The 72089-nt window shown below is 42.4% G+C and overlaps 2 pseudogenes; both read right to left on the bottom strand.

The window, feature by feature from the left end:
- Positions 1-4570: 4570 nt before the first annotated feature.
- LOC148026229 (meiotic nuclear division protein 1 homolog pseudogene) lies at positions 4571-5181 on the bottom strand (annotated as a pseudogene).
- Positions 5182-13275: 8094 nt separating this feature from the next.
- LOC148026230 (meiotic nuclear division protein 1 homolog pseudogene) lies at positions 13276-13886 on the bottom strand (annotated as a pseudogene).
- Between the last annotated feature and the right edge of the window lie 58203 nt (positions 13887-72089).

The raw sequence follows: 72089 nt of genomic DNA on the forward strand, positions 1-72089 counted from the left end.
ATATTTCATAAAGGAAAAAAGTAATGTAATTGACCAATGTAAAAATTTTAAGAGTGGTGGAACATTAAATACAATAGGTTACATAGACTAATAAAAAGAAATGAAAAAAAAAGAGAAATTAGAAGGAAATGAAGTTTTTACAACTAAACAGTGAGCTAAACACGATATGTACACTAATGATATTTTGTCGGATGATGGGACCTAAAATGGATCGGCACTGGCTATGGCACTAGCCGAACCTCATGCGTACAACAGACAACCCCACCCCATGGCATCGCGAGTCAGGAGCGTCTAAAACTCACTTTGTACTAAATGCTTATGACGATTTTGCGTTTGTATCCAATATGTAGTCCAACGTTCACCTTCCTTGGGAGATCCCATAATATATAGGCATAATGCCTCGTAATACACACATAGGGAAGCACCTCTCAGCTAATTGCCGCGGCTCCACTACGACTCTCCTACACCTCGGGGATTGGCCCCAAGATGCGTCGCTCCAACATATAAAACATAACACACAAACTCCACTTTTTCATAATTTAGCGTTCCAAGAGATTTTGATTTGCCCCACAAAAATTTCCCCAACGGAAGCGCCTGTCTAGACCTACAGCTTGGTTTTCCTATCCTCTCAGTGTTGGTCAAAGTTTATCAATCAATTGCAATGCATTCCAGGAGATACCACGTGGCATGCTTGATGCAAGGTGTATGACAATTGTGCACAACCATTTTATGATTAGAAAAACCAACCATGTGAGGTGCGAAAAACAACCTTTTCATGAATTTTAACTAAGTGTTACGTGCTGCACTGCTTTAGGGACTAGCACCGAAATTTGCGCGATGCTAGTCGCCTATATAAATTATAGAACGATCCCTAAATGCTATGCATAAAGAGGGAAATAAGAATTTGTATCTTTTCAGCAATTAGATCGTCGCACAAACTTCATCCCTTCCCCCTCACCGTTTAGGTGTTGCTGCGGTGCATAGGTGCAAATGGTTGTTTTGTATCATTTTTGTATGTAAAAAGCAATAAACACAAACTATAACAAAAATAAAAAGATCAAACTAAGGCTTAACCTCATGTTTTAACCTTGCCAAACATTCACGCACATGAATCTTATTTTTCCATATTTTTTTAGCACGAAAACCGTAATGTTTTCTATTTTTTGCTATTTTTCTCTATTTATTTTCTGATTTATTTATATTGGATTATTATTTTGACTAGAATTAACATTTTCTCTTATTTCATTCCATTTCCATCCCTTTTCTCCAACTCAAAATTGAAAAAAACCACTAATTTCCATTAAAAATGACATTTTACGAGTTTTAAAGAATTGATAACGACTCTAAATCATTACAGGTTCTATATTCTATAATTGCAACCTTCAATCATGATGCAAACAAGGTTCAAACAAAAATTCATCTCATATGAATAACATTTGGACCATGAAACAATAAAAACAAGCAAATTTCTTCATAAAATCGAAGCATACCTCGTGTCTTGCGTGTTGCGGGTTTTTTAATAATTATTCTAAGCAGCCCCTCTTCTTCTTGATTTCTTACACATGACTTGCCTCTATGCAAGAGAGAGATGGAAGAGAGAGAAAGAGTGGTTTTTGTTCTCCATAACCAGACAGCCAATTGAAAAGCGGAGACCGACGATGGAGAGTGAGTGTTGAATGTAGATCAAGCATGAGAACAATTAGGGGCCCTGTTTGTAAGTGCCATAGCCCCCCCTCCATCAAATCGTGGCTTCATGGTGCCTTCTCTGCATCTCATGAAAAAACGCAACCCCCTCCCCCCCCTGATTTTGAATTTTGGGCTCCCAAAGGGTCACACCCTTTGGGCTCTCCTAAAGTCCATTTCCACACTTGCCATTTTGGGCTTGGCCTTCCGGGCACTCCCTTTTCCACGTTCGGTGTCCGATTCTTGCTCTGAAAAATCTTGGGTGTCCGTCTTGAAGTCTTCCAGTGCCGGGCATCTCCTAGGGTCTTGTCTCTCACGCAAAAAATTATGAAAATTCTCTAATCGCCGTCTAGTGGCTCATTTAAGCATTTCTAGGGCATTGCCACTTAAAATTGTACTGATTGCCACTGCCGCCTTCGACGAAGTCTATTTTTCCCCGGGTATTCGTAATTTATGACTATTTTTAAGCAGTTCTCGGTATAAAAAATCATATGTCATTGGCGACCACGGGATAGGGCAACTTAGCCCGTCGAATCCCATGAATAGATCTGCACATAAATAACAAAAAGGAGCATCAAACTGATACAAAAAATACACATTATAGCTCATACCCTACCCCTATTAAAACCAAGGCATGAAATCCACGAGGAGTAGGCCCAGCATAATCTGATAGAAGGTCTAAAGCTAGTCACTAACCAACTGTTGCAACACAGCCAAGCTAAAAAGAACTATCAAAGAGGTCATCCTAAGTGGTGGTCTGAACTACCTACCTAACTAAGGACAACTCAACTAGGAGCTCCTCCTAGGCGAGGACTCCTATAGACTGATCAAAAGGTATTATCTTTTAGCACATTTCTTCTTTTAGGTATTTATTTTTTCATTTTTGGGCATGTAAAAAGGAGGGAGCTGAGCGTAGTGACCCAAGAAGAATAGGGCATCGGCCTCAGGTCCTGTCTCGGTACCCAAAAACCTACCAAGCCCTCACAAGGCGACAATCCTTTTTTAACACTCACTTTTATTTTCGCTCCAACCTTCTTTTATTTTCTTTGCTTTTTAGCTAGTTGCCACCCCTAGGAAGTCAAGGCATCGGCCCCAGATCTTGTCTCATTCCCAGGAACCTACTAGGTCTACGCAAGGCAATAAATAACATCTCAAGGATTTTTCTTTCTTTCCTTTTCTATTTTTATAGGGGTCAAACCCCTTTTACGCACCTCTGTATATTCATATATTATCTTTCAGATCTTTGGGGTTTTGTCTCTTTCCATCATTATTTTAGTAGGCCTCTCTAACTACCTCACAAGTAGCAGGAACTCCTAGAATGGCTGCTTAACAGGTCAACAGAACAGGGCCACTAGAATTCCCATCTAAAACAGGTTTTTCAATGCTTGACAATGCCTTGCAGGAGGCAATGACTACTCAGACCTCCCCCAGACATACCTAGCCTAAACCTGGGACTTTATGCCTTGATTGCCAATCCCCAACAAACAAAAGAAAGTAACCCTTACCCACACATAAATCATTAATTGCTTAAGGAAAAAACCAGTAAAGGGGACGAAACCATATGGAATGGCCATAAGAAGCTCCTTCGCAGCAAAGGGTCCCTCTAGCGACTTCGTCAACCTATATGGCACAATCACTAAAACAACAAAGCATTAAACGTACCTGCACCAAATAGAGATAGGGCCCTCTTGGCCTAAAGAAATAGCACATTTCACTGCAAACTAACTAGCCCTCTTGGCCTAAAGAGATAGATTATTAAAACCTGAAAACAATTGGCCCTCTTGGCCTGAAGAAATCAAACATTAACTACTTAAAGCAACTGGACCTCTTGGCTTAACGGAATCAAACAAAACAACTCATAGAGATCCCTTGGAAGAGGGCAGATATACACAAATACACTCCCTTCCAAGGGGAAAAATAGGGCTCTCAGCCCTAAACTAAATGCATCAAATTATGACCCATACCTCCTGCATATATAGCAAGAGGCATATGCATAACATATCGTCGGATCAACCTATGGGTCTAAGATAATAGTGGTAGATGGGTCTCGGCTACTCTTTGCATTACCCATATCAACCATCCCCTACCATATAACATGTGGTTTGATAACATTTCCCACAAGCAAAGAGACTCTGTCTCATTATCAATAACGACGTTTGGACTAGTATCAAGAATCGCGTGGTGGGGGAACTTGCTCGAGATGCTGCACCGAACACACACAGAATGCACAAGGAGAAGCTTACTCAAGAGACAAGAAGAGAGATGGAGGCCAAAACGTTTTCTTGCTGGTTTCTTCTTCTTCTTCCACACTCTTTATGATGTACACAAAGTATAGATAAGATACAACATAAATGAAAGTGGCCTACTAAGTCAAACAATGCATAACCGACTACACTAGTCAACTGGCATTATAACTATGCCAGCTGTAAATAGGTGTAACAACTTGAATATAATAAGTAATGAGTTAGTGGCCATGTGAGAGTCATAATGACCACCAACGTGCTAAATGTAGACGTTGTCGAAGGGTTTATGAAAGCAATGTCGCAACCACAGAAGTCCTTGTTAAATTTCAGGATTGGCGATCAATCATACAAATAGACAAGATGAATAGATTGGTGAGCAATAATAGATCTGCCAAGCTTCCAACGAGACTAACACAATGGCTGCCACTCAAGACGATATCAAAAAGTGCCAGTTGCAGCTCAAGTAAATATAACTATTCTCTACCAAGAAGTCACAATACCTTAACTTTAAAGATGCACCACAGACAGAAATAGCTACACTTGAGTCACATCATGTGCCAACCAAGATGCCTGCATGTAAGTAGCTATTTATATTGGGGTTCACTGCAGAGTATCTGTTCCCAGCACAGTAGCTTCAATCCCTTTCATTTGGAGAAGACCGTCCAAGCCATCTCTTTGTACATAAGTTCCAATTTATCTTTTGCATCTGGGAAGTTCGTAGAACACCAATGTTGTAAAGCAAATATATTATCTATCCAGCAGTTCACTACAGTATGGGCAGGTTTGCAACCATTTCTCATAGCTTCAAAAGCAACAGGATCAGTGTCCGCATAGACTTCCAAATCCATCTTCAAAGACTTATGCCTCTCCTTTGTACCTTTTAGTTCTAATTAGGCTGCCTCACGTTCAACTGTATCCTCTCTGCCTTTCTTGGAGCACTCTATCTCTCTAGTAAGCTGTGCTTGCTGTTACTTTAAGTTTCCTATATCAGCTTCGAGCTTTGCTCGAACTCGTCTCAGCTGATCAGCAGAGCTTGGAAAACTCCAGAAATATTCATACGTGCCAATCTTGTCTTTGAACAGGAGATCGTCATCAACTAAGGTCTGCAGCACATCCTTCACAGTTTGACTGACCACCCCTTTCCTGGGCCTTGCTTCTCCAGTTCGCGCAGAAGATAGACGTCCTGGCTTTCATGGAAGATCTATAAAGGTTGACTTCTCTTTTCGTCGAGAGAGAGACTTCTTTTCTTCGACATGAACGCTCCCACATTTGCGACGATACGTTCTGCTTGCAACCGAGAGAGATGCTCAACTTCGAATCCGGATGGGTCTACCACCGTGGACGTCGCCTGTGCACTGCGCTGCGACTGTCAGTCCACAGGCTTTCTCCTCAACTTGGCGGCCATGCCGACATCTCCATGACTAATCAATTGACTCCTTTTTGCAATTATGTTTGTTGATGCCGATGTCTTCATCTTGAACTTCACTTATTCCTGCAGCTTCTCACCAGATGTCGCACCTTTGACTCGACTGACTGCTATGATTGAAGATTCTGTTGTTGATTTTATCTCCAAAACTTGCCATAATCATTGTGTCACCTTGTCATCTTCTGCAACGTTCTCAGTCTCCTCAGCACATTCTTTTCGTCTGTCCACTCACCGTCTCCGTTCTTCTGCTGTCTCATGCATGCTACCTTATTCGCCATCCTTCAATGTATGCGGTGATCTCCTCCTGCCATAGATGTCTTCGTTTTCCTCTTTTCTATTTCCAGTGTGATTCTCCTTTTTCAGCTGCAGAGTCCCCCCCTCGTTCCTCTTCTTCCCATATCGGCGTTCCCTGCACATTCGTCTCCGTTCCAACGTTCAAAAAACTCCCCCCCTTTCCGGATTTCCCTCCAATCATTTTTGGTACCTTTTTCCATAATCAATCCTAAAAAAGACCGCCTTTGTTTTTAGCATACTCTATATAGAGAGTATTCACCGCAGCATACTCTATACAAAGAGTTTTAACCAAGTTCAGTTTTACTACAATACTCTGCATGTGGCACACAAATGAAAAGGAGTAGGCTTAATGTTGTTCCCACTTGCCAAGCCAAAATCCTAGTAAGTCCTCCATAGTGTCATAAACCCTCGTCATGGACGCAAATAGCTGAATTCCCTTGTCAACATAGCCAAGGATAAGGAAACTCCAAAAAAATACTCATTACGTTGTGGTATGCAGTCAAACATGTGCTGAACATCAAGCAAGCTCCCACATTTGGCATATTTATCCTCCAATGTACTTTGATTTGCATCTCTTGGAAATAGTTTAGTACTTCCTCACAAAGCCCATAATCGACATATCTTAAAATATCAAAAAAAAATCCCTGTTCTTCTCTGTCTTCAGCATAGAATGAAAGAGCAAACATAACAACTAAGTATGTACAAAGTATCAAATCACACGCACAACTTTTGGGTGGTTTTCACACCTCGAATGCGCAACAATACGACATCCACCCCCTCTAATCCTGCGCATCCTCCGGATGGGCCAACTACCCATGATCATTATCATCAAGATCCACAAACAAATCAATCTCTTCGTTATGCATTTCCGGTAGATTAACAAGATTTTCAGCCATATCATCTGTCTCTTCCATTGGAGTTTCTTGTCGTTGCTCTTCTCTTGAAAATTCTTCCAATGCATAATTCTCATCATCTCTTTTCTTGAAAATCTTGATTCTTTTTCCAGCAATAGGCACTCTAAGCACTGTTCCATCCAATTCTGTCAGCTCATATGTTGCATTATCAAAGACATGTCTGACTATGTATGGCCCAAACCATCTTTTCACCATCTTCCGAAGTGCAGTATACTGATTTTCAAGGCTGCTATCAAAGACCAATACCCAATCTCCCTCTTCTATTGCTCTAGGCCGCAAGCAATGCCTGCTATCAAACCTGTCCTTGTTCCTTAGTCTAGCAACCTTCAACCTGTCAATAGCTAGCTGAATATCCTCAGGTCTCCTCTCCAACTGTCGAATCCGAAGAGCTAAGAGCTCCTCTCTTGTCAAATCCTCCTGCCAAGGTAAAACTGACCAAGTCAAAGCACAAGTTTCAATCGGCATAACAGGTTTCTGACCATACATCAACTCTGCAGGCATATATCCTGTGGTAACACTATGAGTCGTATGATCAGCCCATAAAGCAAATGGTAGAAGTCTTGGCCATTCTCCAATCCGTCCTCTGCATGCTTTGGCTAATGCTTTCACTATCGGCGGATGCCCTCTTTCACTCTTTCCATTTCCCTCTAGATTATATGCTGTAGTTAGAGCCAACTTGATTCCTAGCTGAGAGAAAAACTCCCTAGCTTCATCTGCATCCAATTCACCACGATCCGCAGTGATCTTACCCACACAACCATACCTGCAGAAAATTTCCTCCAATAAGAACTTACACACTGCACTAGTGGTCTTAGTTCTCAAAGATCTGCCCTCAACATGATTAGTAAGATCCTCTCTAGCCAAAACAATGTATCTCATCTGCCATAAACCCATAGGCATGGTAACCAAATCAACTACCCACTTATAATGAATGCATAGTGGATAGGTCGGATGAAGCTCATCTCTATGGCGCACTACTGAATACATCTGGCAGTCTCTGCAAGTCTCAACAAAGTGAGAAACATCTCTATACATGCCTTTCCACCAATATTTCTCCTTGATTTTCTCATAAGTAGCCCACACTCCTCTATGACCAGCCCAAGGACTCTCATGAAACTCCCTCATCACCTGTAACTGTGTCTCTCTATCGCAGACAACCCGCAAAGGTAATCCGCCTCTTTTCTTCGGATGCTTCCAAAGAAATCCGTCCTTGAGAAAATAACCATAGGCTTTCCTTCTGATCTTCTTGAACTCTTCATCTGTCCATTCATCTCTTTTGCTTAGTGTACTAAGGTACCTGCCAATCTGCAACCAATCTCCAACATAAAGTTCTTCTATGAAAGCCACAATATCATAGACATGACAAACATGATCAACCATAGTGGCTGAAATTTCTGCATCATCCTCTTCTGCAAGTAGTGTCTCCTCATCATCATATCTGGCTCTAGACAACATATCTGCCACTGGATTATCCTTCCCTGCTATGTGTTTAAATTCCGGATTTAATGACTTGATGTATGCAATCCATCTCAACATAGCTATATCCGGAGTAGAGCAACTCGTGATCATACCAATCAATGGCAAGCAATCTGTCTCTACCACAACTGAAGCTCCAATAAAGTACTCCTTGTCACATTTGAGAGCCGTGACAATCCCCAATAACTCCCTCTTGATTTGCAGATATCTCCTCTGTCTCTCGTTTAGGACTTTCGCCCCAAACCGAATAGCATACCTATTTCCATCTGCATCATCTTGACCCACAGCCCAACCTATGCCAATTGGACTAGTGTCAACTGTCAATACAATAGGCCTATCACAATTATAATCCACTTTCCTAAGAGTAGGAGCATTCTACAATAACTTCTTCAATTTCCGCATGGCTCTAGTGTGACTCTCATCCCAATAAAATTTCTGCCCCTTTCGAAGCAACTAATACAAACAATCTGCAATGTGTGCAAAATGAGGTATCCAAATCATATAAAACACACAAGCACCAATGAATCTCCGTACCTCTGAAGTAGTAGAACAATACTCTGCAATCTTGCCTATAGCATTCACCTTATCAGGTGAGGGTTTCCTGCCATAATATCCACACATATGCCCAACAATGACAACCTCATTCATTCCAAAAACAGATTTTTGCCCTGAAAGTGTCAAGTTCACTTCTTCTAACCTGGCCAAAATCTTCTCACATGCTGAAATATGATCAGCCACAAAGTATCTGCATCCCTGCTCATTTAGGCTCTCATTCTTCTCTTCTTCTGCACACCCCTTAATGGGCACATCATCCAAGAAAGGCATAGTAAGCTGAGGTATGTAATCACGAAGGACCTTATGCATGGCATTCATCATATGCGCAACAGAATTAGTGGCACCTTGAGGCAAGGTACACATCCTGACAAGCCCAATAGGAGTTCTCATGGTGGTTATGTCCCTGCTTTCCAAAGCCAGCTGAAACTGATCATAACCTGAATACAAATCACCCAAAGAATAGATGGCACGTCCAGCAAATGCCTCTGCAAACTCATCCACAACTGGACCTATACCAACATTCCTGATAGTAACTCTGTTCACTGGCTACATGTCCTGAATAAATCGGAGAGTACCATTCTTCTTTGGAACAGTAAACCACCTGTTTGAGTATGGTGCAGATGAAGGCTCAAGGATTCCTATCCTGATTTTCTCATTCAATAAATCAATTAGCTTTGGCAAGTGTGCTTTAGGCACTGGAATAGGTCAGAGATTCCATGGAATATGAGGAATAGTAAAGATGACCATAGGAGCAACAATATCAGGATTCACACATCCAATCTCATGTGGGACAAAAGCAAATCCCCTTCCATGACGCTCAAGCATATCCTGAAAGCATTGCTTCTCTATGGGTAATAAGAAATCACCATTTCCAATTTTCAATTCAGCAAGTGTCTCTGCTGAAAATTTATGACCAATATGCTCCGGATTCCTTAAAATTTGCTGTTTAGCAACCCTCTCTATTTGCTGATCACTGTCAGGTGGAAGCGGTACAGCAACCGGCTTCACCTTCTTATCCATAGTTTTGTATTTCGTGTCAACCCTGGCTTCTTTATGCTCTTCTGCATTACATAAACCTTGCTGTAAATCAGCAATTCTGCACTCCAATGGCTGAATATTCTCAGCCCTCTGCTCTATGGACTGCATAGGAACAACCCCAAACTCTGAATGCTGAAATATTTCAACAGTAAACTCTGTTGGCTGAAAATTTTCAGCCCTCTGTCTCTCTGAAAGCTGATCATAACCAGCTGGAAACTCTGTTTGCTGAATTTCTTCAGCACTCAACACTCTTTGCTGAGTTACCTCAGCCTCTAACTCAATCTGTGACATAAAATCTGCAATTTCATGAAACATGTCCAGGGACTGCACTAATACATTACCATGACAATTCAGCATATCAGTTTTCAGCATATCTCCCATCTCTGTCATTGTATCTGCACAAATCACACTGTCATACATCCCATCTATGTGCTCATCATCCTCCAAAATTCTTGCATTTTTCAAAATTTTCTCCTTCCTGCATATATACTGCCTGGCAGCTCTAGGCAACCTAGAAGTCTTCTGATAACTCATTGAACTGTTTGCTGAAATCCCAACATAACTGGAGGAGAAAACACTGCTGCTGCCAGGAGGTGAGAACTCCAATCTCCTCTCCTCTGTACCACCGTCGTCTCGCGAAATGGTGGTACCTAATGAAAACCCGAATCCCTCACAGTGGGCAAGGGTGCATCTCTGAGAGTATCCCTATTTCTAACATGATTCACACATACAGTCATAAACTGAATTGCTCTCATACCATCTTTACTGCGAATACGTGCATAAGCAGATCCATCATCCATGACCTTTGTTTCCATGCGCATCTTTGTAATGAATGGCTGACCAAGAATTATGGGATAAGAGCATGAATCCTGCACAAAGAAATGAAAATCCTCCTCTACATCACCAATAGAAACCCTGACACTAGGGCAAGCAGCATATAAATCACTTGCATTGTTATTGGCGGCTCTCATACGCCACCCATGCTCTACATCCATAGGCCATCTGTTACTCTCATAAACTCCACGAACAATGAGATTAATCTCTGAACCATGATCAACCAATGCAACATAAGGCACCTGTTTCTCTCCAATCTTTACCATCGTCTCTGTAGTTGCCCTAGCCCAATGGCTCCGCGAAAAGTGACTACGCGGTATCAAAACAGGCTCTTCAATTTCAACATAATGCATAGGCTGAACCCTCTTCTCTACCTGCGGCAAAACAGAAGCATTATCAACCATAACCTCATCATCATCCTCATCCAACTCTCCAATCAAAACTCCATGTGTATCAGTGGTAGCCAATGCATGTCTCTTCCTCTTCAGGACCTCCTGAAACTGATCCTGAAACTCTCTTTTTGAGATGCCCAAAATCTCAGAAATAGTGAAAGTCACCTCATTGTCAAGTATCTTATCATTAAATATTTTCTTCATGTCTGTAGATGTCTCAATATCGGACATCAATCTGAATCCTGGCTGCTTTCTCTCTCTAGGCTCTTGCCTCTTTTCTCTCTTTTGAGCATCCTCCATTTGTCGATCTGGCCCTGGTCTTGAAGATGGTCCTGCAGTAGGTGGAGTAACAAACTCACCCCCTCTAGTCTTCTTAGCTGCACTTGGATTTTCTTCATCCCTCTTACGCTTCTCCTCAACAAATACATCTGCACCATGAGATTTAGCCAAATAAGCATAAATAGAATACCTGTCAATAGGCGAGTCCCAACCTGTCTCTGATCTGATGCTAGAGCCTGCACTAGTCAAAACAGTTTGCTGAATTTTCCCCTTGTTTGCAGTCTCCATAGCATAAGTCCATAGTGCGGACTGAGTCTCCAATCCCTTGTTAATCTGTACTCCATATGCAGAAGCATCACCTCTAGCCGTCACATAAGAAGTACGCGCAGCCATGTCCTCCACTAACTTCTTCATTCCACCTTTACCAAAGTTGGTAGCAAGTGGAGCTCCTGTCTCAGTCAACCAAATCTTACCATCTTGCCCCCAATATACCAAATTCTGCCTCCTTGCATCCTAGAAAGAGTCACAATCCCTGCAATGCTGATGCTCCGTACTATCACACCAAATACATCTCCGATCTCTCCTAGGAGCACTAGGAGCACTCCTAGGTGCAGTAGGAGCACTAGAAGAAGTAGTAGACACAGTTGAAGCAAACTGCTCCTTCAACTTTCCCACTAACTCTACTTTGACTAACTCAAGTGTCAAATCTGTGATGCCTTTGATTATGTCATCAATAGAGGTAGGCACCGATGGAGCGGATGGTTTTGGAGCAGAAGGTGTAGGCATCGGTCGTGGAACAGGAGGAATAGGTGGAGTGGAAATAGTAGGCACTGGCATAGGCCAAGAAACTGGCAGAGGAGGAGAAGAAATAACAGGGATAGAAGTAGGCATAGGAGCAGATGATGGTGTAGGTGTCATGGAACCATTCTGTAGGCGAGTCTTCCATATCCTCCTCTTGGTCAAAGTCGAGACTGCATCCTGTGCATCCTGCCAATCAGTTTTAAGACCCATAGGCTTCGTGCGAACTTCAAGAAGCTCACCCAATTCTTCTTGAAGAGCAGGATCTGCAGCTTGCAAGAAAAGTTCAACTTTTTCAACATCCAATGCTCTTTGTTCAATAGCATCAAGCTGACTATACCTCTCTTCGAATTCTCGAATCAACTCCAAAGCAGCAAGACCTTTGTTTGGCATGTAGACCCACTCTCGGAATGACTGCCGAGTAGCCATACCAAAGTCCTCAAGGAAGTATTCTTCTTTTAGAGCCTTCTTAAAATCTTGCCAATGTGTATTTTGAATAAAAAGATCAGTCACTTTTGTCCTCAAAGCAAGTGTGACAAGACGAAGGAAGTACTTACTCATAAGTCCAGCAGGAACTCCAAAAAACCCCATCTTGATCTCATATGTCTTCAAATATGCTGAAACATTACGCCCATCAAATAGCTTCTTCTCACTCTCAACTGCTTCAATAGCCTTAGTCGCGCTGTTTGCATTCTCCTGCTCCGAATAGAGTTGCCTTTGTTGAGACAACTGCTGTTGATGCAATTGTTGTTGCTGCTGCATATACATTTGTGTTTGCTGATTTTGGAGCTGCATATACATGGATATATTCTGCAAAATCTGTTTTAGATCCTCCGTTGAAGTACTTGACACAGCAGTCATAGATGGAGCTGAAGTAGAGGTAGCTGGAATTGTAGAAGAAGCTGAAATAGAGGCTGAAGTATCTCCCATCCTGAAATTTCTGCGACGCTTTCACGTCCGGTTCACCAAAGATGTCAAAGGGTTTATGAAAGCAATGTCGCAACCACAGAAGTCCTTGTTAAATTTCAGGATTGGCGATCAATCATACAAATAGACAAGATGAATAGATTGGTGAGCAATAATAGATCTGCCAAGCTTCCAACGAGACTGACACAATGGCTGCCACTCAAGACGATATCAAAAAGTGCCAGTTGCAGCTCAAGTAAATATAACTATTCTCTACCAAGAAGTCACAATACCTTAACTTTAAAGATGCACCACAGACAGAAATAGCTACACTTGAGTCACATCATGTGCCAACCAAGATGCCTGCATGTAAGTAGCTATTTATATTGGGGTTCACTGCAGAGTATCTAATCCCAGCACAGTAGCTTCAATCCCTTTCATTTGGAGAAGACCGTCCAAGCCATCTCTTTGTACATAAGTTCCAATTTGTCTTTTGCATCTGGGAAGTTCGTAGAACACCAATGTTGTAAAGCAAATATATTATCTATCTAGCGGTTCACTACAGTATGGGCAGGTTTGCAACCATTTCTCATAGCTTCAAAAGCAACAGGATCAGTGTCCGCATAGACTTCCAAATCCGTCTTCAAAGACTTATGCCTCTCCTCTGTACCTTTTAGTTCTAATTAGGCTGCCTCACGTTCAACTGTATCCTCTTTGCCTTTCTTGGAGCACTCTATCTCTCTAGTAAGCTGTGCTTGCTGTTACTTTAAGTTTCCTATATCAGCTTCGAGCTTTGCTCGAACTCGTCTCAGCTGATCAGCAGAGCTTGGAAAACTCCAGAAATATTCATACATGCCAATCTTGTCTTTGAACAGGAGATCGTCATCAACTAAGGTCTGCAGCACATCCTTCACAGTTTGACTAACCACCCCTTTCCTGGGCCTTGCTTCTCCAATTCGCGCAGAAGATAGACGTCCTGGCTTTCATGGAAGATCTATAAAGGTTGACTTCTCTTTTCGTCCAGAGAGAGACTTCTTTTCTTCGACATGAACACTCCCACATTTGCGACGATACGTTCTGCTTGCAACCGAGAGAGATGCTCAACTTCGAATCCGGATGGGTCTACCACCGTGGACGCCGCCTGTGCACTGTGCTGCGACTGTCAGTCCACAGGCTTTCTCCTCAACTTGGCGGCCATGCCGACATCTCCATGACTAATCAATTGACTCCTTTTTGCAATTATGTTTGTTGATGTCGATGTCTTCATCTTGAACTTCACTTATTCCTGCAGCTTCTCACCAGATGTCGCACCTTTGACTCGGCTGACTACTATGATTGAAGATTCCGTTGTTGATTTTATCTCCAAAACTTGCCATAATCATTGTGTCACCTTGTCATCTTCTGCAACGTTCTCAGTCTCCTCAGCACATTCTTTTCGTCTGTCCACTCACCGTCTCTGTTCTTCTGCTGTCTCATGCATGCTACCTTATTCGTCATCCTTCAATGTATGCGGTGATCTCCTCTTGCCATAGATGTCTTCGTTTTCCTCTTTTCTATTTCCAGTGTGATTCTCCTTTTTCAGCTGCAGAGTCCCCCCCCGTTCCTCTTCTTCCCATATCGGCGTTCCCTGCACATTCGTCTTCGTTCCAACGTTCAAAAAACTCCCCCCCTTTCCGGATTTCCCTCCAATCATTTTTGGTACCTTTTTCCATAATCAATCCTAAAAAAGACCGCCTTTGTTTTTAGCATACTCTATATAGAGAGTATTCACCGCAGCATACTCTATACAAAGAGTTTTAACCAAGTTCAGTTTTACTACAATACTCTGCATGTGGCACACAAATGAAAAGGAGTAGGCTTAATGTTGTTCCCACTTGCCAAGCCAAAATCCTAGTAAGTCCACCATAGTGTCATAAACCCTCGTCATGGACGCAAATAGCTGAATTCCCTTGTCAACATAGCCAAGGATAAGGAAACTCCAAAAAAATACTCATTACGTTGTGGTATGCAGTCAAACATGTGCTGAACATCAAGCAAGCTCCCACATTTGGCATATTTATCCTCCAATGTACTTCGATTTGCATCTCTTGGAAATAGTTTAGTACTTCCTCACAAAACCCATAATCGACATATCTTAAAATATCAAAAAAAAATCCCTGTTCTTCTCTGTCTTCAGCATAGAATGAAAGAGCAAACATAACAACTAAGTATGTACAAAGTATCAAATCACACGCACAACTTTTGGGTGGTTTTCACACCTTGAATGCGCAGCAATACGACAACGTGTGACCCATCTAACTAGGGGGTCCATCATCAATGTCCACATGTGTTGAGCTTGTCATCTCAACACTCCCCCTCAAGCTCAACTGCATCTCTGCAACTCCAAGTAAGCTTTGAAACTTTTGAAGCTTCTCTGTACCCAATGCCTTCGTGAAGATGTCAGCTATCTGATCTTGTGTGCTAACATACACCAAGTCAATCTCACCTGCTAGTATCTTCTCTCTCACAAAGTAGTAGTGTACCTCAATATGTTTTGTCCTGGCATGGAACACAAGGTTCCTAGCCAACTGTATACTGCTCATGTTGTCACAATAAATGACAACTGGACCTTCCACACACCTGCACATTTAAATTAGCCATTAACTTTTGTAGCCATACTATCTCACATGCTGCAACAGCAGCACCTCTATACTCAGTCTCTGTACTCGACAAAGCAACTGTAGATTGCTTTTGGCTGCTCCAAGCAACTATTGCACTACCAAGAGAGAACATGCATCCGCTGGTAGATCTTCTATCGGACATACTACTAGCCCAATCTGCATTTGTGTATCCAAACACATGTACATATGTACCTGCCTCATAGAAAAGTCCATAATGTAATGTGGACTTCACATATCTCAATATGCATTTGACTGCATCCAAATGTGGCTTTCTAGGTACTTGCATAAACTGACTCACAAGACCAATAGCGTAGCTTAAGTCTGGCCTTGTAATGGTCATGTAGATCAAACTTCCCACTATCCTCCTGAACATAGTAGGGTCTTCTATCTCATCCCCAACATCAGCACTCAACTTTACATTCTGCTCCAACGGGACTAAAAGTGGTTTGCATGCTGTCATACCATACTTGGACAACTTATCCAAGCCATACTGTCTTTGGCACAACCATATACGATCATCACATCTAATCACCTCAATGCCAAGAAAGTACCTTAGCTCACCTAAATCCTTCATCTCAAACTTCTTCTTAAAAAAATCCTTGACTTCAGCAATCCAACTATCACTATCACATGTAATAATCAAGTCATCCACATAGATGACTACGATGACCAAACGTGCATCTCCCTCTCTCACATAAAGTGAGTGATCAGCATCAGAAACATAAAAGCCAATATTGACAAGATACTCTCAGATCTTGTCAGACCATGCTCTAGGTGCTTGCTTGAGCCCATAGAGTACCTTCTTCAACCTGCACACATACATGGGATGCTCTAAATCTTCATAACCTGCTAATTGATCCATATACACTTCTTCCTGCAAATCACCATGCAAGAAGGCATTCTTCACATCCATTTGCTACAACCTCCAACCTTTGGCTGCTGCCAAAGCAATCACACATCTGACAGTTGCCATCCTAGCAACTAGACTGAAGGTTTCTTCATAATCTATGCCATATGTCTGGGCATATCCTTTTGCGACAAGCCTAGCTTTGTACCTACTAACAGAACCATCTGCATTGTGCTTAATCTTATAAACCCACTTACATCCAATAGCTTTCTTGCTCTTCAGCAATGATACTAGATCCCGAGTCTTATTGGCCTCTATTGTAGCCATCTCCTTGTTGAGATATCGAGCTCCACTCGTGATACGCCAGGGTGACCGTTGTGTATTTATGTCACCGACTTGTCAGTTGCAGACGCGGTTGGTACACCACCCATGAATAATAGCTACATGATAGCTATCCTTATCTACTCTAGTTCGTGGCTCAGTTAGTATGCCACCTTAGTTAGTTGAGTTTGGTTTGAGACCCATATATAGGGTTCTTCTATTTCTTTGTACTAGAGTTCTTTTTGGCTTACACAACTAAGAAGAGGAAAACTGTTTTCAGCCTCCACCCTTGTGTGTCTTTCCCCATTGTGCAAGCAAGAAAGCTTTAAGCGAGACTCCTTCCTTCTCTCCCACAATCTTGACATGGTATCAGAGCCTTGTTCGTGGTAAGGAGCTCAAGAAAGCAAGCCAAGCTCGCGGTGTTCTGGTAAGAGGAGCAATGTTGCTTTCATTTTTTGTTTTGGGAGCAGATCTCTGCAGGTAGCACAGCCGGAAAGTGCAGGAGTGCATTGTCTCAGGTTGAGATGCCCTTCGCGGTGAAGCAAGAGAGCAATATATGCTGCGGGATAGGGCTTTAGCCCTAGGCGACCTTGTTTTTTTTATTTGAGGCCATTTCGGGGCCTGTTTTGGAGGCGGAAGTTTTCTGCACGCACTCAGGAAAAGGCTCAGTCTTATGCTGTGCAGCCACTGTTCTACAGGTCGGTAAATAGTTACTGTAAAAATTGCATTGTATGCTTGTGCGCAGAGACATTGGGAGTTACAGAATCATCCCTGTTGCCTGTTGATGCAAAATCATCACTAGGAAGTGACTGTGTGGTTAAATACTACTTTTGCCAGTTTTGCAGATTTTCCCTTGTGAGGGTGAAGCTGTGGTTTTTGCAGTGACAGAATTTCTTGCAGTCTTCTGTAATGGCATCTGATTCTCTTTCACAGATTGTCATTGAAAAGCTTGACAAGAACAACTTCCAAGCATGGAAGTTTAGAATGACGAATTTCCTTATGGGAAAAAGATATTGGGAATTTGTTGCAGGAAATGAAGAAGAACCAGTTCTTCTTGATGTTCCCAATCAACAGCAAATGCAAGCATTTAAAGCATGGCATGAGAGAGCCAGGAAAGTTATGTATTGGCTGTCTATCAGCATTTCAGACTCTATGATTGTGCATATTCAGGATGCAAGTACACCAAAGGAGGCATGGGATACTTTGTCAAAAATGTATAGCACAAATACACAAGCCAGGAAAATGCAGCTCAAGCAAGAGTTGCACAATGTGCAAAGAGAAAATATGAGCATCAACGACTACCACATGAAGGTGAAGAAGATTGCAGATGCACTTGCTTCCATTGGGTCACCAGTGGAAGATGATTATTTAGTTTCTGTGACCTTGAATGGTCTAGGAAAGGATTATGCACAGTTTCGGACATCCATTTCAGTTCGTGAAAGATTTCCTGATTTTGAGGAGCTGATTGCTCTTCTAATTTTTGAGGAGCAAAGAAATGGTGGTGCATCTTCTTCAGGAGGAACTTCAAAAGAAGCTGTCTTCTACTCAAATGCTGGAAGAGGTAGAGGCAGAGGTAGAGGAGGCCGATATGGAGGTCGTGGTAGAAATCAAAATATGCAGCAAACTCAAGAAAACCAGTCCTATGGAGGAGGACGTGGTAACTCTAGAGGCAGGGGGAGCCAAAGAGGTCGTGGTGGATGGCAAAGAGGCCAAAATGCAAACAGTAATGTTGAATGCTACTATTGTGGTAAAATGGGTCATATGGCTAAAGACTGCTATAAAAAGCAGAATGACATCATGAATGGAAAACTGCAACAAGGAAATTATGCATCCTCTAGTAGACAGGGTGATGACAGAAATGAGCATCTGTTTATGGTGCAGCACATGAATAATTCTGTGACAAGTGCAGAAGAAAGCAACGATGTATGGTATGTTGACTCAGGTGCATCAAACCATATGACAGGTCATGCAGAATGGATGGAGGATGCAAGGAAAATGGAAAAACCAGGATTTGTGGAGACTGGTGATGATACTGCACATCCTATTGTGCAGATTGGAAAATTTCCTTTGTCTATGCAGGATGGGAAAAAGAAATACCTGTCCGATGTATTTCATGTCCCGAATATCACCAAGAATCTGGTTTCTGTTGGTCAAATGGTTGAGCAGGGCTTGCAGGTCACATTTAATCCTCATGGATGCTTTGTTGAGGATATGAAAAATAAAGGTCGCGTGATAGCAAAAGGAAAGAAGAAGGGCGGAATGTTTACATTGGATGCAAACATGTCTGAATTGAGTTCAGCAATGTTTGCACATGGGACGGTGTAGTTGCAGATATTGATATCCGGCATAAACGCATTGGTCATGTTAATGTACAGCGACTTAAATCAATGTAGGCCCAAAATATTGTTGCAGGTTTGCCGAAATTCAAGGTTGCAGAAATGCATATGGTATATGAAGCCTGTCAGTTTGGAAAACAGGCAAGGAAACCATTTCCTAGACATGTTCAAGAGAGTGAGAAGCCATTGGAATTAATCCACTCTGATGTGTGGACAACTAAAGCTGCATCTCTTGGAGGCTGTCATTATTTTGTCAGTTTTATTGATGACTATAGCAGAAAAGTTTGGGTGTATTTTATGAAAAAGAAAAGTGAAGTTTTTGGGCATTTCAAAACTCTTAAAGCGATGGTTGAAAAAGAAACAGGCCTGCAGATAAAATGCCTAAGGTCAGATGGAGGGGGTTAGTACCTCTCAAATGAGTTTGCAAGGTTCCTGCAGGAGCATGGCATAAAGCAGCAATATTCATGCAGTCATACCCCACAACAAAATGGAATTGCAGAAAGAAAAAACAGACATATTGGAGAGGTATCTCGTGCCATGCTCAATGAAAAAGACTTGCCAGATTTTTATTGGGCTGAAGCAATTGCTACAGCAGTCTACATAATGAACAGGACTCCCACTGCAGCAATACATGGAATGACTCCAGAGGAGAGGTATACTGGTAGGAAACCAGATATTTCTCATTTGAAAATTTTTGGTTGCATTGCCTATGTACATGTGCCAGATGAGTTGAGATCCAAGTTGGATCCAAAAGCTGAGAAGTGCATCTTTATTGGTTACTCTCTGCAGCAAAAAGGGTATAGATGCTATAACCCTTCTACTCATAAGTTTACAGTGAGCAGAGATGTTGTTTTTGATGAGATGAGTAGCTGGTATAAACCAGTAAATGTGATTGATGATGTAGATGCACAAAATGGTAATGCTGCACAAAATTCACAGCAGCAGTTACAAAATATTAGTGGACCTGGAGCGTCCTCTAGTAGTGGTTCACATTCTACGCCATGGACAGGCAGATTGAGATCAGGAGAATCTTCTCAAAGTAATGCAGATAGTGGTATGCAGGTATCACGAAAAGGAAAAGAGAAGGTTGATCAGCCCATGTTTGATGTGAATGCAGGTCACTCTTATGTGGATGGTGAATCCAGTGGCTCAGAACAGAGCATTGATGATGAGTTGGGTATTCCTTCTATTGTTACACCTGGAGTAAGGAAGACCAGGGATGTTTTGAGAGCATCTGGGAGTGAACCTACTTTGCGCAGGTCTACGAGAGCTAGGTATCCTGTGGATAGGCTGAAATATGATGGATTTACAACCATTCACTATGCATATATGGTTAAAGTGATACAAGAACCAGAACCCACTTCTTTTGAGGAAGCCATAGGAAAAGAAAAATGGGAGAAAGCCATGGATGAAGAAATGGATGCCTTGGAAGCAAATGCTACATGGGAATTGGTACCTTTGTCTAAAGGTAAAAATGCAATTGGCTGTAAGTGGGTTTATAAGGTGAAGCACAATGCAGATGGTTCTGTGAATAGATACAAGGCAAGATTAGTAGTCAAGGGGTATGCACAAACATATGGCATTGACTATGAAGAAACATTCAGTCCGGTTGCAAGGATGGCAACCGTAAGAGCAATCATTGCTATGGCTGCATCAAAGGGATGGTCTTTACATCAGATGGATGTAAAGAATGCCTTCTTGCATGGTGATTTGCAAGAAGAGGTCTATATGGAGCAGCCACCAGGTTATGTGCATGCTATTCATCCTGAGTTTATTTGCAGGTTGAAGAAAGCCTTGTATGGCTTAAAGCAAGCACCTAGAGCATGGTCTGACAAGATAGGACAGTATCTTGTCACTATTGGCTTTCAGATTTCCAAGGCAGATTTTTCACTTTATGTGAGAAAAACAGAGAAAGGTATTATGCTACTTGTCATTTATGTTGATGATTTGATTATGACAGGTGACAGTGATGAAGATATCCTTCATGTGAAAATGCTATTGAAGCAGAAGTTTGAGATGAAGGATTTGGGAGAGCTGCGTTATTTCTTGGGCATTGAGGTGATTAGATCACCAAGTGGGATACAGCTCTTGCAGAGGCAGTATGGATTGGACATGCTGTCCAAATATGGGATGACAGGCTGTAAGCCTATTTCAGTTCCTTTGGAGCAGAATGTGAAGCTGAGCACAGATGCAGGTGAGCTTCTAGAAGACCCTACTATGTACAGACGCATAGTAGGAAGTTTGATTTATATGACTATTACCAGGCCAGATTTGAGCTATGCTGTTGGATTGGTAAGTCAGTTTATGCAGGCTCCAAGGAAACCACATTTGGATGCGGCTAGACGCATACTCAAGTATGTGAAGTCCACATTGCAGTATGGACTATTTTATGAGACTGGGGTTCAGATACAGTTGCATGGATACACTGATGCTGATTGGGCTGGTAGTATTTCTGATAGACGATCTACCAGTGGATATGTGTTCTCTTTTGGGAGTGCTGCAGTCACTTGGAGCAGCAAGAAACAACCTACAGTTGCCTTGTCGAGCACAAAGGCTGAGTACAGGGGTGCAGCAATGGCTGCATGTGAGGTAGCTTGGTTGCATAAGCTAATTTATGATATGCATCAGTCTACAGATGGACCAGTTGTCATTTATTATGACAACATGAGTAGTATACACTTGGCAAATAACCCAGTCTATCATGCTAGAACAAAGCACATTGAGGTGCATTATCACTATGTGCGAGAGAGGGTTTTACTAGGTCTTATTGATCTAGTTTATGTCAGCACAGAGGATCAGGTAGCTGACATATTCACGAAGGCATTGGGCGCAAAGAAGCTGCGCAAGTTCAGAGACCTGCTTGGTGTGCAGGAATTGGGATTGAGCTCGAGGGGGAGTGTTGAGATATCGAGCTCCACTCGTGATACGCCAGGGTGACCGTTGTGTATTTATGTCACTGACTTGTCAGTTGCAGACGCGGTTGGTACACCGCCCATGAATAATAGCTACATGATAGCTATCCTTATCTACTCTAGTTTGTGGCTCAGTTAGTATGCCACCTTAGTTAGTTGAGTTTGGTTTGAGACCCATATATAGGGTTCTTCTATTTCTTTGTACTAGAGTTCTTTTTGGCTTACACAACTAAGAAGAGGAAAACTGTTTTCAGCCTCCACCCTTGTGTGTCTTCCCCCATTGTGCAAGCAAGAAAGCTTCAAGCGAGACTCCTTCCTTCTCTCCCACAATCTTGACACTCCTCATCCATTGCTGCATCCCAATGAGCATCACCAACAGCCTCCTCAAAACATGTGGGCTCAACATCCTTAACTAGTTTCACCATATAAGCATAATGGTGAGCTGCATAACCTTCAAAACCAAATCTTTTAATAGGGTATCTGATCCTGTTAGATCTGCGTACCACCGGATCACTCAATGGAGCCTTTACATTACTATGAGCTCTCTGTACACCTGGTGTCCTCACAGAAGGAATACCAAGCTCATCATCTTATCTCTCTGAGCCACTGGAGTCTCCATCAAGAATTGCATCAATGCCATCTGACACTTTATTCTTTCCTTTGTCTTTACCTGTAGTGCTAATAGGTGCACCTAAAGATGTAGAGGTACTCCTTAGTCTCCCAAACCAAGGACTACTAGATGATGTCTATGGTCCACTAAGAGTTCGTGATTCTTGCTTTTCAGCCTGCATATGAGTGTCATGATCATCATCATCATCCAATGCATCACCACTAGATGCATACCAACTGCTCATTTCATCAAATATGACATCCCTGCTCACTCTGAACTTACATGTGACAGGGTTATAAAACGATACCCTTTTTGCTCTAAAGAGTATCCAATAAAAACACATTTTTCTGCCTTTGGATCAAGCTTCTTTTGTAGCTCATCTGGCACATAAACGTATGCCACACAGCCAAATACCTTCAAGTGCGATACATCAGGCTTCTTGCCAGTAAAGCATTCTTCAGGAGTCATCCCATGAACTACAGCTGTGGGAGTTCTGTTCATAATATAAATAGCAGTATGAACAACCTCAGACAAAAAATTCTTAGGCATATTCTTTTTAGCCATCAAGGCGTGTGCAACTTCTGCAATATGCCTGTTTTCCCTTTTTGCAACCCCATTTTGCTATGGGGTATATCTACATGTGAATTGTCTCTTTATTCCATGAGACCTTAGAATATCACTGAACTCATTTGAGAGCTACTCTCCCCCTCCATCTGACCTCAAGCACATTACTTTCAAGCGTGTTTCTCTTTCAATTGGAAGCCTTGAAAGTTCTAAAGTGCTCAAACGCTTCACTCTTTTCCTTCATAAAATATACCCACAGCTTTCTAGAACAATCATCAATGAATGTGACAAAGTATGAACTGCCTCCAAGAGATACATTTTGTGTAGGCCCCCAAATGTGTGTATGCACAACATCAAGGATATTTATACTTACATCTCTGTCATGTGAAAAGGGTTGTCTTGCTTGCTTACCAAACTGACATGCTTTGCATACCTTATGAAATTCTGCAACTCTAAATGTAGGCAAACCTATAATCAACCCTTTGGAATGCATTAATTTTAGCCTTTGTACATTTGCATGTCCAATGCGTTTGTGCCAAATTTCAATATCTGCAACAACACCTTTTCCTTTAGCATACATAGCAGCATTCATAGTAGGAATTCCATCATCTAGAGTAAACATACGTCCAACTCTACTTTCCTTTGCTACCAACCTGCACTTGTCATTGAAGTCTTCTACAAAGTAGCCCTTTGCATTAAATCTGACTTGCAGCCCTTGCTCTACCATCGGACTGACACCAAGTTCTTTGTAATAGATGGCACATATAATACATCTAAAAGACTCTTTGTCTTACCATCATGCAAGGACAAGGGAACTTTTCCAATGTGTGAAATTGGGTGGCATGAATCATCACCCGTCTGCACATAACATGCATTTTGCAAATCTTGCATCCCTCCAAACAATTCTGCATGGCTGGTCATATGATTGGATGCACATGAATCAACATAGCAAACATCATCATGTGTTCCCTTTCCTATAACAGCATTCAGCATATGCCATATAACAAACAAACATTCATTTTTGTCTTCATTTTGTCGTGAAGACGATGCATAGTTTCCTTGCTGCAACTTACCACTGCGAATATCATCTTTCTTAGCATAACATTGGGCTGCAATATGACTTGTTTTGCCATAGTAGTGACACACAATACCAGAGTTGTTAGAACCTTTGTTCTGCCATCCACCTCTTCCTCTAAAGCTCCCCCTACCTCTAAAGTTACCACGACCTCTTGAAACTTGCATATCACCAAATTACTGATTCAATCTATTTTATTGGTTGTCACTACCATGTCTTGTACCACGGCCTCTTGAAGAGAACCTGCCACGTACCAAGCTTGGACCTGTTCACCACTTCTTTCAGATGTCTCACTCTACATGTTGATCTCTTCAATGATCATAAGGGAGACCAACCCATCGAAATCTGGAAATGGCTTTCTGACATATACGGAAGTTACAAAAGACTTCCAAGCCTTTTCATTGTTAAGTCCACCGAAGGTAGACGACACCAAATCATCATCATCAGGCATTGCATCAATCGTTGCCAATGCATATGCAATGCTCCTTACCTTCAGTGCATACTCATTGATAGACATCTTCCCTTTCTTCAATGTATTCAACTCTTGCTTGAGTTGAATCTTTCATGCCTTTGTATTTACGGAAAACATACTTTCAAGTATGGTCCAAGCTGCATATGAATTCTCTGCATTTCTAATATGTCACAGCATATTATTGTCAATTACTACAGACAGCCAATACATGACCTTCTTATCTTTTGCATTCCATTCCTTCCGTGCCCTTGTCTCTTTTGCAGTTGGAGGATCACTCACCTCCAACTCCTTTTCTTCACCTGAAACAAACTCGTAGAGGCCTTTTCCAATAAGGAAGTTCGTGACACGGAACTTCCATGAAGGGTAGTTGTTCTTGTCGAGCTTCTCAATGATGGGATTTCCACTGTTCTCTACCATTATCACAAAACTAATACCAAACAGCAAGCAAATCTTCTACAACCCTCGATCTGTAGTGCATAGCAATACACCAGACAGCCTTTTTCACTGTCCTGTCAACAATACATGCAATCTGCAACCAGTTTGCGGATAAACCTTATGTTTGCTTCTTGCAAATACCTCAAGAATTATAGATTCGCAATCCGTAACCTGCACACCCACTTTCGGTCAAAACAGTCAAAATCACAGTGTACCCTGAAACTGCTATCTGCAACCTTGCGGCTCTAAAACGGGGCTGGGAACGGCCTCAGATGCCCAAAATAACTGCGGGAATGCCCTAAAGGGCTAATCTACGGAATACACAGCGCTCTTCACACACACCAAATCTCATTGCAATCTGAGATTTTTGCTCTGCCCTGCTTCTAGTGCCTCCACAGGCATTGTCCAAGAGAAAGAGTGGAAGAATGGGAGAGCTTCTTACCCGTGGCTTGCTTTCTTGAACTTTCCTTCTTCTCCTTCACTTCAGCCTTTGAAATTAGCCTCTCTCAGAGGCGCGGCTCTGATACCATGTCAAGAATCACGTGGTGGGGGGACTTGCTCAAGATGATGCACCGAACACACACAGAATGCACAAGGAGAAGCTCACTCAAGAGACAAGAAGAGAGATGGAGGCCAAAACGTTTTCTTGCTGGTTTCTTCTTCTTCTTCCACACTCTTTACGATATAAACAAAGTATAGATAAGATACAACATAAAGGAAAGTGGCCTACTAAGTCAAACAATGCATAATCGACTACACTAGTTGACTGGCGTTATAACTATGCCAGCTGTAAATAGGTGTAACAACCTGAATATAATAAGTAACGAGTCAGTGACCATGTGAGAGTCATAATGACCACGGACGTGCTAAGTGTAGATGTGTGGACCCATCTAACCAGGTGGTCCATTATCAATGTCCACATGTCTTGAGCTTGTTATCTCAACAACTAGGACCAGAGTTGAAAAAGAGGTCATCTTCATAAGCAAAATTAGCTAAGGAATCTGCAAACTAATTCCAATAACGTGGAATCAGCTGAAGAGATATGCTCTCAAATTCATCAAGTAGGGTTATAGCAGTTCGATGATACATATGAAGGAGAGGATTCCGGATTGTATATGTCCAATTAAATTGATTTAAGATCAGTTGGGAATCCCCTTTTATTAACAACCGCTTAATGCCACCTTTCTTAGCAATATTCAATCCCATAATCAAAGCTTTATACTCGGCCATGTTGTTAGTAAATCGTATCCCAAGATAAGCAGCTAATTTCATTGTAACTCTACATCGAGGATTATGGATAATTACTCCAACACTTCCTTTTCTATTAGGGCGCCTGGACACTCCATCAAAGTATAATGTATATGTCCATAATGGGTTTACACAGCTAGCCATCAAGAACTCCCCTATTCATAATTATGATAATCAAAGTTCAACATATTTAGAGGATGAACTGACGGCTCCACCGCACCTTCTTCATTAAACTCAACAGGGATACTTGTCAAGATTTGTAAGCAGTAATGGCAGAAAACTTTAATTTCCCACACAAAGGTACCCTCTTCTTGCTCAATCACTTTATATCCCTTGCTCCACCAGATAATCCTCCCCTGATGATATCTTTGCTCGAGATATGGGTGCTCCAAATAAGGAATTAACTGCCCCATCAACCAATTTAAGCTCTCCTGCAAGTCTCCAATCAGCCCCAGCATGGACCTGCAATGCATTTAGCGCATTAGCATATTTAGAAATAATAAAGTTTAATATTATTAAGATTAACCTTATTCTTAAATTCTGCTCCTTGTAGATAAGCTAATAGAACTACGGACTTATTTTTACCTATCTGAACTATCTTGTAAGGGCCATCCCATCGAGGTTCCATCTTTTCGGGAAATAGCTCCCTACGTGCATCGTAATACAAAACTAACTACCCCTTTTTAAAAGTATATTTCTTTGCTTTCAGATCATGTAACTGCTTCATCCGACGTTTAGCCATCTCCTGGTGCAACAAACTCTATAATTTAAGCTTGTCCAAGTGGGCTATAGTCGTAAACCGCTCAAATAGGGCATCTTCATCACCCAGAGAATGGTTGATTGTGAATCTAATGGTCAGCAACTCAATTTCTAAGGGAAAGACACACTCCTCCCCATAAACTAATTTGAATGGGGTGTGGCCAATGGCTCGTTTAAACGTCGTATTATACGCCCAAACCGCCACATATAATTTTGTATCCGAGTCTCGCTTCTTTTTAGAGACTATCTTGGATAGGATACCCACAAGTTGCTTATTGGTACTTTCGACTTGTCCACTTGCTTGTGGATTATAGGGGGTATTCTTGTTATGTGTAATGTTCTAAGCTTCAGTCATACTTTAAATCACTTTATTTAAAAAATGGGTTCCACGGTCTGATACTATTTCCTTTGGCAGATCAAATTGGCAGATGATTTGCTCAAGTAGAAAACTCACAGTCTCTTTTGCATTATCCTGCCTCGTCGCCCGTGCTTTTGATCACTTTGTAAAGTAATCAGTTGCTACTATAATGTATCTCTTCTGAGTAGTAGACTACGGGGTGATAGGACCCATAAAGTCAATGCCCCACTTCTCAAATGGAAGGGTAGCCATAATAGCCGTAAGTGGATGTTTCCTATTCTCTCTATTGTCATGCCTTTGACAGGTTTCACATCTCTTAATGTACTCAAAGGAATCTTGGAAGATGGACAGCCACCAAAATCGAGCTCTTAAAGCTTTTTGTGCCATTAACCACCCAGCAAAGTGCCCTCCACAAGTGGAGTCATGGCACTCTTCCAAGATGGGCACCTCGACGTAGAATCACTTGACCAGCAGGTATATCGACTTGACAGTTTGTCCGTAGAATCCATGGCCTGCCTAGCAAAACTCGATAGCTAGGATGTCCTACAAACCTTATCACCCTAAAGTCTAGATAGCATTCCACTCTCGCAACTATAACGTGGACCTTAGTAATGCAACCTTCTCATTGTCTTAGACTATCATCCACCATTCTAAGAAGTGTGAAGCCATCTTTTTGGATCTCTAGACCTAACCTCTCCATCAAGTCTGAACTTATGATATTGACGGAGGATCCAGTGTCCACAATAGCGTGCTCCACTAATATTCCATCCACATATGCTTGAACCCTAGGACAATGCTTTTCAGCATGATTGAACCAATCTTCCCCCACTCTAGCTATGCCCAAAGGTTCTAGTATATACCCTATACACAGGATTTTCTTGAATTCCCTGCGTACTCCAAGAGAAAGTTTAATCAATTGCAGGAGATTCACATCTAGTTTGACTTCACAAAGAGAACTTGTTAGATCAAAGTCGTAGTAATTATCCAAAGTTCTCTTCTTGTGTCAAACCATTCTCTCCTTTGGTCTTTCCATCAGCTTTGGTGCCTCTTTTTTAGCCTTTACCTTCTTTCTTGGCAATTCTTTATCCTCTCCTCGGGATCGACTTTACTACCAACAGGTCTTAACGATCCACCTTCCTTATCAGGATTCAGGACTCACTTTTCCCTAGCATCTTGCTTAGGGCTTCCCTTGACAGGCTTTACAATAACTTTGTCAGCCTCTTTAATCTTTTGACCTCTTGTTACGGCTCATAGATTAGAAGTTTCAGCATCATTGACATGTACAGCCTCAATAAGACTGACTCCACTGCCATGAGGTAACTCCTCTACAACAACCTTTCCTCTTTGCAGTATTTGCCTTGGTCCATCGTCTTGCTAGAGATTATTCCCTTGTGCGCGATGGTTAACTGGACCTGGTTATTTACTCCCTTGTTTGAGAGAACTCATCTTACTCCAACAAGTAGCAGCTAAGTGGCCAGACTTCCCGCAAATATCACATTTGACATTCCAGCAATTCCTAGGAAAATGTTGGCCCCCACACCACTTACAGCTAAATCTTGAGGGGCCACCCTCTTCAAGGCATCGACTCCCTATCGAATTCTGTTGCTTCATAAGGAAATTGACATCCAAAGCTATTTGTCGATACCGTTCAGAGATCATATCAGTGTAATGCTTCATCATGTCCTTAACTTCACCAAGGACATTAGAAGCACTCGACTCATAGCTACGATCGTCAGTTTGTCGCCCCATGGGCCTAACCACTTGATTAGGAATTAGCCGCTGACCAATTGGGACAACATTAGGATTCATTGTTTGGTTTCCACCACTATCTAGTGAAGCCGCCTGACTAGCCATAGGCATAATCATGCTAGGAGAAGCTGGTAACATAGGTAGATTTGACATAATATTCCCTCTGCCACTTGTATTTAACATGGGGTCCCCTTGACTCCCATTGGTCAAGGCCAAATTATTACCATTCCAATTTATCCTTGCTACATAAGCCGCTTGCAAGCGCGACTCTACTCCTTCTGCTTGGGTAATGGCAAGGTCAATATCGGCCAAAGCAACACTACTCAAATGCACCTGGATATTAAAATCCAATCCATGTAGAAAATATTGCAATTGTGCAGGCATCGGAATAGGAATATAAGCATTAAGTTTGCGAAGAACTTGCTTTAGTTTCTTGGCATATGCCTAGACATTCTCATTTGGCTATTGGCATGTTACATTCATAACACACAACCAATATTGCCCACTCTTCTCAGGGGAAAACTCCCTATAGAAAGCCATAAAGAATTGGGCACTGCTAGTTATGGTTCCAGCTTCTAGACCGTGATACCACATTGTCGCTCTTCCTTTTAACGTCATGTTGAATAACATCATTAGGTGTCCTTCATCTTGGATTCGATAGTTGAATATGAGCGTTTAAAACTCCTTAATGTCGAGTTCTTCATCTTCTTCTGCTAACCCATGGAAAATGGGCAACGGTGCTCCTAATGCCGATAAATCTAGTGTACCTTCTGGAATTGCAATAGGTTGTGCCATGGCTACAACTGGATTGACAACAGGAGTTTGTGTAGGCAACACTCTCAAGAATCGCATGGTGGGGGGACTTGCTCAAGATGCTGCGCTGAACACACACAGAATGCACAAGGAGAAGCTCACTCAAGAGACAAGAAGAGAGACAGAGGCCAAAACGTTTTCTTGCTGATTTCTTCTTCTTCTTCCACACTCTTTACAATGTACAGAAAGTATAGATAAGATACAACATAAAGGAAAGTGGCCTACTAAGTCAAACAAATGCATAACCGACTACACTAGTCGACTGGCGCTATAACTATGCCAGTTGTAAATAGGTGTGGGTTGATTAACTAGAAATAGGAAAGTACCAAGACTTCCACTTGCACTCATAGAGCTACTCGTAACACCTAAGTTATTAGAACCACTACCACTTATGCGTAACGGGCCACTCCTTTGAAGAGAATAGCATCTTACAATCTCCAACCGCCATCTAGCCCTCTCATCACGTTCTGCTTTTTTAATTTCGGCTTGACAGTCCTTGTTAGAGGACATAAACCAACTATTTGGTCCCTAAAAACCCTAGATTCGAGAACCACAACTTGTTGTTGGCTCTCGGCAAATGCACCACTGATGGGACCTAAAATGGGCTCGCAATGGCTATGGCACTAGCCAGACCTCATGCATACAACAGACAACCCCACCCCATAGCCTCGTGGGTCAGGAGTGTCTAAAACTCACTTTGCACTAAATGTTTATGACGATTTTACGTTTATAGCGAATATGTAGTCCAACGTTCACCTTCCCTTCTCCTCGGAGAGGGAGATCCCATAACATATAGGTATAATGCCTCGTAATACACACATAGCGAAGCACCTCTTGGCTAATTGCCGTGGCTCCACTGTGACTCTCCTACACCTTGGGGATTGGCCCCAAGATGCGCCACTCCAACATATAAAACATAATGCACAAACTCCACTTTTTCATAATTCAGCATTCCAGGAGATTTTGATTTGCCTCACAAAACTTTCCCCAACGGAAGCGCCCGTTTAGACCTAAGCTTGGGTTTGGTGTCCTCTCAGCGTTGGTCAAAGTTTATCAATCAATTGCAATGCATTCTTGGAGATACCACATGGCATGCTTGATGCAAGGTGTATGAAAATTGTGCACAACCATTTTATGATTAAAAAAACCAATCATGTGAGGTGCAAAAAATAGCCTTTTCATGAATTTTAACTAAGTGTTACGTGATGCGCTGCATTAGGGACTAGCATCAGAACTTTCGTGCTGCTAGTCATCTATATTTAATTATAGAGCGATCCCTAAATGCTATGAAAAAATAGGAAAATTATAATTTATATCTTTTCAGCAATTAGATCGTCGCACAAACTTTATCCCCCCCTCAGCGTTTAGGTGTTGCTGCGGTGATAGATGCAAATGGTTGTTTTGTATCATTTTTGTATGTAAAAAGCAATAAAAACGGACTATAACACAAAGAAAAAGGCCAAACTAAGGCTTAACCTCATGCTTTAACCTTGCCAAACATTCACATACATAAATATTATTTTTCCATAGTTTTTGAGCATGAAAATCCCAATTTTCTCTATATTTTGCTATTTTTCTCTATTTATTATTCATTAAAAAATAGTTATTTTCTTATTTATTTGTATTGGCTTATTATTTTGACTGAAACTTAACATTTTCTCTGATTTCATTCCATTTCCATCCCTTTTCTCCAACTCAAAATCGAAAAAAACCACTAACTTCCATTAAAAATGACATTTTACGGATTTGAAAAAATCAATAACGACTCTAAATCATTATGGGTTCTATATTTCTGTAATTACAGCCCTCAATCATGATGCAAGCAAGGTTCAAAAAAATTTCATCGCATATGAACAACATTTGGACCATAAAACAACAAAAACAAGCAAAATTCTTCATAAAATTAAAGCATATCGCGTGTCTTGCATGTTGTGGGCTTTTTAATAATTATTCTGAGCAGCCCACAGACCAACCAACAACCATTCTTGAGTGCTGAACCTCTTTCCTTAGCCTCCACTTCATCTTGAAGCAATCCGATCACAACAGGACAAGCATTCTTCAACCCCTCTTCTTCTTGATGTCTTGCACATGACTTGCCTCTATGCAAAAGAGAGAGGGAGGAGAGAGAAAGATTGGTTTTTGTTCTCCACAACCAGGCAACCAATTGAGGAGTGGAGATCGGTGATGAAGAGCGAAGGTTGAATGTAGATCAAGCATGAGATCAGTTTGGGGCTATGTTTGTAAGTGCCATAGCCCCCCTCCATCAAATCGTGGCTTCATGGCGCCTTCTCTGCATCTCGCGAAGAAAACACAAACCCCCCCCCCCCCCCCCGATTTTGAATTTTGGGCTCTAAAAGGGTCACACCCTTTGGGCTCTCCTAAAGTCCATTTCCACACTTGCCATTTTGGGCTTGGCCTTCCGAGCACTTCCTTTTCCATGTCCGGTGTCCGATTCTTGGTCTGAAAAATCCTAGGCATCCGTCTTGAAGTTTTCCACTGCTAGGCATCTCCTAGGGTCTTGTGTCACATGCTAAAAAATTATGAAAATCATCCGACCACCGTCCAATGGCTCTTTTAAGCATTTCTGGGGCATTGCCGCTTAAAATCGTACTGATTGCCACCGTCGCCTTCGATGATATCTATTTTTCCCCAGGTATTCGTAATTTTTGGCAATTTTTAAGCACTTCTCGGCATCAAAAATCATCTGTCATCGGACCTTTTTGTAGAAGCCAATCATAGAAATTTGGATTGTATTCTATGTCAACATAGTGGTTCATGTCACTTGGTCTAATGCTCACATGTAGGATATAAGTGAGCATGTTTGTGAGAAAATTACTCTTGTTCAAGTGGCTAGCAATGTGTAGTTCCTCCTCACATTGGATTCTATCTAAGTATGGATGTTGCAATGCATGATCTTCCAAAGGAGTGTTGCAAATGATGGCTAGCACATGGAAAGAAGCGGGTGTAGTGTAAGTGGGATCATATTGAGTGGACTTGATGGCTTGCCATTGCTTTTCATTTGTCATTATCTGATAGCCTTGTTGTTTCCACTATGTATGTAAGGTGAACCACTTTTGAAGAAATTCATGTTCTAACGTGGCTAGTGTCTCTAGGTCCGCTATTTTGTCTTGGAGGCTTTTATGTGGCTACATTTAAAAGATGTGATCAATCAGTCATGTATGGCCTATTTCTTACTAGCTTTACTGGCAATGAACTCTTCAGCAATAGAGGCATGCTTGGTGAAGATGAATTCATATTCTTCCCAAGAGCAAGGAAAGCCCCTTGCTACCATTGTAGTGTCTTTCTCTAATAAGCCTAGGTCCAAGCAGTCATAGAGCTAGGAGTGAATAGGGTAAAGGTATCATCAAGTCAATGGATGCTGTCAATAATACTCTCACCAGTATCATCATCCATATCTACAACAAGCTCTATAATGGAAGGTCTGAGGTAAGAGGGTAATAACTCAACATGCAGTTTGGGTTTTACATTACTCATCAATAATGTACCTTTACTTGACCTTAATGGAGGATTTTCTTGTTTGTTGTCCAGTGTTGGTACATTTAGAGGTATTGTGGTTGTTGCAGGTGAATTGGGAATGGTGGTGTTTGGGGCAATTTCTAGGGATGAAGGCGTAGTTATCTCCAGAGCATGCCTATTAGAGTCCAACGGTGTAACTTGTGTGGATATGTATGAGAGGGTTGCAGTGTCTGAACACTTAGGCCTCCAGTTGTGGGGAGATGGTGATGGGGGGTGGCATGGGGAGTTTTTGGTTCTACTTATTGTGTCATCAAGTCATTCCATTCTAGCTTCAGTTGTGGGGTCATACTACCTTGTTGTTTGCTATAGGGAAGCACAGAGTTTAGTTTAACAAGAATAGGGTCACTAGTAGTTTTTTTGGTAGATGGAGGAGCAAAAGTTATGGTCTTGCTCATGATGGGTGGTTTTGTAGCCATGACCACTAGTTACCCATATAGTATCCTTGGGCACGCAATAGGGTCTTGGGAATCCAACAAAACCTCACATGTGTGCTTCAACCATAGCACCACCCTCTACGTTGTTTTTCCCAAGAGTGTGTGAGGCATAGTTGTCTAGAGATCAAAGTCTCATAGCCTATATTAGTGTTAAATTTTGCGTGGATGTGGTGACTAGTGGTTAGCTCACTTATAGGCCTCCATTTGGCTGTCTAAGCTTGTTTTAATTAATGTAGTATATGTTTACCCTGTCAGTAGAATTGAGAATAGGATGAAAATCTCAGTGGTGGTACGGGTCTTGGTTGAGGCCTGGGTGCCCTTGGTAAAAGTTGTTATTATCCTAACATTGGTGAGAGCGAGATGAATATGTTGGGTCTCACAATCAAAATTCCATTGAGTTTGTTTTTTGAAGGTCCATCCCAATAATGTTTCTTGTCCTACTCCCATAGTGTTTGGAAGCACATAAAAGATAACAAGAAGACTTTTAATCTTGATAGTAATCATGATCCTACACTTTCCTTGCAAGGAGTATAGCTTTCCCTCATACAGGTTGATTCTCACATTGGCCAAGATTAACTATGGCTGGTTGATATCCTCATATGTGAGTATATGGTTGTCAACTCCCTCATCAATTTGTGCATCAAGAATGTGGTCTCATGTAGTAGTAACACATAGCCGTAGACTAAGGCCCCAGACAAGCTAGTACAATAGGTTCCTTATCATCCAAGTCAGTTTCAATGATTAACATAACTCTTATGTTGGTAGGTGGCAACACCATAGGGAGCTCGTGTAGTGGGTGCATAGGTGAGTAGTATTTCTAGTTGTGACTTCTTCTATTGAAAAAGTCAATCCCCTCCCCATCTAGTGTTTCAAGCTCCATATTGCTAGTTTTATTGATCTGATGGACCTTGAATGGCCCTAATCCACAAAACTAATTTTTTGCTTATGGCCCTTGGTCTAATATAGCAAAACTAAGTCACCTTTTTCAAAATCGCATTGTTTGACATATTTGTCAAACCAGGCCTTCCTTCATGCCTTTTCACAAATGAGTGCATGTGTGGTAATAAGCCGAGTGTTGGATAGTCTTTTCAATTTATTTAAACATTTATTTTAGGTCTCATGGCCTTACCAGCTCTCTTGAAAAACTAACTACAAGCTTGGACCAAAGAACTCGATTAGCAAGATCACTTGCGTTCCATAGGTTGGCTTAAATGGCATTTTTCTAGTAGTAGTTTTATAGGCCATGCAATATGACCACAAGGCTTCTATTAGCTTATTGTCCCAATCACTTTGCAAAACAGAGATAGATTTCGTCAGCACATTGACCAAGATTTCATTTGTGGCTTCTACTTGACCGTTGGCTTGGGGATAGTATGGTATTCCAAAGAATATTAGTCCATTATCCCAATCTTCTATTATACGAGCATTTCTAATCCAAGGTCTTCCTAGCAAAACAATATATCATAGTCTATGCTTGTTATCACAATAAAATTAATGGAAAATTGCACTTTGGCTATCTTGATTAGACAATCATTAAGCACTCCAAATGGGCAAACTTTTGTACCATTAGCCAGGGTCACATTGAATCTAGCAATTTCCATTGATGAACTTCCCCAACGTTGTAGTACAGTGTGGCTAAGGATGCTCACTCCTGATCCTTTGTCTATGATGCCTTTTTGTGTTGTATCTCCTAATGCCATCATAGGTAGGACAACATGCATCTCAGTCTCTTTCCAAAAGGAATTTATTTATTGTGATCCTACTACTAGAGATGGTGTCACACTAGGTATGTGGGTGTCTCTATCGGCTCCATCTAGTGCCATAGTTTTCTTTTGTCTCTCAATCCACTCCTTAAAGGTATTTCATAACCCTTGATAGTAATGATTCCTGCCGGTTGTAAGGTTTTATTGTTTCTTTCCTTTAGCAAATCGTTCACTTTGATGGCCTCATCAAACATGTTAGCCAAGACATTTGGTTGCAAACTTGTATTTCTTACCAAGGCTTTATATAGTTCTTTGTTTTTTATCTCATTAATAAACACTGTTGACACTGCCCTGGCTGCACGTCTCTCAGGTTTAGGGATTCTTTTGTAGAGACTCCTCACATGGGTGATGTAGCCTCAAATATCCTCCTTGTCTTTTTGGCTCACATTCATAAGCTTAACAATCAAGTTATCAAAGTACCCTACCTTTGAGAAGCGCTTGATGAATAAGTTATTGAGCATATCAAAGTTGTTTTTCTTAGTGGCATCAAGACTTACGACCCAAATCTATTCTTTTTCCCCAAGACACAATCCAAAAGCTTGTGCTCGCTTATCACCATCCATGATGTTCTTTGCATTATAGACTTGTTCAAAAAATTTGTAAGGGTCAATCTCTTTCCCTGTACTTGTCCACTTATTTTGTGACTATCAATATTTTTGTCTAGTTTATATTCTCAAGTGTGGACCCAAGTGGATCAACAATGTTGTAGCTAGTGCAGCACTACCCTTTTCTATTAACCTGTGGTCTAGTAATCTCTTGAGTAAGAGCTCAAATGGGCTAAGGTCTGCATTAGGTGTTCCTACTTCTCTTTCCTCTTCTCCTTTGGTAGTTCCTTTGGCCAGATCCAAGATACAAAGGATTTATCCTAGTTCAACCTCCTTTCTTTGCTTGTCTACCTGTTGGTTGCATGTAAATCTCGCAACTTGCCTAGTGCGGTCCCTTTCTACTTTCCTTTCCAACTCTATGTCTACTATGATTTCTTCTACCTCTCTTCCTCTATGTTTGACATGAGTATGTTGGTCATAGAGTGACACTAACTATTGAATATTGACTAGAAACTCCATTGCATTGAACTCCAAGGAGTCATTGTTTGAGCTTCTTCTTGCCATGGTTTTCGGGTATTCTTGTGTAATAAGTGTTTCAATGAGGCCAATAAGGCTAAATAAGGTGCTACTCGTCCCTATGGAATTTCTTTGCAAGCTTAGAATACTCTGCTTCTAGTCAATGATGAAAGGTGAGAATGATCGAAGCTTGCACGCAAGAGCTATGGCAAGAAAGCAAGAGCAAGAAAGAGAGAGACAAGAAATGGGAACTCCAATTACCACAATGTATGGACGGGCCTTCCTTTATTCAAATAGTCACTAAAAGAATAAATAATAAGTGACTGTGACGGGCACTCGCCACCTACAGTGTGCAGTGGTGGGTACTATCAGTGTAGTAATACACGGGTAGCTAGATGGAGGTGCCTTTACCCCCAACAAACTCCCACTTAAAGGCGAATCTACCTGAGTGAGAGAAAAAAGAAAATATAGTACAACATGTACACATGTACAACAAGATGAGGAAAAAGATGTCATCTCATCCAATGCCCACCAATCTCCTAAGGAAGTGAAAGCGCTCAGTAGTGAGGCTTTTCATGAGAAAGTCTACAGGATTCTACTCAGTCAGAATCTTGATAAGGTCAATAGACCTGCCCTCAATGACCTCGCAAATGAAGTGATACCTCACCTCAATATGTTTCATCTTCGCATGGAAGACTGGATTCTTGGCCAACTGAGTGGCACTCATAGAATCCGAATGCAGTTAAACGGCCTAACCAGATAGCCTCCTTGCAAGCCTCTGTGGTTGCAATGTACTCGGCCTTTGTAGTAGAAAGGGCCGTACGCTTCTCCGCCCTAGACATCCAAGAGATAGCCCCTTCAACATAAGTGAACACATAGCCAGAAGTGGACTTCCTACTATTTGCATGTCTTGCATAATCAGAGTCAGTGTACCCCACGACTCCTGTATCCTCACTGCCATAACAAAGACACATATCTGCTGTGCCTTTCAGGTACCTCATGATACCCTTCACGACATCCCAATGTTTCTTGCTAGGTGTAGCCATATAACGTGCCACAACTCCAACTACAAAAGCAATATCTGGATGGGTAGCTATCATGGCATACATAAGACTGCCCACGACTGATGCATAGGGAATCTTGGCCGTCTCAGCCCTCTGATCATCTGTCTGCGGACGATCGGCTTGTGAAACCTTCACATGATCAGAAGGTAATGGACAGCCAATAGGCTTAATATCCTGCATGCACAAGCGGTCAAGGACTTTATGAATGTACTCCCTCTAATAGAGTAGTCCCTGAGATCGATCGTGCGTGATGTGCATACCAAGTATATGAGAGACATGTCCCAGAACTTTCATCTCAAAGATTTCCTTGAGCTGAGCCTTAAGAGCATCTAGCTTGTCATGAGATGTCCCTGCTAAAAGCATGTCATCCACATAGAGTACCAAAATCAGTAAAGAACTGTCACGAGCTTTCTTCCTGTACAAGCATAGATCCATAGCACTGTGGCTGTAGCCCTATGACTGCATGATGCATCAAACTTATGGTACCATTCCCTATGTGCTTACTTCAAGCCATATAGACTCTTCTTTAGCTTGCACACTAGGTGTTCCCTGGCAAGGTCTGCAAAGCCCTTAGGCTACTCCATGTAAATTTCATCATGCAAGTCCCCATATAGAAAAGTTGTCTTGACATTCATCTGGTACAAGTCTAGGTCAAGCTGTGCAACCAAGGCCAAGACTAAGCGTAGGGTGGTCATCTTGATCACAGAAGAAAAGACTTCATCAAAGTCAACACCATGCTCTTACTTAAAACCTTTAGCAACCAATTGAGCCTTGTATGCTAGCTTGGGGTGTCCAAGGGTACTTTTTAACTTGTATACCCACTTGCATGGCAAAGTCTTTTTACCCTAAGGCAAGGATACCAAATCCCAAGTCTTATTCTTATGCAATGAGTCAAGCTCAGACTGCATAGCCCTCTCCCAAGAGTGACAATCACCGCGGCGCATAGCCTCATCATAAGTGAGAGGATCTCGTGCATCTGTAACCAGTATATAATCCATAGAGGGTGCAAAATGGTCAAGAGGTCATCTATCTCTAGTAGAATGCCTCAATCTAGGCTGTGCTACCTAATCAACATTTTGACTAACATCAACATGTCTAACATCTAGATCATGAGTATCAGGTGATGCTACACGCTATCTAGCTGGCTGTGGAGCGGCGGGCTGAACGGGAGCAAGGGGCTCCTCCTGAAAGATAACTCTACGTACCTCAACCACTTTTTCAGGCTATATATGCATTTTGTCCTCATGAAAGATGACATAATGGTTGCGGATCACTTTCCACGCGTGCAGATCCCATAGACGGTAACCCATCTCTCTTGCATCTCCATAGCCAATGAAAATGCATTTGACACTCTTAGGATCCAGCTTTTTGCGTCTATCCTTGGGCACATGACAGAATGCCTCACAGCCAAAGACACACAAATGATCATCAAAGGGGCTTGCCTGCCCACACCTCCTCTACAATCTGAAAGTCAATGCCACTGCTAGGTGACCTATTAATGAGATGCACTACAGTAGTAACTGCCTCAACCTAAAAGTGCTGCAGTAAGCTAGCCTGGCTAAACATGCTACAGACCCTTTCTTGAATGGTCCTATTCATGCGTTTAGCCTACCATTTTGGGGTGGGGTGTAAGGGGTGGTCAACTAGCACTTAATACCTCGCTCATCATAAAATTTCTTAAAAGCACGTGATACATACTCACACCCATTATCTAATCTTATGCATTTTAGCCTTTTCCCAGACTAGTTTTATACCAATGCAAGCCAACATTGAAATGTGTCTAAGACATCAGATTTTCTCTTTATGGGATAAGTCCAAACCTTATGTAAGTAATCATCTATGAAAGTAACAAAGTACTTTGCCCCACCAAGTGACTAATAGGGGATGGGTCTACATACATATGAGTGCACAAGAGCCAAGGGCTCACCCATGCATTTCTTACCAAACTTTTTATGCATATTTCTAGTTTGCCTGCCATACAAACAATGATCACAAGAATCAAAATGCGAAGAGTCAAAAGTCGGAAGATACTACAAAGCATGGAGCATTTTCATTCCTTTAAGAGACATGTGCCCCAAACAAGCATGCCAAAGGGATACATGGGGAATAGAACTCACAAACAAAACATGATCCAATGTAGCTCCTGATATAAGTAAGGGATAGAGGCTGTCAAACTTGGCACCTCTTGCAAGTATAAGCCTGCCATGAGTAATCTTCCATGCAGAGTCTCCAAAAGACACAAAATACCCTACATCATCAAGATGTCCAAACTACATAAGGCTGCATATCAACACAGGTGCATGGGATACATCATGTTAAAAAAAAGAGCTGCCAGAAGGAAACTGCAGCCTAACATCTCCAATACCCACAATGTCAAGAGACCTGTCATCACCAATGCGCACAGAGCCAAACATAGTACGATAGGTATGAAACCAATATCTACATGGTGTCACATGAAATGATGCACCAGAATCCAAGAGCTAGCACTGTGAATATATAGAGTGTATCTCAGAAGTGTGTAAGGCATCGCATGAAGAAGCTGCAAGTATGTAATTATCATCTAAATCAGTGGCCTGCATGACATTAACCTCTTCTATTTTCACATTGGACTTTTCAGGTACAATAACGCGCTCAGAAGAATTTTCTTGCACTTTTTCTTTTCCCTTTTCCTCATGCTTATCATCATGCATTTTATGGCACTATGGCCTAATATGTCCTGCTTTCCTACAATAATGACTAGTAAGAGAAAACTTCCATCCACGGGACTTATTGCAACCACGTGACTTGGACCTGGACTTCTGAGAGTCCCTACCCCTATGATCATTATCATGCCTGCCATGTCTGCCACCTGTAACGGTCAATGCATGTGAAGAGCAGAAAGCATCATTGTTTCTCCTGTTGATTTCCTCAGTCAATAAATCACTCTCAACATCTTTGATTTTCAGCCCATCAAGCTTGTTCATGCATATGGCAATATAGAATACATCCCATGATTCACGAAGGGTGCCAAGAAAAAATAACGAGTGCAAGTTATCGTTGAACTCAATACACTGTGACAACAGATTCTTCATAATAGTATGAAACTGACTGAAATGAGATGATAGGGATGACCTCTCCTTCATGCGAAGGTCCATTAACTGCTTCAGCCAATACAACTATGATGCACGACTCTGCTGTGCATAGAGCTCCTGAATCTTCACCCATAAATACCATGCACTTTGATTCTCATCTTCAACAACATTATGATAGACCTCTTTTGAGAGTGACAAAATAAGAGTAGACTTGCATAGCTCATCAACTTCCATCCAAACATCATCATCTATATCCTTAGGTTTGGCACCTTTGAAACACAAGGGCTTAATCTACAACTTCTGCACCAAAAATTACCATATTTAGGACTTCCAATACCCATATTTGGAACCATCGAACTTGGCAATGTCAAAAAGAGATGTGTCTTTCAGATGACCAGCCATACTGTCCCAAATCAATGCAAAAAAGGCAAAATTGTAGGTTGCTGTAATTAGTAGAAAATGCACTAAAACCACTGCTAAATCTGGCTAAAAGAGTGGATTTTACCAAGAGAAGCACATGTCCGCCAAATATGACCAAGATAACATCAAATAGTAAGCATTACCCTCAGAGAAGTGCTCAAAATCTGCAGATTTCAGCTTGCTGTAATAAATGACAAATTTCAGTAAATGAGAGCTAACTGTGCTAGAAACGAATCCCAAGTCAATCATATAATGCTAAGACCATAACCAACATCATGGGGGCATAACATAGACATATGACAGTCGATAAGCATGAATCCAACACCTGAACATGTTATGAAATATCTATTAGTGAGTAGGCACACCTCCCAGTCAACGAAGCAAAGTGTGCCTACCACTACCAAGACTTGACACAAGTAGGTGTCAACTCACAAGGAAAGGGACCCAAGTCAAAGAGTCAGCTCATAAGCATCCAAAGGAACCAAGACATACGAACAATGCATCATCCCAAAGGGTAAGAAATCCCAAATAGTCTCAAAGGCTCAAATAGCATAGACCGCTTGCTCAATGTTTGTCAAGCATCCAAAGACACTCCCACTAGCACAAAGGCCATAAATATCAAGCAACAAAGCTCGAACAAAGCATGTACAAGCACCAGTGACAAGTGTCCAAGATCAAGCATCAATGAGACATCCCAGACATGGAGGTGGTGTGACATCCATATGTAGCATCCATAGACATGAAGTATATCCCAAAATAAACTCTGGCAAGCCAATAAATCTCCAAAATTATGCTCCAGAAAATCAAATATCAAGCCCAAGTAAAGCTCCAATAGCATCCAAGCTCAAACAATGTGACTGACATACGTAGGTGACATGAGCATAACTGAATGTCCAAAGCAGTCAAGTATAGACCGATAAGTGCCAAGATACATCCAAGATAAATATCCAAATGCTATGGAAAGCGGAGCTCAAGCTCAACCAATGATTAAGAAGCAATGTTGAACTCTTTTCCAATCCCTGATGTGGTCAATACATCAATGTTTATCTCCAAGACATGACCCGAATAGCATAGGCATAAGCATACATGAGTAGAATAGCTTTAGCCCAACTATTTATAGGAGACATTCACTACTCTAGACTGAGTATTTTTTGCCTCAAATCAGTACAAAATGATGGCAATCCATTAACATAGCATCTCCATACATGTAGACATCATCCAGGCATCAATATGCATCAAGTGATCCCGGTAAGCATAGACTTCAAGAGATAAGTGCTTCCCTATTTTGGCCAGATCTAGGACCATTCAAAATAGTCAATGGCTGAGCCAAATCAGCTCCAAATGCGTCTTACAAAAGAGGCACAACATCCACAAGTGATCCGGTATCAATAGACATCAAAAAAAGTATCACATAAGCCATAGGCATACAAATACATGCTGTCTCAGACCTGAAATCTATTGTTGAATATTCTGTCATCAGAATTTGGAAAATTCAATATCACCATCATGTCTGGAGCATGCCAAAACCCCAACTTACACTCTTACATTGCCTGAATCGGATTTCGAATGCCTGAGATATGACAGAAAGAGTGATTTTTGAGCCATTTTTGCAAACAAGTGCAAATAAAACGTGAGCATGCTGTTGTACTTAAGGGGCCAAATCAGGGTGCGTAGGGGAGAAGCAAGAGCCCAATGAAGGCCTACAATAGGCCTATGCAAGCCTAGGACAAGTCCAAGCAAGAGGTGAAGAGAACAAGCTTCAATGATGGAAGCTATGGCTGCCTCTTCATGAAACCTTGTTGTTCATGTCAAAGAATGGCTGAGAACTAAGTGAGAAGCAAGTTCTCATACCTCGTGTAGATGTTGGGAAGCACTCGCGAAGGACCTGCTTTGATACCAGTTGAAAGGTGAGAAGGATCGAAGCTTGCACGCAAGAGCTATGGCGGGAGAGCAAGAGCAAGAAAGAGAGAGACAAGAAATGGAAACTCCAACAACCACAATCTGTGGCCAGGCCTTCCTTTATTCAAACTATCACTAAAAAAATAAAGAATAAGTGACTATGACGGCGCCCGCCACCTGCAGTGTGCAGTGGTGGATACTGTCAGTGTAGTAATACACGGGCAGCTAGGCGGAGGCGCCTTTACCCCCAACAAATGAGGTGTAGTGTTAGCACCTGCAAGGGCTTTCACCTTATTGCCTTGTAGCCCTCGATGGCTAAGATGGCACCTTGAGTTTTTTTTTTTTTTTGGGCATGTTAGTTCTCTTCAAGGTTTCGATGTGTACACTAACCTTCTCTCATTCAACAATCCCATCACTCAAGTTCCTTGTTTTAGTTTTACTTTGTTATCCGCATCGATTATAGGGTCAAGTCAAGAACATGCACCCTCTCAATGACTTTATAGTCTTTTAATCCCTAGGAAGTGCTTGGTGCCTCTTATGGTGTTTTTCCCTATGAATGTATACTTTCCTATCTCCTTGTTTCTCAAGTTTCAAATTCTTTAATCTCTTTCCCTAAGAAATATTCTCTTCTTGTGTGTGACTATACTTCCTTTCTTTCCAACGGCACAAGATTTTATTGATCATGTTTCTTACTCCAATGTGTGTGTGGTATCACTGATTCAATGTTGTTTAATGTTTTGTTTAGCTTGCAACTTCCTTACTATTCACTTGAGTTGGTCTCACACTCAACCCTCTCCCTATGGTGTCCTTGGCAGTATTCATGTGGTTGCAACCAATGGAGATCTTTTAATCAAAGTTACCCGGAGATGGTTATGATAGTGATACTGATATCCTTCTTGCAACATCGATATTGGGCTCTAGTGTAGTGTGCTCAATCTCTCCCTTCCAAGAAACAGATGTATCCTCAAGCTACTATTATGTTGCCCGAGCGCAATGAGTGAGGCTCTACGCTTATGGTCTTTTCTCTTGCGAAGCTACTTCTAATACCCTTGAGGGTTTGAACTAGTCTCTAGGGTGTTGTGTTAGTTATTTTCAATCGTCACCGAGCCCCTCTAAACATAATAGTCCTTCGTTGGGAAAGTTGCCTACCACTTGACCTTGAATTGATCCTAGATCCCACTTATTGTGAACTAAGTCCTTGGTGGTATGTGAAGCCCTATCAAACTTCCATCACATTTGAGTTAATTTCTAGCTTGGCACTTAAGTAGTTTTAATGTTCCAGTAGTGTGGTTTGCAACTCCCAAGGTGTTGGCAATGTCGATTGAATTATTTAAGTTGCCACCATGCATACTGATATAAAGGTGTTCAAGGTAAGCAATCAAGGTCTAAATTACAATTTGGGTCACTTCTCACACCTAAGAGACTCACAATGAGATGTTTTAATGCTCGCATGGTTAACTTGTTTCACAAAAAAGAAAACCTCTCACTAATTAAGTAGAGATGGAGATAACTTGAAAATATAAGTGTGATTACTTTAGCTGCGAGTTGTGACTCTTGATTTTCCCCACCGGTTTTGCATTTGTGATTGTTTCTTCTGGGCAATTTTCTTCCCAACACTGTGGTTTTGAGTCAAGCCCTCTGTCTTACAAGGTGTTGTTCACAAAATTTTCTCTTGCATTCCAATACCTTTGGGGTAAATGCTAAGGCTACCTTAGTGTGATTTTACAAAGCAAAAGCCTTTACTTTTGGCTCTAAAAGCACGTGAACTTGCTTTTGGTCACAACCTTCTAGAAACTTCATTAGAAAGAAGTGCTTTTGTGTGACACTACTTGAGCCAATGGGTTAATGTCTAGGCTTACTCTTGGGCTGCTGAGTCAATGTGCTATGTTCGGATCATTGGACAATTACTCAAGACATTAGACATTATGAATTGGACCATTGAGCACTATCTAGAGCATTGGTTGCTCAACATGGTTGGGTCATCCTACTATTACTCGGAGCATTGGCTTATCATACCACTTGCTCATGTCATTTGAATCATTGCGCTATCAAATTAGCTCACTCAGATCATTTGAATCATTGCGCTATCAAATTAGCTTGCTTGGATCATGACTGAAAGTGATGGATGATTGCATGTTTACTCAAAGCAATGATTACTCACTTGGAGTGATAGATGATGAATCTTTTGGCTCAATCCTTAACAATTGAAGGTCACCAAGTTGACATGTTGAGGCAATATCATTTGAGGGTTCTTGGAGTGATGCAAATTACTAATCAATTAAGCTTAATGATCATGCCAAGATCATAACAATTGTGTATACAGAGAGATGCTATTCTTGGTCTTCAGGGTAATTAGTTGATGTTGACTTAGACTAGTGAGTTGATCTCCAAGCTTAGATCGTTGAGTCAATGTGTTCACCCCGTGCTGAGAGCAATATAATTTTGCTGTGTGAGATATTGATGCTTAAACCAATGAATTGATCTTGCAGACTCAAAACAATAGTGGTATTACACTCAGATCGCAAGTTGATGCACTTAGATTAGCCTGTTGATGTGCTATGTGACACTTGGCTCAATGTTAATGATTGTTTCCTCATGCTCTTAAATCATTAATGATTGTGTTGTTAGTGCTCTTGAATCATTTTTTTCCTACACTTGGGCAATAAATCAATGTCTTTACCCGCGCTTGGATCCATGAGCTATCCTTCGGGTCAATTTTAATGATGGTACTCTTGGTTCATAATGCCAAGATGGCCATGATGTTCATGGACTCAAAGAGTTACTTTTTTTTTCTATGCTTAAAACAATGACTAGGATTCTTTTTGGGTCATCATGACATTGTAACTTGGGACAATGTTTGACTTGTGGCTAGGGTTAATCCCAAGGCTAGAGCTGGTATATGAGGTGCCTCTACTAGGGGTAGTCATTCATCTCCATTGGAGGCTATGATATGTGCTTCAAGAGTTTTAGTTGTCCTTGGCTTACAATGGGCTTCTCAATGTAGGTATGAGATTGCAAGAATCTCAAGGTGGGATGGGCTTATTCCACAAACATTGATGGTTGAAGTTGGCTCGATGGGATTTCAATTCTCTTTGAGAGGATGACACACATCAATCTTCTTGGAAGAAGCGTTGAGGTGATGTACCATCCACTGCACTTGAGTCAACTATTGTTCATGCTTGGATTAGTTCTTGGTGCTCCAATTTGGATTATTAGGGTCATTAGGAATATGCGGCGGCTTGGTAGCTTGGGTTAGTGTAATGATGATTTCTTGGGTCACTAGAAGTATTTTCCACGCACTCTACCCTCACTTAGACCTTGATGGATCCTAAGGATCCCACCAAGATGCTTGTGTCATATGGACTCCCTGTCTTGGTTGAGCATACAACTATGAAGCTCTTGAGTTAATCAAATCTCAAATATGATTTCACAATGATGATGGTATTGGTAGTAGTTTCGCTATAATTCCATGATGTGGAATGATAGAAGAGTACACAATTAAAATTTGGTTGAAACTATGTCTTTGTTGAGAGTCCCAAACTAGCTTTTCAGGCTCCTCAAATAGCCTGCTAAGCTCTAGCAACAACCTTTTCTACTACAACCAACTCAATGTGCCTCTTAGACTCGTAATAATAGTAATTTTTCTACACTAAATATGGATGTGAAGTCCTTTCTTGACTCAGTTTGTATCTCTCCAAACTATGTGCCCTCCTCAGGCCTGATAAGAGGAGGTAGTCGACATTGTAGAGGACTAATTCTTTGCAATAGGTGGTATCTATGATAACCATGGTCAATGCTCAATGATTATTAAAGAAATTTTAGGTTTGTGGCCTGCTTTGTCTGAATAGCACAAGATTTTTTATGGCTCTTATAGTTTGCCTTAAACTTTCACTAGTCCGACTAGCCAATGATGGCAGGATTCTCAAAGGATGGAAAAAAGGAGTATATCAGAATAATGACTCGAAATTGAACGGAGATTTTTTTGCAGGTTCAGGGGAGAAAAACAGCAATTTCCTACATATGAGGTAAGGAATCCCCCAATTTCATCGTAGCTAGTTTGATTCCTTGTTGGTTCAAGTGGTTTGCCTAGCCTATGCCTCAAGTTCCAATAAAATTTCAATGATGTTTATGCTACTCTCAAATCATAAATTATAACAATGTCCTATTTGATCATTCAATCAACAACATGACTAACAACATGTTCTTTGCAGCTCGTAAACTAGCTAGTCAAACCCTATCTAGCTCTTGTGCTTATACCTCATAGAAAAAATGAACATTCAAATTTTTGTACCTTTTGGGAGTTTAAATAGTAATTTTTAGTAATCAAATCATCTATTTTATTGGGCAAAATACTTTGAATCACAAGCTTGATAATCACACTATTCCATAACAATCAGGCACACTAACAAGTGTTCAGTAAAACAACAACTAGCTAGTCATAAGTTTTTGATTGTTCATGATGATCCAATATTTAAATATTGGAATTTTTACTAAATTAACTAAGTCAACACTCAGTCTCATCGTTCTCTTGTTCTACATGCATGTCCTAGTGTCCTCATGCTACCCATAGCACTTGTAACAACCAAATTGTTTTTTGTGGTGTTGTACTACGCATTGTGAATTCTTTTTCCCACCCTTAACCCACTTGAATTTTAGTGATAAATAATATAAAAAATTAGTAAAATTTTAGCATTAATCATGTGCTTCAATCTTTTCCATTTGTGTCCAAATTTCATTCACAACAAGTGATGTATCTAATTATACAAACATGACCGCTTCTATTAGTTCCTCTTGCTAAGCTCTCAACTTAGCTAATTCAACTTAGCTACAGTGAACCATCCATATTTTCATGCTCTTGGGATACGCCTTTTAGCCTCATTGTCACTAGCATTAACACTCGTAGTCAAGGGATTTTTTTGGCTAGTTGAGTGTTCATCATAACTAGGTAGGTATCATCAAACTCGAGCTTGTGGCATATAATGTATCTCATAATGAAAAATCAGTAAAATTAATAAAATCTCAACCCATTATGAATTTTTTATCTCACCCTCAACGGAGATAAATTTTAGTGATGAATAAGCAAAAAAATTAGTAAATATTCAGCATTAATCATGTGCTTCAATCTTTCCCATACATGTCAAAATTTCATTCACAACAAGTGATAGATCTAACTATAACAAGCATGACCGCTTCTATGAGTTCCTCCTATCAAGCTCTCAATTCAGCTAATTCGACTTAGCTATAGAAAACCATCTATATTTTCATGCTCTTGGGATGCATCTTTCAATCTCGTTCATCACTAGCATCGACATCATAGTCAAGGGATTCTTTGGGTAGTTAGGTGTTCATCGCAACTTGCTAGTTGCCATCAAACTCCCAACCTGTGTGACATGTAATGCATCTCATAATAAAAAATGACTAAAATCTTTTTTAAAAATGTATTTTTTCATGACTTATTTGCCCATCAAGCACAATCAAATGATAGAGTGGTCACCATTGCCTATGATGTAAATTGTGTTAGTTATCGACAAGCAAGAGTAGTTTGTTTTTTAAATAAAATTATTTCAAAAATAAAGATTATTTTTATCTTAATCTAAAAATTCTCAAATATCCATGTCTGTTCTACAAAAAAAAACAAATGCAAGTGCACACCACGGATTGGTTTCGTCCAACCCGTTCTTCATAACTATGACATGCGAGGTTTTTGCATCGAACTCATCATGGTGAGAAAGCCCATCTAGCTCATATGATGTGACATATTTTGATCATCATTTATGGTTGGAAAACCATCAAGAGAGATGTTGTTGTATCCCAACAATGGAACCAAGATGTAGGACTGCTTCGCTTGTGTGCCAAATCTAGAAGGAATGATGCATATCAATCATGCGCTCACTCAAGTCAAGTTCACTCATGGTCTCTCTCACAAGATTTACTAGCATCTCCTCTCACTCTCTTGACTTGCCATGAATACAAATTCGTAGCCTGTCAAGCAAGAGACAACTTGAGAATATTAGTCGGTGCAAGAGAATTCACCTCACGTAGTCTAGAAATCCATGTATGCTCCCAAGCTCTAATGACTCCATCGAGGTACACTGTGACAAGCTCAGCACATTTCACCCTTCGTCCTTTGTGCATAAGAATACGACCTCTGTCGCTTGTTCCTCCAAGCTCCCACAAGTTTGTCTCCTCTCTCTCTCTCTCTCTCTCTCTCTCTCTCTCTCTCCCCCCAAACCCCCTCTAGCTCTCTATCTCTGCAAGAGAGTCTCTATCTTTCCACTCCACAAACTGGGAAGATCCCAAGAAGGTGAGGGCAAGCGATGGAGTAATCGTATGAAGACCAAGAGCAAGCTCACTAGCTCTCTTTTCTCTTAGAACTTCTGTAAGCATGAGATGGCTACACAAAGATGGAAGCATAGATAGTGCAAAAAAAGAGATAAGCTTGCTCTACATAAGTCATAGGAATGATTTACAATAATGTTTTCCATCATATATATGTGGCCTTTGAATTTAAACTTGGATTGTACCTCTTATCTCAAGGTTACCACTGCCCATAATCTCTTGATGCCCGCTCTTTGAGCCTATGTCCCATCTAATTGTCCATACTCACTCTCTCATGTGCCATCAAATGCACATTAATTACAATTTGCATGGAAGTGAGCTCAACACTCAAAAATGATTTTACAAAATGTATTTAGTCCTCTTTCTTGATTCCTATCTTTTTAGAGCACCTACCACTTTCATGTTATTTTTGTCTTTCTTTTTTCTAGCTTGATTGAGCGCTCTTCTTTCAAGATTTGAATTTTTTTCCAAGTGGATGTAGTCATTATTTCTTCAGGTCCTATTACTATTGAATGCTCTTGACTTTTGTGCCTCTTACTTTTTTAATCTTTCGCTTCCTTTGGTGTACTCAAGTAGCTTGTTGTTTCTTGTGGCTTCTTTGCAAAAAGGTTAACAGATGCAATGCCTAATGATAATGATTTGGTTTCATCTACTTTGGGTAGTCTCAATAATGAGAAAGTGTAGAAATCATTTGTCACTTCTACATATGCATGAAAGTTGCTTCCAATTTTGATGAGTTGGTCTCTCTCATGATCTCATTGAAGAGATCAACATGCAGAGTGAATAATCTTAAAGAAGTGGTGAGAAAGTCCATGCATTTTACCCAAGTTAAATAAGAGCACATGGTAGACCCTCTTCAAGAGGCCATGGTATCAGACATATTAGTGATAACCAACAAAAAAGGTTAAATTTGGAGTTTGGTGAAATGTAAGTTTTAGGAGGCCATGAAAACTTTACAAATAGAGGGAGCTCTAGAGGAAGAGATAAATGGTAGATCAAATATTCTAGCAATTATGATATTATTTCTCATTATTGTGGCAAAACAAGTCATATTATAGCCCTGTATTATGCTAAGAAATATGATATTTGTAGTGGTAAATTATAGAAGAAAATTATGCAAGGACCTTCTGTTTGTTATGTAGCCTATAATAAATGTTATTATAAAAATGAGACACATGATGATATTTGCTATGTTGGTCAAGACGACATATCTAATCATATAACTAGCCATGTTGAATCATTTAAAGAGATGTAGGATTTATAAAATCCAAGTTATATGTAGAAGATGAGGTAATGATTCATGCCACCCAATTTCATGCATTGGAAATTTTTCCTTGTCCCTCCATGATTGTCAGGTAGAGAGTCTGATAGATGTATTATATGTGCCATCAATCACAAAGAAATTAGTGTTCCTTAGCCAGATGACAAAGTAATGGCTGTAGGTTCATTTTACTCAAGGAAAAGGAGTGGTTCAATTGTGCAAACATTGAAATATAGCACAAACATATTGAACATGAAAATGTGCAAATGATGAAAGTAATGCAATCCAAAGGGTTGGTTTCATAATTGTTTCACTTTTAGAGTTTTAGAATTTCATAAAGTATGTGAAGCATGTTAGTTTGGCAAGCAAACAAGAGAACCTTCTTCGCATATGATAGAGATCTAAGCAAGAATATGTTTGATGTTGTGCATACAGGTATTTGGGGGCGTACAGAAAACATATCTCTTAGTAGCAAAAAATATTTTTTTCATATTTATTGATGACTATTTAAGAAAGTTGTGGGTACATTTCATGAAGGAAAAGAGTGATGTATTTGAGCACTTCAAAATTTTTAAGGTTGCTATTGAAAAAGAAATAGACTTGAAAGTTAGGTTCTTGAGGTTAGATAGAGGGGAAGAGTACATCTCTAATGAGTTTAGTGTCTTCTTGAGGTCTCATGGCATTAAGAGACAATTTACTTGTTGTAGAAAGAAAAAGTAGGCATATTGCAGAAGTTGCACGGGCATGCTAAAAAAAATATGCCAAAATGTTTTTAGTTTGAAGCTATTCATACTACTGTCTATATTATGAATGGAACTCCCACAAATATAGTTCATGGGATGACCCTCAAAGAATGCTTTACAAGCAAGAAGCTTGATGTATCACACTTGAAAGTATTTGATTGTATTGCACCTATTCATGTGCCAAATGAGCTGCAAAAAAAGGTTAATATAAAGGTCGAAAAATGCATTTTTATTGAATACTCTTTATAGTAGAAAGAGTATTTTGCTATTTTGGCCATTTAAAGCCATCTTGGGGCCCATTTTAGACGTGCAAGGTTGCAAACAATAGTTTCAAAGTATACTGCAATTTGGGTTGTATTGACCGAAAGTGGTTGCACATGTTATATATTTTGAATGTGTAACTTTTGAGGTGTTTGCTAGGAAGAAACAAAAATTCCATCTATAAACAAGTTGTAGATTGTATGTTCTATTTAACATTTTGTGAAAAAGATTGCTTAGTACATTGTTGTGCACTTGTTGTGGAAGACTTGCTTACTATTTTGCATCAATTTTGTGATAATGGCGGCAAAGAGCAGTGGAAACCCCATCATTGAGAAGCTAGACAAAAAATAACTATCCCTTGTGGAAGTTTCATATGACAAACTTCCTTATTGAAAAAGGTCTCTATGAGTTTGATTCAAGTGAAAAAAATGACCTAGAGCTAAGTAATCCTACGACAAGAGAATAATTAAAGGCATGGGTAGAATAGAAAATACAAAAGACAAAAAGATAACATCTCAATGATTGAGGTACCAAGGAGGAGCTCTGGAAGTAGAGAAACACTTATCCAGAAAGGAAGTTCAAAGAGATTTGGCCTGTGGAGAGAGATATGAAAGCTTTTAGCTGACAAGGTGCTGCTGGCTATGGTTGCCATGGAAGCTTCATTGAAGGTAGGAATGCAAATGAAGTTGGAGATAGGGTCTAGTACTCAAACTAAGGCTGAGCAAAGGTGGAAAGGAGCTGAGAGGAGTGAAAGGAGAGTTAGGCCATGCTCAGCTGAGCTCTAATACCATGTGAAATACATGGGATCTAGAGCATGGCTATGGCAGCTTGCAAGCATAGACTAAACTCACGATGACATTGACTGAAGACCACAACTATTACACAAGTGAATTAGGTTCCAAGATGGAATCTTGGACTCATAAACACAATCTTGTGTAGGACTGGCCAGTACAAGACTGACACTAATTGATAAAGAAAAGAATCATCATGTATTCATTCATATATTAAAAGTGGTAGTCAAGTACAATGCTCTATAGTTGTTGGATAGGTACAGTTTTCCCTTTCTGTGCATATGGGATCCCTGCAGTCTGCATGTCTTCATCCCAAACTGCCTCATACAAAGAGGCTACATTAAGTGTGATTGCTAATATCTCAACAAGATTGCTATAAGAAGTAGAATGATCAGAGAGCAAGAGGAAGACAACATGGTAATTATGCATTTTCTAGTGGTATCTAGGAGGATGACATGTTGTTTGCTATGCAACATGTGAAGAAAGGGTTGCCTACACAAGGCATGTTAGAATATCAAGCTCCCGTTACTCTTTAGTCAGTCTATCTTTATGTGTGTGATTGACATTAGCTGAATAAAGTTGTACATGTGTGTGACATTCAATAAGTCAGTGTAGCCAATGAATTAACCATAGTTAGTCTTGGTTAGTCATACCTATGTGAGTAAGTCTCTTTTAGTTAGTATGATGGAAGAATAATGGAAGAAGAACAACAATGAGATGAGGCTCATCTTTCACTCCACTCTGTTTGTCTCCCTCTCTTCCAACATGGTATCAGAGCTTGAATGCCTAAAGCTTGAAGGCTTGGCCATGGCCACTTGACATCAAGACATCATATCTAAAGAAAACGTAATCAAAAGAGATTGTGCTTGTAGCCCGTTTTTTTTTACAGAAGCTATATCTTGCTATAGAAATGGTTTTTGGAGAAACGGCCCGCTAAATCTTGACTAATGAGAGACTACGATTAGAGCCATATTAGGTCGTAGATAGAAAGGAGGATAGTTGGAATTACATAATCATTTTGTAGGTGCACCCCACAATGATTTCTTCCACATAAGTGCACCAAAAGAATGAAAAGCCTAAATTTGCACCATGCACAATAGAGCACCCATCATTGAGTGTACATAAGTTGAGGATTGTTTTCAATAACAAGGAACACACTCATATGTAATAACTCGAAGGAACCTGCGAATAGGAGGAGACCCCAAAACATAGTTGGGTGCCCTGGAGCCCCATCAAAGATAGGACCCTCTAAGATAGCAGGAGGACTGAAAGGACAACAAGATTGAGGGAAAAGCACTACTAGAGCTACTCGGACTGATTGATAACCTTGTGGAGCAAGAAGCAAGAATGATGTCAACAGTAAATGCGGGCAAATTCCGAGTCGTAGTTTAGGACATGGTCCAAGAGCAGGACCTACTAAGCAAGATGGTAATCCATGGTAGGCCAGTAGAGGAGGTAGTGGCAAGCCTAGAGGAAGAGAGGAAAGTGGTTAGGAAATCATAGCAAGGCATAGTTGTCTACAACCATGAGCATAGAGCTAGGAAGCTACAGCAGGACCATAGATGTGCATGAAGCTCATTAGTCTTAGTTAACAAAATCAAGGCAGGACCAAATGCGGAGAGAGAGAGAGAGAGAGTGCTAGAGGCATACCTCATGTTGAGTGAGCTTGTGACCAAGCGGCTCATGGACAACATGGTTGCCGAACAAAGTGCATTACACTAGTGACCTCACTACTCTTAGGCCTAGGAATTACTCAGGGGCAAAGAGCCAATCAAAAATTCTTATAATGGCTAAGTAGTTGGACAAGTACTAGCCTAGTAGCGACCCATACAATTTTATAGAAAAGTTTGAGTAAGTTTGCAAGGCCAAGGGTCTCATAGACCTTGCACAACGCTCCCAAAACACCATTTTGGAAAATATGGGAATTTCCCATAAGTTTGGGACATGTGGTCGAATATTTGGATTTGTCATAAATTGAACATTATAACTCCAAATTGAGAGCTCTGTAGCTCAATAGATTCTATTTTTCAAGCATTTTCTAATGATAGGTCACATCATATGGTTTTGAGAAACTTATGGGCATGATATCCAAGTGCCACCTTTTTAGTATTCAAAAATTGAGAATTGGAAGATTCCCAAACTCATTAATAGTGTGTTCCAGGTGTTTGAGCTCTGCTTAAGTGATAAAGGTAGGATGTGGTATACCAGCTTAGACAAGGCAGAGCAGACAAACTTTTCCCAACTAAAATATCTCTTCATTAAGATATTCTTAGAAGCACGATACTTCGACAACCTCATAGTCCACGACTGATGAACACCAGTCAAAAGGACAAGGACGACATAAGAGACTACGTCACTCATGTGCACAGCCTCTTCAAGAGAATCCCCACAAATGAGCGACCCAATGAAAGAGTTGTCTCTACCATCTCCACAAATGGAATCCGCAGCGAGGAGTTGTACAAGGCTTTAGCGAGTAACTCTAGCTTGCTGCAAGATATGTTAGCTAGGGTCTTTGATGAAGCAATTAGGGTGGATGACTAGCTAAGAGAGAGAAGCACTCGAAGTTCAAACCGCAACAACTCCAATTGAAGGACCTTAGAGAGGATCACAACCTCTAGCAAGGGATCAACCCCTAGCATGCAGCAGGACAAGGGGAAGAGCGTAGATCAAGGCTAAGAGTTGGCCGAGGTGAGAATGGAGCTAACACGACTATAAGAACTAGTGAGGAAACCAACGCGATTGCATGTCCAATGTGTGCATTGTGGTAGAAACCACCTCCTAGTCAAGTGCCAGGATCCTAGATCTAGGCCTTGCGCAAGAACTGTGGTAGATTTGGCCATGATGCCATACACTATAGGTTGCTTAGGAGATTCCCCTATGTCCAACAATACAATCTGCCATACCTAGGAAATAGACTGCTAAATTTCTTTGGAAGAGGAGCCCAACTAGTACTCTCTGCACTAAACAATGCAAAACCAGCCATCCCTAGGATGGAGATCAACTCGATAGGCATACCTAGGCCACCATGACCCTACGTAACCCATCCATCGAGTGATGCTTTAGTCCATTATGTGGAGGAGCCTAACGAAGACGAATCTTATGTGAACCCTTATGTCTCATATGATGAAGAGGGAAATCCAATCTTGATGGACTATCGAACCATACCGGTGATGGTGTTAGATATAGGTAGGGGCAGAGGTTTCCCAAGGTTGACCCAAGATCCAATCTCATGTTGGACTTATGGTCGCCCAGGCCACATCTCATCACGATGTCCAGAGAGAGAACAAGCGAATAGGGAGAAAGCTAACCTTAGATGTGTTGAGTAGTGCGGCATCACTCATCTCTTCACCAATTTCCCTAGAAAACAGAAGTGAACCTCAACAATCGTGCCATCAGTGACATTAGGGATTTTCAAAGTCGAGACATTCGACATCGAGAATACACCCATCTTGTTTCATGGCATGACCAGAGTATAGATGAACTAGATATGCATATCACTGCCATGGCCCAACAACTTAGATGTAGCCTCAATAGGAAAGAAGTGCCAAAGGAGAAGGAAGAAAAAGACTAATGCAAAGGTCACACTTGAGATTGAGGATGTGACAATGCTAGTGACTGGTAAGAAGGTCACAGATGCACATGTAGGGACCACCACTCCAAAGATGATAGAAAAAGGGAGTGCCAAGGTAGGGGAGTATCCTCACCCTAGGCATCAACTCGAGGCAATAGCCAAAGTCAAGGAGTGGGTAAAGGAAGCCCAGGAACACCTCAAGGACACTGAGTCTATTTTAGAGGATGAGATTGAGAATCTCTCTAGTGTGAGCATGTCAGTCTTGCATGCATGGCCAAGGTCAAGAGACACACCCATGCCATAGGTGGTGCCACCTAGGCCAAGTTTAGATACTAGGAGCTAGTTAGTCAGTCAAGACCAATGGCCAAGAAGCACAAACCTAGGAGAGAGGCAAGCAACCAACAATCTCCTCGTGATGTTAGTGACCACCCCAGTGACTTTGAGTTTAGGAGAACTGCTCATGCAGCATTCCATGCTATGGCAGGAGTTGAAACATTGGGTGGAAGAATTGATGGAGCATGCTGCCACTAACTTGTAGGATCACGATCTAGTCATCATACAGATACCCAGCTTGATGCTCCACTTAGTGCCAAAGTCACTACACATCAATGCCTTTTGGGAAGGCATTGAGACGTACACAATCTTGTGTATCCTAGCCCTAGGAGACATAACATAGAAGGGAATCGTAGATACTAGGTAGGAGTGAGTGTGTTGAGCCATACTATGCTCTAAGATTTGGGAAACCCGCCTCTCAAAACCGCTAGGTTCAACGTCACTCTAGCTGATGGAATGAAAGTAAGGCCATTTGGAATCTTAAAGAATTGGCCAGTGAAGATCGCGTGTGTCTAGTTCTCTATGAACTTCATTGTCATGAAGGGAGTGGACTACGACATTTGCTAGGCTTGACCCTAGATGAGGAATGCTCGAGTCATTGAAGACTAGGGCAACGGTTTGATTTTCCTAAGAAACCGAGTAGAAGTAGTAAAGGTCGGGATGGACACTTGGAAGAGAACCCTTATCAGCTTAGATGCCATCTCTGCCTTGCTTAGGGGCGATGTGCCAATAAAGAAATCATACGGGCCATTAACAGGTACATCCCTCGCCCTGAGGATGAGCAAGATTGGATGCATGTCCTAGCGACCATCAATCTCCCATTCTTAGACAAAGAGGAGATGCACAAATAGGTTGCAAAAACTATGAGTGTGTCAAAGAAGGAGCCCACATTGCCAGTCTACATGATGGCCATGAGCTCAAGTAGCTGACCAAGGCCTATCTCTTTCCATGTTCCTAGAAATAGGCTAGAACTTCATGGGATCCTTGAGTATCTGACATGCAAATTGACTAGCAACCGCATTGCTAATCTCAAGCCTCTTAGGGCCCTCCTAGACAAACCTAAGTGTAAAAGGTCTAAGGTGCATGACCTAAAATTAATGTATAATTGGGTCTTAGTCACCAATGAGGGAGAAGCTAGAGATGAGAGTCTAGGAGATCACTCATTAGCTTATCATTGTTAGGAGTGAAGGAGGAAATCGATAAGCTAATGAGGGTAGGATTCATCTACAAAATAGAGCACATAGATTAGGTATCACCAATCATGATAGTCATGAAGAAGAATGGGAAGATCCGAGTGTGCATGAACTATAAGAAGATTAACACTACGACAAAAAGGGATAATTACCCATTACCATACATGGATCACATACTCAAAAGGATAGGAAGTAAAGAGGCCTACAAATTTTTGGACGGCTTCTTAGGATACAATGAGTAGGTGTAAGTACATCTTGATGACAGACACAAGACCACGTTTGCCACTAAGTGGGGTGTCTTCGCTTATATCATAATGCCCTTTGGGTTAATGAATGCACCTACAAACTTTTAGCATCTAATGTGCCCCATCTTCAAAGATATGCTTAGAAGAGAGCGAGAGGTGTTTGTACACAACCTATGCGTGCACTCTAGCTGGACAGAACACTTGGAAAAGCTGCAAGCAGTCTTTGAACAATGCCGGGTTTACAACCTATCATTGAACCCCTTAAAGTGCTAGTTTTGGGTCAAGCACAAATGTATTCTAGGGCACGTGGTGTCTAAGAATGGCATAGCCACCAACTTTTTGAAAGTCAGGCTCATTGTCAACTTGCCGCCACCCAAGGATTATAAGGGAGTTCGGTGCTTCTTAGGTCACATGGGATACTATCGGCACTTTGTATTGAATTACACATTGATTGCAAGAACATTGTATAGGTTGTTGATCGTGTTTGAGTGGACTAACAAGTGCCAAGGATTATGTGAGGAGCTAAAGAAGGCTCTTACAACTGCACCAATCTTACGGGCCCCAAGTTGGAACATTATCTTCCACATGCATATAGATGCATCTAAATTTGCTATTGGAAGCTGCCTTGTGCTAGCCTAGTGAACATAATGTGGACTACCCTGTGATTTTCACTAGTAGGCAGCTCACTGACACAAAGATGAACTACTCCACCACAGAAAGGGAGGGGTTAGCCATGATATTCGCTGTAAAGAAGTTTTCACACTACCTCCTCGCCACGCCTTTCACCTTTTTTGTAGACCATCAAGCCTTGTTGTATCTTGTGAATAAACCATGCGCTACGGGACACATTACTAGATGGTTGCTTCTTCTCTAGAATTTGATTTCTCTATGGTGGTATGCAAGGGAAAGTAGCACTACATGACTGATCACATGTCTCGAATACCCATAGGAGAAGTTGCTGCACAAGGCATAGCTAACCACTTGCCAAATACTCATATTCTTAGCTTGTCTAGCGAGAAAGATGTGTTCAAAGCCAATCTAATGCCATACTAGGCGGATGATATAGTCCAAGTACTAGAGCACGGTTTTCCTGAGAGGCCTATCAAGAAGGCCAAGCTTAGGAGACTTATTTTAAAAATCCAACCTTACTAGTTGATAGCCAGTCAACTTGATAGGTTAGGGCAAGGTGGGTTTCTACGAGGATGTGTGTGCGAGTACGAGATGCACGACATGTTGAGTGAAGCGTATGGTGGAATTGCTGGAGGGCACTTCAACAGGGATACGATGGCATAAGGTACTCCAATCTCAACTATGGTGGTCCACCCTATTCTGAGATACTTCTAAGTTCATAAAGCATTGCGATGAGTGCCAATGGACTAAATTTCTTACATGAAAGGATAAAATGGAGTTGACCCCTGTCAATGCATGGAAACCCTTTGACAAGTGGAGAATCGACTTCATTGGACCCACCAGTCTCATAGCACAATACTCACAGGCTAGATACATCATCGTAGCAACTCACTATCTTACAAAATGGGCCGAGGCACGAGCCAACAGGAAGAACAATGCTAGGACCACAACGAAGTTCCTATGGGAGCAAGTTATCTCACAATTTGGTTGCCCTATTGAATTAGTAAGCAACCAAGGCACTCACTTCATCAATGAGGTGATTGCCCACCTGCTCTCAACCTTCTTAATTATCCACAAGAAATCCTCGCACTACTACCCTCAAGCTAATGGCCAAGCAGAATTCAAAAACAAGATCTTAGTCAACATCCTTACAAAGGTAGTTTCTACCTCGCAAAGTGACTGGGACAATAAAATTATGGCAGCATTATGGGCCTATCAAACAACCTACAAAAATGCTGTGGGACACAAACGCCCTTTAGGTTGACCTATGGGACTGAGGCCATCTTGCCATTAGAATTCTTTATCCCTAGCTCAAGGATAGCAGTACAGGAGAGATGAGAAGAAGGAAGCTTGGATTGATTGTTACCGTGTTTCCCACAGCAAAGAGGAGCGAAAAATGAAAAAAAAAAGAAAATAGCAAAAAAGCGCTCGAGACAACAAAATAGTAAAAGGGCGCACCATTAAAATGTGGGAGCGCCCCCGAATCTTGGTAAAAGAGCGCAGGCTCGCTCCTGTGCAAAGTGTATGCATTATTTGGGAATAGGATAAATTAGAATGGTGGGAAATGGGAAAAAGGGCCTAGGCTACAACCGCCCATGTAAAAAAGGGAAAAGGGGATGACTGCCCAAAAAGGATTTAGGGCTTTGTATATAAAGTTGAAAAGGGAATGAGAAGCTCATTCTTTTGGTGTGTGGCAAAAAGAGTCTTCTTATTCCTCTCTTCTTCTCCCCTTCTTGCTTGTGTGTGCTCTTGAGAGAGAGGGAGTGTGAGAGTGTGAGGGAGTGAGTGTGTGTGGGAGTGAGGGATCAAGAGGGTGCAGCTCTTCACCATCTCCTCTTCTCTTCTTCTCTTCTCTTGCGTGCGCGGATATGGAGTATGAAGCTTGGAGTTGGAGGAGGCTTGAGGATGCTTGAGCTAGCATCAAGAATCATGGAGCTACCGGAGTGCAAGAGAGAGGAGGGTACTCGATCAAGCATCAAGGTAAGCTCACTACACTCATAGGATCGATGGTGCGTCGGCTAGGTGAGAGATAGCCATTAGAGCTCGCTTGGAACGCTTGAAACAATAAGCGGTCCGTGGGTCTTGGCGGTTGAGCGAAAGCTTCCACATTTTGGTTCCGTTGTGCCGGGACCAACGGATTCAAGCTTGAGCACTTGCGCACCTCATATCGAGCATTGAAGTAGGGTATTCATCCCCAAAACGGAGCTTGAGATAGGTAGGAAGTTTGGGTGTTTTTTATATTCAAAACAGGTAAGTATTTTTGGATATTCTGGTTTTTTGATGATTGGAAAACATGGAGAAATTAGTTCAGTTTTTTGCTTTCGATTTGTGTTTCGTTTAGAGTAGGTTAATAGTAGGAAATCACACCCGAGAGGCATAGGGTTTTGCTACTGTAAAACAGGGAGAAAATCGGGGAAAACAGGGGGGAAATGTAGAAAATGCGCATTTGAATGTGTAGAAATTGCAAGGAGAGTGATTGGTAACATTCGGGTAATGTCCAGTAGGGTTATAAGTTCTTGAAGGGCAAGGGAATCCTCATTTGCAACCAGCTGAGAGAGAGAGAGAGAGAGAGAGAGAGAGAGAGAGAGCTTGGGCGACCCATTTGATCGATCAGGGCAAGGAGTGAGATTGCTATTGGCAATTCAATGTCTGATTCTCAGAATCGAACATTCGGACAACCATCCGATCGGCCCGACCCGTCCGATTTGGGCACTCGGACCACTCGGCCACTCGGACCAACCTCGTCTGATCGGACTTTTAGCCCAATCGTCCAATCAAGGAAATCGGACTCATGAATTAGGACACATCAACAATTGGACCACACGCCTAGTCCAATCGGACTACTTGTCCGATTTCCAAAAATCGGACACTTAACCCCCGTCCAATTCTGAGACTCGGACAGCTCAAACTCGAACCCACCTGGTCTGATTCCTAGAATTGGACCACTAGAATCGGGCCACTGGTAAATCAGACCACCAGAATCGGACCACTAGTAAATCGGACATCCGATTCTTAGAGTCGGACATACCTTAGGTTATTTTTAAAAAAAAAGGAAAAAACATAAAAAATTGACCCCCCACGATCAACTGGAAGCGCAACCCACTCCAGGACAACATGGTGAACGCCTTGTAGGCAGTTCCCAATGTAGGAGTCAAGACCAAGGGACAGGGGGATAGTGCTGGAGCACCCCCCAGCGACCTAATGTGTTGAGAATGGAAATCCAATCGGAGGACCTGTGATCGACACCCTAGTGAACGGCAAGAAGTAGCACAAACCCCAGAACCCGCTAGAACGGCCAGGACTTAAGCAACAAAGCTTATCAGGCCCGAAACAAGTGAGAGTGTGTAAGACGCTGAGGAATTGCTTGTGGCACTCACATCGAATTTTCGCACTTGAAGTACACTTAAGAAAGCTGAAAGCCTGATTGGGCACAAGTGCACGAGAAACGACACACTCACCGAGTGACCATAAATTGAGGTTTGTATTCAATAACCAAAGGAACTCACTCAGATAAATCACTCAAGGAACCCACCAATAGGAGAGGACCCAAGACATAGACAAACAATTGAAGCGCAGGGTAGGACCACGCAAGGAGCGCCAACGACGAGGATCTGTCAAGTCTATTCACCCTGATCGACGGTGTAGCGGAGCGCAAGAACTCAACCATGACTGAAGAGAGCTCCTACCATCGGTCTAGTGAGGAGCTTGATTTGAACATGTTCCCAGATGCTATTTAGCACCTGGTGAGCAGTTACGATGTGCACGCCTGGTACGAGCACCGCGGCAGGACATCAGACGCAATCATTGCAGACCTAGAGGAGGAGAGAAGGCTACCCTGCAAGGCATTGCAGGGAATAACTGATTATAATAGGGATCAACAAGCTAGGAGCCAAAGGCAAAGCATGGAGCTGCATGAGGTGCAGTGAGTGCTGAACTTGGCTGGCCAAAACCGAACGGACCATGAGAGAGCACTAGAGGGAGACTTGACATTGAGCGAGCTCCTCATGAAACGGCTGCTCGATAACATCGCAGTAGAGCAAAGTGCCACCGCACTAGCGACATCTCTACTTGTAGAATTAAGGGCAAACCAAGGCTCAAAGAGCCAGGCCAAAATACCCATTGTTGCCAAGCAACTCGATAAGTACCAACCTCAGGACGACCCATACAGCTTTGTTGAGCTGTTTGAGCAAGTTTGCGAAGCCAATGGCCTCAACGACCAAACTCAATGTTCGCAAGCATTCGGGCTTTGCCTGGGTGACAAGGATAGGACGTGGTATACAAGCCTGGATGCTATAGAGCAAGCCAACTTCAATAATCTCAAGGATCTCTTCGTCAAGAGATTCGCCAAGCCCGGATACTCCGATAATCTGTTGGTGCGCTTGATGAACGTCAAGCAGAAAGAGAAGGAGGATATCCGTGACTATGTGACCCTTGTGAGGAGTCTCTTCAAGAGAATCCCTCTAGGCAAGCAACCGACTAATAGAGCAATTTCAACTGTATTCATTAGTGGAATTCGAGATGAGGAGTTGTATAAGGATTTGGCAGGCAATTCAAGCTTGCAGTGAGATGCGATAGCTAGGGTATTTGAAGAAGCCATTAGAGTTGATGATCAGCTGAAAGAGCGGGGCTCCAGGAGCTCAAATCTCGAGGAGACCAACTCGTGAAGCTCAGAGAGAACATCAGCCCCTAGTGAGCAATCAATCCCATCATCCCAAGATAAGGGGAAGGCCACCGAGACATACCAAGGCTTGGTTGAGGTCAAGATGGAATTAGCCAAGTTACAAGACATGTTGAGAAGACCAACGTGCCCGCACGTCCAATGCGTGTACTGTGGCGGAAACCACCTACTGGCCGAGTGTCAAGACCCTAGGTCAAGACCTTGCGCTAATTGCCGTAGGTTCGGCTATGACGTCGCGCATTGTAGATCACCAAGAAGGCTTCCATACTCACAACCCTACGAACAGCCTTACCTAGCGAACAAGTAGCAGCCATTCTTCGGAAGGGGAGCCCCATTGGCTCTTCCCACACCTAATGATATGAAACCAGCCGTCCCTAGAATGGACATAAATCCTACAGGCACTCCTAGACAGCCTGGCCCTTATGTGACCCACCCACCGAGCGACGCTCCAGTACACTACATGGAGGAGCCGAATGATGAAGAGACCTACATATACCCTTAAGTCTCGCACGACGATGAGGGCAATGCAGTCCTCATGGATTATCGACCCGTGTCGTTGATGGCATTAGGACGAGGGCGAGGTAGAGGCCTAGGAGGGCAGCTGTGCAGGATCCAGTCACTTGTTGGACTTGCGGACACCCTAGTCATGTCTCATCACGCTGCCCTGAAAGAGAGCAGCAAAATAGGGACAAGGCTGACCAAAGGTGCGTAGAGTGCGGAATCACCCATCTTTTCATAGATTGCCCAAAGCGAAAGCCACCCTCTAGCTCAACCAACTTGCCATCTGTCCCATTGGGGCTGTTTGGTGTCGAAAACCTTGATGGGGAGGCCACACCTATTCCATTGCGAGTTATGACCCGAGCCCAAACGAAGCAGGCCAGCATCTCTCTGCCAGGACCTAGCAATCTTGACGCAACCTTGATAGGAAAGAAAAGCCGCAGGCAAAAAAAGGAGAGATCGGAAGCTAAGGTTGCACTAAAGACCAAGAGTGCTACGACTCTACCTACGGGAAATAAGGTTTCAAACGCGGAGGCAGAGACTTGAGCCCCTAAGACAGCCGAAAAAGGAAGCACTAAGGTAGGGGAATACCCACATCCGAAGCGACAATTAGAGGCCATAGAAAAGGTGAAGGAGGCTCAACAACATCTCAAAGATGCTGAGCCCATCATAGAGGACGAGATCGATGATCTCTCCAGTGTAGGCATGCCAATATCACTGCCTCAACCTAAGTCGGCAAAAGCAACTGGGCCACAAGCAGTGCCGCTAAGACAAAGCCTTGTCATGATAGACCCACAGATCAGCCGCAGCCATTGGCACGGACAATCTAGGTTAGGGGAAGGACGAGTATCTAACGATCTCTTGACCACGCTAGTGACCACTCCTGTAACACTTAGCCTGGGAGATCTGCTTAAGCAACACCCTACCTTATGGCAAGACCTTAAGCAGTGGGTTGAAGGATCACAAGAGCAGGTCACGGCAGACCCTCGAGACCAGGATGCAGAAACGCAATTGCCGAGTTTGACGGTGCACTCCGTGCCTAAATCCTTGCACGTCAGCGCCTTTTTGGAAGGCTCTGAGATGCACATAGTGCTGCCAGTCCTAGCCCTGGATGACACAACAAGAAAGGGAATCATAGACACAGGAGTTGGGGTTAGTGTGCTTAGCCACACAATGCTTCAGACTTGGGGAAACCCGCCTGTCAAAGCTGCTAGGTTTAATGTCACGCTAGCAAATAGTATGAGAGTGAAGCCATTCAGGGTACTGAAGAATTGGCCAGTGAAGATCGCAGGTGTCCAGTTCTCTGTCGACTTTATAGTCATGAAGGGAGTGGACTATGATGTCCTATTAGGCCGACCCTGGATGCGCAATGCTAGAATCATCAACGATTGGGGTAATGGCTTGATCTTCCTTTGCAGTAGAATGAATGCCGTAAGAATAGAGATGGACACTTGGAAGACCTCACCAGTCAACCTAAAGGCCATCTCTGCTATGCTCAAGGGGAACATTTAGGTCAAGAAGCCCTATGGGTCCTTGACCAAGTATATCCCATGCCCAGAGGATGAGGGGGATTGGATGCACGTTTTCGCTACAATCAACCTTCCATTCTCAGACCATGAGGCATACGAGCAAGCCATCAAAACGATCGGCAAGACCAACGAAGCACTCTCTACACCAGTCTGCATGATGGCAGCAAGCTGCCGGCCTGTCACCTTCCACGTACCTTCCAACAAAAGGGAACTCCAGGGGATATTGGAATACCTAGCGAACCAGCTAGCTGGCAACCCAGCTACAAATTTCAAACCACTCCAGGATCTCTTAGAGGATTCCAAGTGGCAATGGACCAGGGTGCACGAGTTAAACCTCATGTATAACTGGGCCCTGGTTCTTAACCAATGACACGAGGCATACCAAGCCCTAGGAGACGACTGTTAAGATTGTGCGAGAGAAGGAAGGAGTCTCACTTGTAGCTTTCTCTCTTGCACAATGGGAGAATACACACAAAGGTGGAGGCTGAAAACAGTTTTTCTCTTCTTAGTTGTGTAAGCCAAAAGAACTCTAGTACATAGAAATAGAAGAACCCTATATATGGGTCTCAAACCAAACTCAACTAACTAAGGTGGCATACTAACTGAGCCACGAACTAGAGTAGATAAGGATAGCTGTCATCTAGCTATTATTCATGGGCGGTGTACCAACCGCATCTGTAAAACTGACAAGTTGGTGACATAAATGCACAACGGTCACCCTAGCATATCACGAGTGGAGCTTGATATCTCAACAATGATGAGCAGTCGAATGACAAAGATTCCAGCGAACAAATACAAAGACTGCTAATCCTTCAGTGATGAGAGCGAAGGAGAAGTAGCTACCATAGAATACAACACTGAAGGACGAGAAATTGAGCAGATATGAGCAGATGCCAAGCCACAGAAAAGGCAGGCCCTTAAAGTAGAGCGAGGAGTCATGCGCATGGAATGTGATTGCAATTGGTTGGAATGCATAGGAGCCATAGACCTTGAGCAAGCAGGCCTAGCCCAGCCAGGAACAACATCAATACTTAGGACCGAATCGCCATCTGAACTGCGGCCACCAGGGGAGACCGCCTCTTCTAGCGAAGATGGAGGGTTTAACTCTGAATCGGAGGTTACTTCGAATAGTGATACAGAGATCCCTAGGCCGCCCATGACCAGACACACCAAGGGGGACCTACCCATCCACCTGAGGCGCAGACGGTTAAAACAGGAAATGGCAAGGCAATCCAGGGATACACGATTAGAAGAGCAGCAAAAGCCGCAGGAACTCCCTAAACGCTTTACGAAATTCAAAAAAGGGGATAGGGTAGTAGTCCTGTTAGGTGCCAAACGTCAAGGGCAGACGAGCGAACCAATCGAAGGACCAGCCAAGGTCAAGGAGGTAGACCTAACCCAGGAAGGGGAAACACCACAACCAGTATTCATTGCCGAAGACCTGACTGGTGAAGAAGAAAAAAATCTTGTTGCTCTCTTGCAAGAGTATATAGACATGTTTGCCTGGCCCTTAGAGGAGCTACAAGGGGTAGATCTGAGTGTTGTGACTCACAACATACCCATGACGTCGGAAGCAACGCTGGTCAAGCAGCGATCGTACCCTATGAATCCAAAACACAGTCATGCTGTCAAAGAGGAAATTGACAAGTTGATGAGAGCTGGATTCATTTACGAAATTGAGCACATAGACTGGGTATCACCCATAGTCATTGTGATGAAGAAGAACGGAAAAATTCGAGTGTGCGTCAATTACAAGAAAGTGAACGTTGCTATGAAGAGAGACAACTATCCATTGCCGTACATCGAGCACATGCTGGAAAGGGTGGCATGCAAGGAAACCTACAGTTTTTTGGATGGCTTCTCAGGGTACAACCAGGTGCAAGTGCATTTTGCAGACAACCACAAGACCGCCTTTGCCACTGAGTGGGGCGTCTTTGCATACATAGTCATGCCCTTCGGGTTGACCAATGCCCCTACCACTTTCCAACGCCTCATGTGCACCATCTTTAAGGACATGCTTCGCAAGGAGTTAGAGGTCTTTGTTGACGACCTGTGTGTCCATTCGACCTGGATTGAACACTTAGACAAACTCCGCGCAGTCTTTGAACGGTGCCGCTTATATCGTCTCTCCTTGAACCCCTTGATGTGTCAGTTTTGGGTAAAGCATGGATGCATCTTAGGACACGTGGTGTCGAAGAACGACATCGCTAGTGACTTCTCAAAGGTCAGGGTTATTATTGACCTTTCACCCCCAATTAACTACAAGGGAGTTCAATGCTTCTTAGGCCATACAGGATACTATCGGTGGTTTGTACTGAACTATGCACTGATCGTCAGACCATTGTACAAGCTGCTAATTGTCTTTGAGTGGACTGAGGCATGCCAACGAGCATATGAAGAATTGGAAAAGGCTCTAACAACAGCACCAATTCTACGAGCCCCAGATTGGACCATTACCTTCCACGTGCACATCGATGCTTCTAAGTTTGCAGTGGGGGCAGTGTTGTGCCAACCTGGTGAGCAAAACTTAGATTACCCAGTGAGCTTTGCTAGCAGACAACTCATTGAGATGGAGATGAATTACTTGACAACAGAAAGGGAGGGATTAGCCATGGTGTTTGCTGTGAAGAAATTCCGGCATTATCTATTGGCCACACCCTTCATCTTTTTCATGGACCATCAAGCCCTGCTCTATTTAGAGAACAATCCTTGTGCTACAGGGCACATAGCTCGATAGCTCCTCATGCTCCTAGAGTTCGATTTCTCTGTGGTGGTACAAAAGGGAAAATAGCATTACATGGCTGATCACATGTCACACATCCCAACAGGAGAAGCCGCTGGACAAGGCATCGTTGACGAGTTACCTGACGCCCACTTATTCCACGTGTCCAATGAGAGAGATTTATTTAAGGCTGATCTAACGCCATATTGGGTGGATGACATAGTCCAAGTGCTCGAGCACGGACTACCTGAGTGACCAATAGAAAAGGCCCGACTTAGGCACTTGATCCTGAAGATCCAGCCCTACCACAACTGATTGTAGGCCAACTCTATAGACTAGGGCAAGACGGATTTCTGCGTAGGTGTGTATGTGAGAATGAGATGCACGATGTGCTGTCGGAGGTGCACAACGGCATTGCGGAAGGACAGTTTAGTGGAGACACGACAGCACGGAAGGTGTTGCAATCTCAACTATAGTGGCCCACACTTTTCCCCGATGCCAAGCGATTCGTCAAGCATTGTGACGAGTGCCAACAGACAAAAGTCCCGATTCGTAAAGATCAAATGGAGTTGACCCCAATTATTGCTCGCCAACCCTTCTAAAAATGGGGAATTGACTTCATAGGACCCATCAGTCCTGCGGCGCAGTACTCACAAGCCAAGTACATCGTAGTGGCCATGGATTACCTCACAAAATGGGTAGAGGCAAGAGCCACACAAAAAAATGATGCTAGGATGATGGCCAAGTTCTTATGGGAGCAAGTGATCTCGCGCTTCGGTTGCCCCATCGAACTGGTTAGCGACCAAGGCACACACTTTACCAACGAAGTGATAGCACATCTCCTATCCACCTTTCTCATCATACATCGCAAATCCTCACCATACTACCCTCAAGCTAATGGCCAAGCAGAATCAACTAACAAGATTCTTATCAACGTCCTGACTAAAGTAGTCTCAGTGTCACGAAGCGACTGGGACAACAAGTTGATGGCAGCCTTGTGGGCCTACCACACAGCTTATAAAACAGCTGTCGGCCAAACCTCCTTTAGGCTGACCTATGGGACTGAGGCAATTCTACCATTAGAATTCTTCATTCGTAGCCTGAGAATAGCACTTCAAGAATGATGGGAAGGGAAGGAGGCATGGACGCAACGCCTGGTTGAGCTGGAATGCCTATCAAAAACTCGTCTTCTAGCCACCCACACACTAATTTGTGAGAAAGCCCGACGCAAAAGCTGGTTTGACAAGCATGTCAAGCAGCGCGAATTCGAACAGGGTGACTTAGTGCTCCTTTACTGAGTTAAAGGGCATAAGCAAAAGATGAAATTCAGAGGTCTCAGACCCTTCAAGGTTCGTGCAATCAACCAAACTGGCAATGTCGAGCTTGAGACACTAGATGGTGAGGGAATAGGCTTCTTCAATGGTAGTCATGTCAAGAAATACTTCCCTCCCACGCATCCCTTGCATGAGCCACCATTGTTAGAACCACCAGTTAAAGTACGAGTAGCTACAATCATTGAAATCAACGAAGATGATGAGGAAGCCATAGAACCCACTTACCTCCATGTCACGATCATTGCCAAGCAAACATGCGCTTTCAACGCCTTGATCGACGAGGGAGCAGACTTCAATGTCTTAATCCACAAGCATTGGATCCAACTTGGCAAACCACCACTTCAACCCACAACTCCCAAATTAAGCCCATATGGGACTCAATCATATGCACTTCTCGGCAAGTGCAGAGTCGCCATTTCGATCGAGTCTGAGACTGTTCCAATGCTTTTTTACGTGTTGCCAAGTGCTACAGACGCAGGCATGGAGTCACTGCTCGGGTGAACCTTCAAAAAGCAGACTCACTGCAATGTTGATTATGAGTCGCAGCGCATCCACCTAGCAATCGGCAACATGCGCATTGTCACAGCTTTCAGCAAGGGCTGCACGACACCATCACCGTCCGCAAAGCCACCGATAGAATCATCCGTAGGCAAGACTTAGGAGGGGGTAGTGCGTGGCTGCCACTCCTCCCCAACTTTCATAAACCGCAGCCCGCAGTGATCAAAGCAAAGACACAACAGCCTCGCTTCCAATGGGTGGCTAAACAGCTGCAACAACCGCCTAGGAGTCGACGCGTCTATCCTCATAAGACCTAGAACTCTAAACCTAGGAGGCCAAGACGCAGTCACAAAAAGCGCTGCGTGATCAAGTGAAGATGGGTCCCTAAAGCCATCTTGCGTGCACAAGGATACTACGAGGGAAATACATGGCTGTGGATCCCAAAGGTCCCCCCGGCCAAGGGCACTATTCATACACCATCCTCAAGCTTGATCAGCCCACATCCCCTAATGCCTCAAGAACATAGGCCGCAGTGCTCTCGAGAGCCCCAGACCTCCGGCTCATCTACGCTTCGGCCCAAGAGAGTCGCACAAACTTATTGGCCCAAGCAACAGTCACCGTCACAGGCGGCATCACTCGACCAATGCAATCCGACTCTCCACAGCAAAGCTGACTACAGTAGCCCATCCATTGTGGCCGAGCCTAATCCACCCATAGTCCAAACAGTCGAACTGTAGGCTCAAGGAAACTCCCAACCGCAACTATGTATTGTCAAGGCCTCTAGTTCTAGCAAACCTGGACCACCCATCGGCCTTACGCCCTCCTATGAACGAAAATCATTTCTAGTGCTATCCCCTGACCTTGCTGAGGACACCGACGATGATGTGGTGGACTGCATCAAATGACTCGATGCCACTTTTGTGTCGCTAGCCCTCAGTTATGACTGCTTGGACTTGGGTCTATTAGAAGAACCCTTTGCAACGGAAATGTGCAATATGCCTTGTTCGTGGGAGACTTTTGAATTGCTCAGCAAGCGAGATCTCCAAAGAGCACGCCATTAGACAACGTCTCATCCCATCCTACGATCATCGAACCACTTTTGCTATTGCTGATTAGGAAATCATCGAGTTATCCAAACTCGCTGATACGGACTCCACATTTTTGAAGCGTTGATACACTGTTAGGCTGCAATGGGAAGTTGAGGGGTGCCGCATAATGACCAATGCTGAGCAGCGCCACGCAATCAAAACAGTAGAGTACAACCCCACCTATGTCGCGCCAACCTCGTATCGAGTATTAACCACTCTCCGTGGCCAAGCACATCAAGGGGCATCCCTACCTTGACCGCCTCTTAACAAAGGAAGAGCTCCACATTGCAAGTCAGGTCAATTCTGGCGATCTCCTAACCAATGTTCTGACATACATCACGCATGTCGGTATCCGCCCATTCGAATTAGATAGGGAAGCTTAGCTAGAGTATAACCCCAACTTCTATGCTTGGCTCCTGCACAAATAGACTGATGCCCTTTATGCTGAATGCCCTTGGCCTCTCAACCTTCAATCCTGGGACGGATTCTTCATGTTCCAAAGGGGGAAGGGGTAATAAGGTGGAATCTAAAAAGTAAACCAAGTATGAAACATCAGTTAGATTTGAAATGCCTGAAAAGAAAAGTTAAGGCTATGCTCAATAAAATCTGCTATGCTTTTATTCTTCCAGCAAGTTATTTGTCAAAAAGCACTAAAAGTGGAAATGACTGAACTTGCAGGTAGTGATCATGGCAAGCCAGGACAAAGCGGGCAAGATCCCCTTCTTGGAGGAGGAGCAAGCGAAGTACGGCCTCACGGTGGAGACGAGAGCCTTCAACCAGTTGAAGTTCTGTCACGTCTTCAACTTGGAAGACGTGGCCATTGAAGAGTCGATAGTGCGCCAAATCATAGATCAGTGCCATCTGCAAAAGTACCTAGACGTAGTGGGCCAGAGGGTGGACTACACCCAATGCGCTGACTTCTTACGTACCTTTAATAGGAACAGAGGCACCATCACGGTGCGCGAGAATGAAGCCACCAGGCAAGTGCAGATCGAGCTGACCCGGGAGTTGGTGGAAAGGGCACTAGGGCTGCCAAATAAAGTGGAAAGAAAGATGAAGAGGGACATCTACGCCATGTTGGGAATGGACAAGGTGAAGGTCCATACCAATGATGGGATGAGCCTGGAGG

This window comes from Lygodium microphyllum, chromosome 14 (genome assembly GCF_053477565.2).
Source record: "Lygodium microphyllum isolate KBCC chromosome 14, Lygodium_microphyllum_v1.1.10, whole genome shotgun sequence".
In the NCBI taxonomy this organism is placed as follows: domain Eukaryota; kingdom Viridiplantae; phylum Streptophyta; class Polypodiopsida; order Schizaeales; family Lygodiaceae; genus Lygodium; species Lygodium microphyllum.